This window comes from Leptosomus discolor, chromosome 9 (assembly GCF_034619465.1).
Source record: "Leptosomus discolor isolate bLepDis1 chromosome 9, bLepDis1.hap2, whole genome shotgun sequence".
NCBI lineage: Eukaryota > Metazoa > Chordata > Aves > Leptosomiformes > Leptosomidae > Leptosomus > Leptosomus discolor.
This window is the reverse complement of record NC_141399.1, coordinates 45,043,750-45,104,697: the sequence shown is the minus strand read 5'-3', so window position 1 is coordinate 45,104,697 and position 60,948 is coordinate 45,043,750. Positions and strand designations below refer to the sequence as shown.

Genomic DNA, 60,948 nt, shown 5'->3' with positions numbered 1-60,948 from the left:
TTTTTCATCTTCAGAGCAGTCCACGGCTGTATCATGCAGCGTACGTGCCTCTTAAATTGGTTACTTCAGTCTCCTTTCTCTTGGTGCATTGAAGCGAACTCTTAGAAGGACTAAAACTAACGGACCGACTGTAACATTACTAATTGAATTCTCTTTTCTTTTTTTCCTGCTTTCTGCTTGGCTCTGGTCTTCACCCACCGATGTCCACTGTTGCCTCTCAAACGTTACTAAAATTTTGGCAGCTGCTCTGAAACAGGAGTGGCTAAGCTTCACTTGCTGTTGCTTCTTCCTACGCCGTACTGCACTGCTGCTTTGCTCTCGCCTGCTTCAGAACACAATAAGAGATTTTTCTTTTTTAAATACCTGCAATGAAAGTCAGGCTAGAAGCAGGTGCCATTCTCTTGCTGCCTGTGTACTTGTTAATATCTGTGTACAGTATGCTTGTATTTATTCCGTGGTATTTTCTTACCAATGCTAAGAAGAAAAAGGCTATGGCAAAACGTTTAAAAGCTAAACCCGTCTCGGACAAACCTGGAAGCCCCTACCGTTCTGTCACGCACCTCGACTCACTAGCAAACATAAACATTCCTGGAGCAGACACATTGGACAAGCTGTTTGATCATGCTTTAGCCAAGTTTGGGAAGAAGGACTGTCTTGGGACCAGAGAAATACTGAGTGAAGAAAATGAAATGCAACCAAATGGAAAAGTGTTCAAAAAGGTAAAACTTAGTTTTATACTTAATTCCAATACGGTTTCGAGCTGCTTTGTATCTTGCCTCAATAATGGACGTCTCCTCAGAGGTCTTCCTTAATCATCATCTTATGATAAAACCATCCACTTCATAGTAGTTAAAAAGTCACAGAATATAGGAGGCACTATTTATTCTACTTCAAGAAAAACGAAAGCAATTTTTTTCTTCTTTTAATGAATGGCAGTGTGTGGGCTTATGGGGTTATGCCCCAACTCACATCGCCTGTAGAGCCGTACCAGCAGCTTCTTGTCATCACAATTTATTTATCTGTTTTCCTCCCTCACCAGTTAATTTTAGGAACTTACAGATGGTTATCCTATGAAGAAGTAAATGAGAAAGTGAATCGCTTGGGGAGTGGCCTGACTGCCCTGGGACTAACCCCAAGGAGTACGGTTGTCATATTCTGTGAGACCCGAGCAGAATGGATGATTGTAGCTCTAACCTGCTTCAAGTACAACTTCCCTCGTGAGTGCTGAACTTGTTTAATTCGGATGTATCTTAGAACCATTTCTCAGCACTGGTTTGGCTGTGAAGTGTGTTGAGTCTGCCAATCCTGTCTTTGATGGTATAAGAATTTCATAAACTTACTCTGCCTATGGTCTTAGTCTTGGAAGTTTCCACTCTATTCTATGCATCGCGGAGATCCCTAAAATTAATTTGCTCGTACTTACGAGCCTGTTTTTTCTGATTTTATTGTAGTAATGTTCTAGACGTTAGAATGACAGAACAGTATGGTTACTATTCAGGTTTTCTTAAAATACTCTCACGATGTCAGTAGTTGCATTTCTCCCCCCAAAATGTGGAATGTTTTTTTTTTATAGTATTTTCTGTCTGTATCCTGACTTACGCCTCTGAAACATGACGTGGTTATTAGAATGGTATCAAAATCATATGCTAGTCCGAGGGGGGTTTCGTGGCATTTTTAAGCTGCTCAAGTTCATTACAATTAGGTATATGGGTTTGTATGCAGAGGGGCTGTTAAGGGGCAACAGTGGAAGAGCTGACGTTGCTTTTGAAGTAGGAGAGGGTGGTTAATTTGATCTTGATCCTCACGCTTTGAGAGGCAGAACAAGCAGCTATATAACATTACTCCCTTTTTGTGCCTTCCACATGAGCCCTATTTCACAGGAATATTAAATTCCTTTAACAGTCTTTGGAGGTTAAAGTTTGAGATAGCAGACAATACTAAAGGAAGGTGGTGGGTTTTTTTTCAACGGAGAGATGGGAGGAGGTGAACTCTTCAGTGCCCCTCTGAGGCACTTAATGGCATTGCTGTAGCCAGAGTTGATAAAAATGATCTAGCAGCATGGAAAACAGGCTGGTGTCTTAGTCTGATTCTCTGCCTTGCCCCCATCAGTAATTTCACAGGAGCAAGCAAAGTAGCTGACACTGCTGAAAGAGCTGCTTGTGGAAGTGCAGAGCTTTAAGCCGTGGCTGGCGCCCTGCGATGTTTAGAGTGTCACCTCTGTCCCTGAGCGTTGGCTGCAAAGAGCTCAGGGGCAGAACACGTGTTCTCAGTTGCTTACTGTGTGATGGCTTAGTGCATTATTGGATTTTGGTGGATCTCTTTGCTTTGATGATTTCCCTTTTTCTGTAGAATAAGCTGTTTCAGTTGGAAAGGACCTACAATGGTCGTCTGGTCCAGCTGCCTGACCAATTCAGGGCTGACCAGAAGTTAAAGCATGTTGTTAAGGGCAGCGTCCAAATGCCACTTAAACAGTGACAGGCTTCGGGCATCGACCACCTCTCTAGGGAGCCTGTTCCACTGTTTGACCACCTTCTTGGAAAAGAAATGCTTCCTATACAACTGTCCTCCTCATTCCAGAGGTCTCTTGTGGCACAAAATTCTGATGTGGAAAAATTAAAAGCTGGTTTGTTTCCAAATTAGAAAATTCCCCATTGAGCTAATTTTATCTCCCCCTGCAATGCTTCCCAGTGAGCTAAAGCAAGAGCTTTTCTAACATTCATTTCATGTTCTCCCTCTCCTTACTGCACCAGTGGTTACGTTGTATGCCACCCTGGGTGAAGAGGCAGTAACCTATGGTCTCAATGAGTGTGGAGCATCGTATCTGGTCACTAGCATAGAACTTCTTGAGAGCAAACTTAAGGTAATTTGGTGCCAGCTTCACCTGCTTACGAGCAACCCTATAATAATTTTACAGTGCAGTCAGCACTAAAAATTTCATTTCTTTTTTATAGACTTCATTGCCACAAGTCTCCTGTCTTAAACATATCATTTATGTGGACAAGAAGACTATCAATAAAACGGAATACCCTGAAAATGTGGAGATTCATAGTATGCAGACAGTAGAAGAGCTGGGAGCCAAACCAGAGAACTGTAAGTGAATCACTTCACAGACAACTACTCAAGCAATGTTTACAGTGAAATCAGACCTCGCCTAAGAGGGATGTGTAGCAGAAAAAAACCCACCCATGCAGGTTTCCAACACAGAGGCAGCGGCAGATCGCCAGTTCATCCTCTGGCTTCCTATAAGTAAAGAGAAAATTTGTTTGATCTCTGTTGTCCTGCATCTTTGTTCAAGTGTCAGGTACTTTAGGATAAAACTTTATTTTTAATTTCTAAACCGTAACCAGAATTATTTTAAGACTCCACCTTTGCTTTAGGAAGTGAAATAGAATCCAGTGCAGTGTTCCATTTTCTGCTACTCTTACCTCTTATTCATCTTATCTTCGCTGTTTTTCCTGAGAAGAGAGGAGAAAGCACTTGAAGCTTTTTTTTTTTTGCTTCTTGGCTTTTTTCTTAACCAATCTGTAGCTAAAAAGCACCTTGAGCTAGAAGGTTAACCATGCCATCCCTTGGTGCACTGGGCTGTCAGGAGTGACTGTAAATGTCTGCTTTAGGGAAGGAAAACCCAACCTTGATCATCTCTGTTCCTTAAATCAGCAGTCTGTGCTCAGCCAGACCTCCTCTCTCTTGAATGAAAGAGAGAAACTGGCCAAGGAGCTTTTTGCAGGGAAGCACACATTCATTACAGCTCCTTATCTCTGACCAGCTTCAGGTACGGATACAGACCAGCAGTTACCGTGAAGCGTGTTGGTTTGGGTTTGGTTTTCTTTCCCCTACAAACCCTGCTTCCCTTGCAGACACTTCTGCTCTCTCTGCAGCTATGAAAGCCATGAAAGCTAATCATTTTCATCCTAAGAAGAAATTCCAAGGGATTAAAACAATAACCAAAAGTCAGGTGTTGTAAGCTCACCGCTTCTCTACTAACTAGCAGCTTACCTGAGGAAGGTTTACTTAAAAAAAAAAAAAACAAAAACAACAACAAAAAAAAAACAAACAAAAAAAACCCAAACAGGGAAAAAGAAAAAAAAAAGTCGTCTTCCCTCTACAACCTTGGCTTTGGAAAAGTGATTGACAAACAAGCTGACTTGAAGCTCTTTGAGGTGTTGGCTTTTTGTTTTGTTTTTCTGAACCCGTCATTACTCCCCAGTGCTGTATTTCTCCTCTTCACTGCCCTTGACAGGTTTCCTTGCTCTGCAGAAGGCTCCTTCTATGAAACTTTCCGTCAGCTATAAGACACGATGGCAAAAGCATCACCCAGATTGTGTAGATGCCCAAATACTTGCCATTCCTTTCAAAACCTGCTTTCCCTCACGTCCCCTTACAAACAGACCACGAACTGCTTCATCCATCTGCCTCCACCACTGAGCAGCACACGTGCTTGCCTTTGCTGAAGCACCCGTTTCACACTGGTTGATTACAGACATTTTCACATTGGTTAATTACAGAAATACCAATTTAGAAAGATAAGAATCAATAACAATTTTCCTCCTGTGTTTTGTAGCAAGCATTCTGCCAAGCAGACCTGTTCCTACAGACTTGGCTTTAGTAATGTACACCAGTGGCTCTACTGGGAGACCTAAAGGAGTGATGATGGTGCACAAGAACTTAATAGCTGGAATGACAGGACAGTGTGAGAGAATACCTGGACTGGGGTAAGAAACACTTGGTTGTCGTGTACAGAGAGATAAAAACAGAACCCCCAAAAACACACTAAGTTTATAGAACGTCTGTTGCTGGCATCAGGTGTTACTAAATTTCTTCATTTTATTGTAAGCCCACTAATCTTTAGTTTATAAGAAATATATCTTGTGCTTGTGAATTTACCCTGTTGTTTGAAAAACACGCCCTTCTAGCTTGTCTCACATGCTGTTTCTACTTTTTTTTTTAATTACCCTTCGCTTTACATCCGTGATGGATTTTTGCACTCTTGTGCATCAGAAGATGCCAGCAGATAAGGAGATCCCTCATCTAGTCAAACTTGGGACATTTCTTTTAGATATTTTCAGGCACCTAGAATCACTTTAGGAAGTGTGTCAGAGCCTACCATATCCCTGGATCTGGAGACACCGCTGTTGGATGGATAATGCACATGCTGCAGAATCTGCTCAAGTATACTTCACTCAAATGAGCAGAAAAGGAATAAATGGTGCACTGACGATAGTAAAACCAACTGCAAACTCCCTCACATTAATATTTTGAGGAAATTTTTCAGGAATGTGGGTGTGTTTGTCACTGCATTCACAAAGTGTTTAATAGCTGAAACAAGCTATGCTGCTAAACTCCTTTTGTGATGGGATATAAAACCAGTTCTAACTTGATGCTGAAAGCTTCTGTTAGGTGACAGCTCTAAGTTTCTTGCTAAGAAATGCCTTCCTGAAATAAGCCTTAGTACTTCAGTGATCAGCTCTCTTTCTGCTGATATATTTTAGAAGGAGATGCTATGATGGCTGTTAAGGGTTTGTAAATCATTGGTGATTGTTTTAAAATATAGTCATTTCATCCTTAATTTGGTACCTGGGATGAAATGTTCCGCAAGGAGAGAAAATAATAGTGGAGCACTAAGGAATCTTTGCATTTCCTAGAAAACTGAAAATTACAGGCAAATCCTGCAATTCATACTGATTTCAGGAAGCCAGGATTATCCCCAATTTGTTTGTAACTGTGGTTTGAAATCACACTCTTCTCACACGCGGAAGAATAAGCCTTACTTGTGATACAAGTCTTTCAAACAGTAGTAGCTAAGCACATAACAAAACTGTTCAACAGCATTTTCAGTCCACTTGTGCATCATTGTTCATTAGATAACCTTTTCCTTTCCCAGACCCAAGGATACTTACATTGGTTATTTGCCTCTGGCCCACGTCTTAGAATTGACAGCAGAAATCTCTTGCATCACTTACGGCTGCAGGATTGGCTACTCCTCTCCACTCACACTGTCGGATCAGGTGAGGGGCTGGCGGGGAAGCAACAGCAAATTTCAGCTTTTGCAGTCTGCGTTCTCCTTGCTCAGCTCTGCTCTTTCATTAAAGAAATGCTGATCAATATGGCACACTTCAGAAATGTGAATTTTATTTTTTTTTTAAGAAAATTATACAAATTAACGTTCCTGGTGAACTACAGCCATGGGTCATACCATATAAATTCTATTAAAACATTCACTTTTATGATACTTTGAAATCTAGAAGAAAACCTAATAAAGGCATACAGCACTAGCCACAGCATATCAGGATAAGAACAGCTATTACTAGATCAGCTGAACGTAAGACTGTTTAAAGTGACTGTAATTTTTTGGCCCTACTTTATGAGTTCTTTATCCAGTTATTGTAGTTGTTCTATTTAGCCCCTTGCCTTTTTCCATTTAACAGTTAAAGCTAAGCAAGAGCAAATTAAGCTGGAAAACAATGCTTCTGTATGTTTTGCTGGTATAGAGATTGCATTAGGCAAAAAAATCTCCCAGAGGAAGATGGAGGAAAAGGCAGGTGCTAGAGGGAGGAAGGAAGAGACAGATATACAAAGTGGACTTAACCAGGTTAACCACAACAGGAAAAAAAAAAAAAAATTACATAGGAGATGGTTTTTGGAGGGGCAGGGAAAGAGATTTAAACAAATTACATGCTAATATATCCCCCTCTTTTTTTAGTCCTTTTCTAAAGAGCTGCATGGTTTTCAGCTTCATAAATTGACATTTTTTCCTTATTACAGTCAAGTAAAATTAAGAAGGGAAGCAAAGGAGACTGTACTGTACTTAAGCCTACCCTGATGGCAGCTGTGCCTGTAAGTACGCAGAAGCAGATATGTTTACTAAAAAAATGATGCTTTATCTTGTTCGTACTAGAAAAATCTATTTACTAACATTTTTTTGTCTTCATGGGTAAGTAACTGTCACTAATAGGAAAAAGCAGAATATAGAAAACCACGTACTGATGCTGCAGATGAGCCCAAGACTGTGTACGCTGAAGTCAAGAGCCTTTTTGCTCCAAAACCAGAAATGTGGTTTAATAGTTAAAAGTGATGCTTTACTGATACAACAATAGGGTACAGAAGTCTGACATTCACAGTCTGAAGCTCCTTTTTGCATAGGGACAAAGCAGGGTGGCTTTGGCCAAGATGAACACTTTAAGGATACGGGATGAGTTACAGAACTTCGCAAGTTCAGCTGTGCTGCTGTAGTTGTTGGGGTGCTCAATCTCAGCTGCTTGCCTGCCAGGTAACCCTTAGGCTAAGGCTGTCCTGCTGTTCTTAGGGTAAGCAGGCCATGCTTGCTCTCCTCTTACAAGAAAAAAAGTGATCAGGAGACTGTAACTCCAGTTGCTTCTGTAGCTTACATTGGTCTTTGGGTGATCAAGCTACTGCATTCTACAAGGTCTTGGCACTCTCCGAAAAATACACAAATGTTCCCATCTTTCTAATGCAAAAATCTTCCTCTCGTGTCCTGGAACCACATGTGCTTTTATGATCATATCACATCTGTGGGTCCTAAGACCGGTAGCACCTGCTTTTGCCACATGGTGGTGATGGGCAAGTAGGAGGATTTAATCTCATTTAGGAATAGTGAGTTTGGGTGAATTTGGTTGTTCTGGAGCATCTTTTGGGATTAGCCAAGAGTATTTAAATCAATTACACAGTTGGATTTTTTGTTTCATAAAATAATCATCATATATATACATGCTTGGTCTTTTTCTTAATAATTAACTGAGTGAAAATTAAGATGTCTGAGAACCCCAGCTTTTTGGAAAATATCCATTTAAATTTATTTCCTGAGGAAAATTCAAATGCTGGACTACTGGAAAAAGCAGTGTAAATTTTAAATACGGTCATAATCCCTCTCGGAAGGACTGTATTTCATGCATGTGCGAAAAAGCAGCCCATGCAGAGAGTTTCACTGAATTAACTACAGAACAGTGACAATGCTGAACCCCACCTAAAAAGCATTACAGCTAAGCATTGCCTAACCAACGACGCAGACATTTTCACTCCTACTGCGTTATCCGTTTTAAAGGAAGAATAATAGGGGTTTTAAATTTTTTTTTAACGTGGAATTTAATTTACACATGCTAGTCTATTCCATGTGGTAATTTTCCTTGCTTTTTTAACACTTTTTAGGAAATAATGGACAGAATTTATAAAAATGTCATGAGTAAAGTTCAAGAGATGAACTATATTCAGAGAACTCTGTTCAAGATAGGCTACGATTACAAATTGGAACAGATCAAGAGGGGATACGACGCACCTCTGTGTAACATGTAAGTATAATTCACAGCCCAGGCATACCGTGATTTGTTAAGACAGTCTAAAAGAATAACCACCTAAGCCCTCCGACAACTCATCCAACATGCAAATATCATCTAATGACTAACTGAAATCATCCAAGTTCTTACTGGAAATGGACAAGATACTTAGGGTCAGGAATGACTAATCTTCAGAACAGATGACTAGTTAGTTTTCGTTGGATTGCCTTTTTTGTTTAGTAATAAATTTGAAATGTTTGTGTAGTTAAGTTACAAGAATTCTGCCATCTTCGAGTGTTACACAAGAGGTAATGTTTTTGATTATCCCTGCTGTCCACTAAAAGCTGTGTATGATTAAGTTAATTTTTAGGGTGTTCCAGATGGGAAGGAAGATGGTGGTTTGTGTCTTTTTCTTTTTATAAAAAGCCAGACGAGTGAATGACTTTTAATGCTTTCTTTTCCTTCTTTCCAGACTATTGTTTAAAAAAGTAAAGGCACTGCTGGGAGGGAATGTCCGTATGATGCTTTCTGGAGGAGCACCACTCTCACCTCAGACACAAAGATTCATGAACATCTGTTTTTGCTGTCCTGTTGGTCAAGGCTATGGACTAACAGAAACATGTGGAGCTGGAACAATTACAGAAGGTAGTTAAAATGCTTCTGGAAATACATAATTTAAGATATAGACATATTTATGTAAGGGTTTGGTGGGTTTTTGGTAAAGTCAAAATAGCTGTAGTTCTTGACTGCAGTAAAGTAACTTGAGAGAAGCTACCGCCTTGTTTATGGTTTGAGTTTATATTTCAGATGACAAAAATCTTTGTATCCTTCCTTGTTCTCTCCCTAAGTTGCCGATTACAGCACTGGAAGAGTTGGAGCTCCTCTTATCTGTTGTGAAATAAAATTGAGAGACTGGCAAGAAGGTGAGAGTATTAAATGTTTTGATTTCAGAGTAACCACTTCAACCCCTGCTTAGCTGGTTTCTTTGCCTATCTGCTTAGCTAGGCGTAACGTATGAGGTAATTGTTCTTCATCTTCTATAACAGTCATCAATTTGTGTGCATGAACTTCAAGCAGAATACAGAAGTTAAAAATAATTGTGTGGGGATTTTCTTGTTTCCAGGGGGCTATACAAATAAAGACAAGCCTAATCCTAGAGGAGAAATTATAATTGGTGGACCTAATGTCTCAATGGGATATTTTAAAAACGAAGAGAAGACAACAGAAGAGTTCTCCATCGATGAGAACGGTCAGAGATGGTTCTGCACAGGAGATATAGGGGAATTTCATCCGGACGGGTGTCTGCAGATCATAGGTTGGCCTCCATTTTCAATATCTTAATATACTACAGGATCTTGACTAAACATAATTATAAGCATCCTATTAATCTTGTTGGCTTTGCCAGGGCTAATCTACTTCAGGTTACCTGCTTGCAGAATCACAGTATAAAACACATTCCCAAAAGTCCTCACAGCTGTAGGAAAATTTTGGAAGTGATGCCATTTCCTGTGACATCATCCCTATCTACATTTAGCACATGGACTTTAAAGGATAAATGTAAGATTAATTTTTAGTATTACTTACAAAGCTTTGAAAGCAGAGTCCCCATCACTTTCATACAAGCTGTGTGACAAGAAGTGTAGTGCTAAAGAAACTTTTTTTACAGAAGCCCTTATAAAGTTGGCAGAATATGTACATTCTATTGCTGCTTTAAAATTTTAATAAGATGCTTTAATTCATGTTTATTAAGAATCTTGCGTAGCATTGCACAAGATACATATATAGTGGCTTCCAAATGAGTCTGTGGAAACGCAAAAGTTTAAGTGGAACAAGTTTTTTTTTCTTTCCTCCCCCCTCAACTCCTAGATCGTAAGAAAGACTTGGTAAAGCTACAAGCAGGAGAATATGTATCTCTGGGCAAAGTAGAGGCAGCACTGAAGAACTGTCAGTTGATTGACAATATCTGTGCTTATGCCAAAAGGTAAGTGGTATTAATTTAGAAACTCCATTTAGGGTAAACATGAAACACAGGCTCTGACCCACTTCTCTGATCATCTACTGGAGTTTTCTGCAGTTCCCGTTGAACAACCCCCCATACCAGACATGCTGGTGTAAACAGCATCTCTGAAGTAGCACAGGTGCCCAGATTCCCTAAAACCTGAAGAAATGACCTCTGTCTTTCTGTTGGCATTTCTCCTATCCTAACACACTCCAGTTCATCCCATCCCTTCCCCAAACAGGTACAGAATCATATCATAGAATGGGTTGGGCTGGAAGATACCTTAAAGATCATCTAGTATCATTATATTTAGTATCATTAGGTCATCTAGTATCATTATATTTAGCATGTGTTTTGGCTTTCTGTCAGAATACCAGAGAAAAGTTATTCTGGACACTTTGTACCTGATCCAAAGCTCTCCACTGAGCGCTGGAAATGGTCCCAGCCTTTTCTCTCCCTCCCCTCAACTTAAACACAGTACACAAAGGGAAACTGAAGAGCACTAAACACCGGGGGTATCTGGGAAGCTAAACTGAGATGTGCATGCGTGGAAGTACAGCAAAGCACGATGCCGATCAAGCCTAATGTTGTAAACCAGCTTACACTATCTTCGTCAAGTCATCAGTTGTGAAGACTTAGTCCCTAAGAATCCTTAAGAAGGATTCTGATGAGGGAAGGGTACAGTTCAAAAAGCACTGTGAATCTGTGTATCTAACATCAATAAGCATTTTATGGCCTGAAATGGAAGTCTTAACTGGGTCTTTTTTCCTCCCTTCTCTTACCATCCTGTGGTAGCGACCAGTCCTACGTGATCAGTTTTGTCGTTCCCAATCAGAAGAAGCTGACAGCATTAGCTGAGCAGAAGGGCATCAGTGGAACCTGGATAGATATTTGTAACAACCCCACAATGGAAGCTGAAATACTGCAAGAGATTAAAGAAGTGGCAAACAGGAGTAAGTAAAGCGGATGTTGTGGTGGCCAATGTCATGGTGCTTATCCAGCAAAGTTTCAGTTATCCTTACTAACTGCTCCTCCTTCTTCCTGTTGTCTCTGGATCTGCCAAAACATCACAGTTTAATCAGAGGCAAAGACCACATCAAGTTGTTGCCTGTTACGCAGGAACTGACATACTTCTTGGTTGCATTAACTACTTCATCTTTTTTTATTTTCTAAACAAATTTGGAATTTGATTTTTTTTCCAGTTAAATTCTAGAGACAGGTTCCTTGTCTAATACAGTTAAAGTAAGGTCCAAAAGAGCTGTCAATTTGGAAGGAAAGTTAAGACATTTGCTGGTAAGAAAACTAGTGAAGCAAGAGGTTTCAAAGCTCTTTTCCCCCTGCAACTTGGTCCCCTACAGCTTTGAACAACCACGATCCTTGTGGCTGCAACAGCTTAAGTGCCTGCTATTATTCCTTGCTGTGGTACTGAAGGATCAAAAGCCTCACCAGTACTTTACAGGGCCAAAAAATTAACAAACTGGGGAAAAAAGTCTCTAGAGCACTTGGCACCTCATGCAAGGAAGCATTAAAACTGGACTTAAGCACGCGCTAAGCACTGCCTCTAAAACTTTAGAGGAGAATCTGCCTTTTGAAACCCAGAAAACCAGAATGAAAGGCACTATGAAGTTGCCTTTAAAAAAACCCCCATAAATCAATCCGAAGGTCTCAGACTTGGGTTTAAACATTTTAATCCATGTTTGTCTGTCGTGAACTAGGCAAATCACTACCCATATAGCTTTGTTCATTCAAAATCTTTGCTTACACATTCTTTCTACCTTCTACATAGTAATGTGCCATTGAGAGACAACTAATTTATTCAAAATTTTTCCAAAACTGTTTTGAAGAGATCCTTCTCATATTTAGCAGGACATCATGCACCTTCATCACGAGCAGGCATATATCTAAACAAGATGAAACAGTACATTAACCAGTTTGAAGTCAGAGAGGCAAAAGAGCCCCTGGGGCCAGACCTACAGCCAGAGCCCCCAGTTGCCTGACATCTGCTGCCGCCTAGAGGTGTCCTGGACGTGCAGCGACCAGTCTGCCGATGCGGGATCCTCTTACAGGCGTATATGCAGGAGCTGATAGCAAGTCCACCAAGGACGGCACACAGGCAGCAGCTCCCTGCCCTGTTCCTGCTGCCCCTGCCCTTCTCCCTGAAGCAGTTACCTGCCTCCTCCCTCGCCTACCCCTCTTTGGCCTCTTGCCTGGGCAAGAGACAGAAGCAGCACCAGTTGCGATGAAGCTGGGCGTGTGCCAAGCCACTGCTTCCAGATGAGAATAAAATAAGTGACTAATAACAAGAATACAGGGAAGTCCCTTTATTTTGAACTCTAAACAAACTCTTAGGAAGAAGAAATTTGGGAAATAATCATTGAACCACGGAAAGCGTAGAAGTACTTCATTATATTTAAGCATGAAGCACATCTGACTAGTCTGAGTTAACCTGGTTATTACTACATTCCTGTAGTAAAGACACAGCTCTAAATCTCAACATATCCTCTTGTGACAGTAGACTCACTCAGATCTTCAGGCTACATGCTCATGTGCTGCAGGCTTTATATTTTACACTGCCACATCCAATATAAGCTCTGAGTACAGTGTGTCATGAGAATATTTGCACACTAACCAGCGCTCAGCATTGGTACAAGATTAAATTTGCTTCATTAAGTAGAACACCACATTATACAAGGTCCAGGGCACTCACCTTAAATTTTTAGGTAGCACGAATTAGTATTTTGTTTGGCTTTGTAATCATAGTCCTGCTTTTGTTCCTTTTGTCCCCGCAGTGAAATTAGAAAGGTTTGAAATACCCATCAAAGTCCGGTTGAGCCCTGAACCATGGACTCCAGAGACTGGGTTAGTAACAGATGCTTTCAAGCTGAAGAGGAAAGAACTGAAAAACCATTACATCCACGACATCGAAAGAATGTATGGAGGCAAATAAATGAGTTATGTTGACGAGACAGTTGTGCAGATGGTTCCTTCTCATGCCTCTATATAGATGTCTGTGTATACTGTAGATATCACACATTCAGAAAATACACCAAATGGATGAATGTTTCTATAATCTCTATCAAGAACAACAGAGAATATCTTAAGACTCCAAATTCTTAATTATTAGCAGATTAGACACTGATGGTCTTCATAGTTTCATGTGATCATCTCCAGTTTTGAGACAGACATCATTAGGTGAAGCAGTATGACCAGGTAATTTTGTTATTATTGTTTCTCTAGCATATTCAGTCTGCTTGCAACTTCTCTTTAATTCATTCTGAAGTCTGGCCTGTATTTCAAAGAGAGAAATTAATTTAATTGTGATGATCCTTCTGTCAGAGCAAGATACTTAGTGACAGAAGAAAAAAGACTGAAGTCCACCCTTCTCCAGTTAAAAACAAAATCAAGATGAAAACATTAGTCAAGAACTTGCTAGAGATCACTAATAACGCACTGCATGAGAATGGATGGATTCTTCTGCACATCAGTTAGTATCTTGAATATTTACAGTGCCTAAAAAAGAATATAAAGTACACTTACTGAAATAAAAGGTGAACTGAAAAGCTTTCTAAAAACAAGTTATTTGAAATTTTATTCAAGAGTGTTGAATTAACTATTTCAACTTCCAGCTCACCCAATATGTTTTTATTTGCCACTGTATTTTAATTCAAGCAGAGCCTTCCACTCAGACACACAGCATCAAAGAAAGAGACTTGCGCTGCTACAGGAGGTGCTGATGAGAAATCACCACCTGGGTGCAGAGTGCAGAGCTCGCACCTTGACTGTCCAACTGCAGTGACGTTGATGGGCGGTTGTCCCTAAGCAGATATGAAACTCGAAGGAGTTTGGGGTTGGTGGGGGTTTGGGATTTAAGGCACTGATCCTCTAGATCTTCATGTACCTGTGAGTAGCAGTACAGGTTACCTGTACGGAACTTGGAGGATCAGGGTCTGAATGTCTGCGTTCACTTCATGGAAAGGTATTTCCGTTCACCTTTTAACAGGGCAGCCAGAAACCAACAGCCATTTCCCCAGTTAGGCTTGTTTTACTTATGGAAAAGTAGTCTGTGACCAGAGAACCTTGGTTTTATGGAACTTGTAAAAAGGGACAAATCACTCTTTACAGAAACTGATTATCAAAATGTTCTCATTAACTGGAAGTCATAGATGTGAAGAAGTGGGAAGATAGAATTTAATTCTAGTTCATGATTTTGTGTGCAGAATCCTGTACTGTGTCTTCTTTTGAACTGTAACTGAGCTCCTGCATCCCTGCCAGATCTTCACACTTGAACCATAAATGCTGTAAAAAGTGGAGGCTCTTGATACTGTTCTACTTTGCACTTTCTTAATCGTTTTATATATGTTGCTTACATTTTGTACAGCTGTGGCCCTCGACTGCTATATATTACAAATTCATTTTAAAAGTATTTATAGATTTCTATTCATAATATTTGTGTTGTGTATATGATGGTTAAAAAGAAAAAATATTTGGTATTGTCACTGTACAGAAAGTAAAAGATTTTGTACGATGCTTCTCTTGAACACACTAGCTTGCGATTTCAGGGCAAGTTTTCCCTTTATTGCATGTATGTGTATTTCTCTTTTTTTCCAGATCAAACAGATTTTGGCAAAAATAAATCATGGCTATATATTCATTAACGAAACCATCCCTTCTCCTTGGGACCAACTTCAAACATCCCTATGTTTAACTTTCTCTGGCCAGTCCAGAACACCGAGGGGAAAGGGAAAAAGAAAATCTGGTGATTTTATAGAAAATAAAGCTGACTGTGTCCAGTTGTGCATGGAACTACAACAGTCACCAAAAGGAACGAGGAAATAGCTTTTCTAAAAAAGAAGTTTTTTTTTTTTTTTAAGACACATACAGTTGATTTATTACAACAGAAAATACTTCCCTATCAGCAGCAATTTTTTAAATGACTGGCCTGGAGCCATATTACCAATTTTTCCATGTTTAAAATTGGGGTCACGATTAAATAGCCTTTAGTCAGCCTGTTAACATCCCAAAAGCTAAATACATGTAAGAAAGTTACTTGCACTTGAGTGTCAGCAGGTTGTATGATTATTTTTTTGTTTAAAACCATGAATGTATTTATATGAAATGTATCTTCTCTAGACTGCAGGTATCTTCTGTGTCTCGGTTGGCTGAGGATTGCTATTTTTCAATATTATACACATACATACACGATGTTAACATTTCAAAAGTGGAATACAATTTGAGTGGTTCAACAAGTTTATGTTCTGAAAGATCTTTATATTGCACAAGTTGTCTCTAGTTACTGGTCAGCACCTCACATTCTCTCCGAAACTGCGCGTACCTTAGAAAAACTTCTCAAAAGCAGCAGCAACGAGTACACGCTACAGCCATTCACACACAGCCTAGAGCAGGCCTAGTTTTTCTTTTAAGAAATGAACTAAATGCAGATGTGCTGCAAAAGACAATTAGACACCCATCAGCTTTTCACCCATGATTGGAGAAGGGGAAGGATTACATCAGGCTGCCTTCAAATATGGGGATTATTTGCGAATATAACACTTAAAGTTTGGCAAGACCTTTATCCTTATTCTTAATAAATTCTAAATCCTTTTGTGACAGGGCTTGTGGAGAAGTAAGGAACAGAGATGAGCAAGAATGTAATTCACCATTAAAAATAAGGAACTAGGATGCAGATGAAGTGATAGCAGTATATGGCTTCAAAACCGTTACGTGGTAGTTACAGATGATACCCTGTGCTTGACTGAAAGGACATAAGATGTGGGACTGAAGTGTGAGGAGCAGTTCCTCTCCTAATTGTGAAGGTTCCAGAAAGCTAAGAGTAGCTGCAAGTTCTTCAGAAAGCAGGTTCAGAATTTAAAATTACCCTCCTCAGTCTGAGAAACAAGTGCAAAGAGAAACAAAGCCCAGTTCAGGCATGTCTGATACAGGATCATATTTAGGCCCTCTACTTCAAAAGCCATGGGGTATCTAGAGAAAGCCAGGGTATAACTACCGTAACAGCAGGACTAGAAAGCTTGATCAATGAGGGAAGATTACAGTCGAGTTTAGCCAGCCTGAAGAGGAATGGCACACAAGGAGAGATGATCAGCCTTCAAGTACATACGCTGTTACCCTAACAAAGGCACACAAGAGCTGTCACCAGTGGAAGAGGAGGAACGGGGTGAAGGTTTACACTAAGTGACAGTTATGCTTAGACATTTTAAAAGAAACACAGTTTCTTTTAAAAACAATTCCTTACTAAATACTGAACTAGTTGCTTAAGATCTCTGCCACTGAAAGCCTTTGGAGCCTCAGAGTCAATGAGGGTTAAACAAAGGCCTTCCAGGACCAGCTTTGACACAGAGCCTTGGGTGGGGGCTGGAGAGGAGACCTGGTTCCTGTATGTAACACAACACTGATGCTGCACGTAACAGTACGATGGCATTAAAGGGCTTGCAAGGGGAATTTAAAAAAGTATAAACAGAGAAAGTAATGACTTACTCCCTTAAGAGCAGGTGCAATGGTGTTTACCCACCCAATGCAACTGTAGTGCCCAGAAAGCTTTGAGCATAACGTGACGTAGAGCGCTGCCTGCTGGGTAAGTCACTGCGTTGGACTGCAGTTCCCATCAACGCTTTCTGGCTATATAAGGAATGGGACATGAGAACGGGGGTCACTAATTTTCAGTCAAAACAACCAAATCCCAAATCTACCACATCCCAGAATGATAACTTCAAATAACCTCATTGTATGCTAGTGATAAATTAGTAATGCTCTGCAATTACATGCAACGCAAGAAATAAATTCTCATTGTCTGTTTGGTTTTGGGAGGTGGGGTGGGTTGTGGTGGTTTTTTCCCTTTTTTTTTTTTAAACTGAGCCTGCTGAATGGCTAAGCACTATTTACATGAGAATAAATCAATTCCCCTTTTGGAGGCTAAAATTTAAACATGGGAAATGTAAAAATAACAAACCTTGGGCATAAGATGCCACAAAGGTGATTTACAAAATACAATCAGTAAAACTTGCCATCACTGCTTACAGGGGGTTCTGATTGATACACACAGCGTAAAACTCAGCTATTTTACAGTAGTGTGAGCTTACCTGGGTTACAAACAAAAAACATTTCCAGTTAACTCGGTGCTGCTGCAAAGAAGATTATTGCTTGCTTTTTCATTTGTAACATGCTAGGATGACACCAGCCATGGAGGAACAGGCCTGACTACACTGCATACACAGCCGACATCAGCCTGTATGTACTTTGTAATGTACTTTGAAGGAGTTGTGACAGACATGGGGGGTGTTTGCGCTATTGCTTGCTACTGGGAGCTGTAATACCTAGAATCTTGCTACACCTTTACGGGGGAGAGATGCTTTGAAGAAAATCGGATCCACCCTGTACTGGCAAAGTGTTTTAACAAGCTGATTATCACAGGTAATTTGTCCAAAACTGCCTTTAGTTAGAAGCATGTAGTCTTGATATTTGATCAACACTAATTAAATTAGACAGGCAGAGCCCTGGGCACAGTGTCTGATCCCCAGAGCCCTCACCTACACTTTTAAAGAAAAACCAACAAAAAAATGTTGCATTTTTCACTTTGCTCTCCCATTCTGAAACACCAATAAGCTGGTGAATGAGGAATATAAACAGAGATGCCAGAAGTCACTATGTGTTTGCTACACACGCTTATTTCTGCATTTACCCTCCCCTGTCTTCTACTACAGAAGTGCCACCACCACCACACCTACGCTATCGCCATTGTTTCAGAAAATCCAGACCCCGAGTATGAATACCCTAAGACATGGTCTCAGATCACTAAAATGCTAAAGCAAAAAGATGTCACATAACTTTTACTTTTTAAAAACACAGATAAAGTTGGGGGCAGGGGAAGTAATTTAGCACTCCTTGAACTGAAACAGCGTTGGACTATTTCTGACAGGCCTGTTGTTTTGCTGAGCCTATTTAAGAACAAAACTAGCCCAACTATGACTTCGGGTAGTGAGTCTACATACTGTTCCAGCACTTCACAAAAGTCCCAGCCCCGGGAGGTGTTGCCGAGGTTTTTATTTGTTTTAAACAACACTGTATCTAACCTAAACCTTTCCCGTTGGATGTAGATCAGCTTATTACTTACGGTGCTCCCCCAGGGAGCGAACGTGAAGAATGGGTCACTGTTCTCTACAGCTGCCTGCCCTGCTTTACTTTCTGTCTCTCAAGTCTAAGCAAACACAGTCTCTCCCGATGAGCCTGGTTTTATGAAACTCAATCAGGGTCATTTCACCAGGGCCACTCCGTCCCTAGGCTCAGGAGACGCTGCTCGCCCCAGCTGCCCTATGCCGCGCAGGGTAATTGCCTCTGAAGCCTCCAACCTCACTGCATTCCTGAACATATTTGCCTCTCACATAGCAGCGTAACTCTCACCTTGTGCCTTTCTTCCCCCTTGTTGTTTTTAAAACCTGGATCTCCACTCCGAACACCTGCAGCAGCACAATAATGACGCTGCTGTGAGGAGTGGAAATGCACAGCTGGTGACTGACTTCTTACAGAGCTCTGCAAACAAAAATGCTACACCCCAACCCAAGTTGAATTTCTAACAAGCTAGGCTGACTCAGTTTTAACCTACGTACAGCCCACTCTAAGCAAGCAGAGTCCTTACTTTCAGAGGAAAGGTGCCAAGAAAATTGTTCACAACAACAAAAAACCTACTGCAGAAAAGCAAATTAAAACCTGTCACCGTGTTAAAAAAAACTAATCTACCAGACTCTAGTTTTTGCCTCTCGAGAGTCTAAACGGATGTTCAGCCCTTCTAACTGTAATACAAACTATGATCTATTGTCTTTTCTGTTTTATTTCCGCTGCCTAGCCACCAATAACACTTTCAGTAGGTCACTCGTAGATAATGAAAAAACAAGATGCCGGAAACACATCTGAGCCAAAAACTTTGTTTAAGAGACATGATTTTTGTAAAAGGACTCCTAAGAGAAAAACCCCACCCATACACACAACAGAAACGTGTCATAATGACTAGGCAGCAATCTCTGACTCGTACCCCATAGCCTGTAAATCCCACTGGTGCCGAGGGGGAGCGGAAATCGTAACTAAATGAGAGGGTTTCTCAGTTACATTTTGCTCATAGAGAAACAAGAAATAACTAATTGCGCCTCTTGGGGGGGGCAGGGGGAAGAGGAAGGAGAATATATTGCTGCAAAAACATCCCATTTCATGAGTGCTTCTTCTGGAGCAACTTAAAGACCAAAAGAGAAGCACTACAGAAAACCAACTGCTATGCCTTCAGAACCTCGCCCAGCAAGACTGCACTCTTGCCTAATGCTGTTTACCCAGAAACACCCAAGTCAATACTACACCAACCTGCCTTTCCAGCTGCCCTTACAGGTGGGCACTCAGTCTGGTCTGCTGTTCAAATACATCCTTTTTCCTGGATGCAACGAGAGGGAAATGGCATGGAACACAATGGTCAGCCCTAGTGACCTCCTGGAAATGGGCAAAGAAACTGCACAACATAAAAGTGACTCTAAATGCTGGAGGGATTGTGAATCTGCAACGCATGCAACTGCCACATTCACCTATAAGCATGATGGCAACTGAACCTAAAAAGTTACCAGATAACCAACCTGGAAGCAAGGAAAATCTGAGGCCCTCAGAGCATTCACAGGATTTCAAAAAAGATGTTAACTATGGGTACAGAGTTTTGGGACAGGAAAAAACAAACAAACAAATTACTTGCCTGTTTGCTGCAGCCTCAGGACCTCTCTCCAGCACAGATATACTGGGACCAGTCCAGAACCCAGCCCACTCACATCCAGTCCTCTCCAAACCTTTCCACTCAACAAACGGACCCTCTTCAGCTATTTATCACTTGTTTTAATTACTCCAATTAACTCTGCCTCTGGATGCCTGGCTACCACAGCTGCTGCTGCTCAAGCTCCTGTGCGCCACCACCTCTCCTTGCTTATCTCTGGTCTGTGCCACTCACCAGAAAACCTGCTCTGCCCAGGGCCTGCTGCAGTTTTCCCAGCCCGGTGCTGGAGCAGAGCCCTCCCACACAGCTCAGACACCCACGGGCTTTGCCACCAAGAGCCCTGTAACAGGGCTGTAAGCTGCCAATGCACAAACTACTGGAACCAGCTCTTTCCTGGCTTTATTTTGGTGGACCTGCCTTTTCCCAAGCATTTACTTGCATGAAAGATCTCTTGTTTCTGGAATTCAGGGAGCCTGTAAAGGGAGCTCAGTTTGCACTGTTCTCTGAGTGAAACGGAGATTTTTCTCAGTTCTCTCACTGTTCCCTCACAGAGGGAGCCCAGCTGGTTTCTCACACTCTCACCTGCCCAGGACCTGTTCCCAAGGGCACAGCTGTTTTCTACATGACTGCTTTTTTCCAGCTGCACCTTTCAAACAGAATTAGATTATTTTCTCCCTTTTCTCACTGTGTGCGAGTGTGCATTTGAATGAGATTTGGTACCATGAGGAACTGGAATTAGCCTTTTCAAGCACCAGGACCTTTCTCTCCCTGTTTGGGAGGAGGTGGCAGCGCAGGCTGGGTTTCACACGGACAGCAAGGTGCTGGTGAGAGGGAGGCACAACACCAGGCATGGAGGTTGTGGCTGACACCTCTCGAGCAGAGGGTTCAGTCCTTGGATTTCCTGTGTAAGTCACTTTACCTGAACTCCAGGCATAGAATCACAGAATGGTTTGGGTTGGAAGGGACCTTCAAGACCATCCAGCTCCACCCCCCTGCCATGGGCAGGGACACCTTCCACTAGAGCAGGCTGCTCCAAGCCCCATCCAGCCTGGCCTTGACCACTGCCAGGGAGGGGGCAGCCACAGCTGCTCTGGGCAACCTGTGCCAGTGCCTCACCACCCTCCCAGGGAAGGATTTCTTCCTCATCTCTAACCTCAATCTCCCCTCTTTCAGTTTGGAACCGTTACCCCTCGTCCTGTCGCTACCCTCCCTGACAAAGAGTCCCTCCCCTCCTTTCCTGCAGCCCCCCTTTAAGCACTGGAAGGGCACTAGGAGGTCTCCCCGGAGCCTTCTCTTCTCCAGGCTGAACAAGCCCAACTCCCTCAGCCTGTCCTCGCAGGGGAGGTGCTCCAGCCCCTGATCACCTTCGTGACCCTCCTCCGGCCCTGCTCCCACTCACGACAGCCATGACGCAGTTCCACCGCTCCCCACGCCCGGTACCTCAGCTGCTCCCCTCCCGCTCCGGCGCTCCCTCAGGACCGGCGCGCGAAGCCCCTTTCCCAGCCGCCCCCACCCACCCCCGCCGCGCGCAGAGGGCGGGCGCCGCCTTCCCGCCGCGGCTGAGGGAGCCCCGCCATGAACTGCAGCGAGCCGCGGCGGCTGCAGGCGCTGCTCAGCGCCCTGCTGAGGGAGCTGCGCCGCGGCGGCAACGCCAGCGCGGCCGGGGCCGGGGCCGGGGCGGGGGGCGACGCCTCGCTGTATATCCTGCTCATCATGATCTTCTACGGCTGCCTGGCCGGGGGGCTCATCCTGGCCTACACCCGCTCGCGGAAGCTGGAGTCCAAGCACGACCCCTACCACCTCTACATCGAGCGCGACTGGGGCCGCGGCGGCGGCGGCCCGGGCCAGCCGGCCGAGGAGGGCGGCCCCGCCGAGGGACAGCGGCTGATGTGAGGTGCGGCCCGGGCCGCCCCCGCCGCGCAGCAGGACCGGCGCGGCGGACGGCTGGGGGCTCGGGAGGAGGAAGAGCCCGGGGGGGTTCCGAGGCCGACCCTGCCACGGCACCGCTTCTGCCGCCCTCCCGCCTGCAGCCCGGCGGCTCCCGGAGGACCAGAGGCGGGCGGGCTGCCGCCGCCGAGACTGCGCCGTTACACGGGCGGTGGGAGGGCAGGGACGGCTCCCGGACAGCGATCAAGGCTTGGCTCGCAGCGAGGGCTGGTCTTCGACTCCTTGGATTGATTCGTGTTGCTTTTCTACAATAAACACCTGCATTACGTACGTACAGAGACCTCTCTCGTCAGTCATCTTTAGAGCTTAGTTTAGCATCTGCTTTAAAATGAGCGTGTGTTCCACGTTGTTACCCGGCCACACTGCTGCTATTGCTGCGGGCAGCGTCTCACACAGTTCACAGCAGCTCGGTTACTGCTGCAGCACCCACCCGCCTGTCGATTCGGAGCACTGACAGTTACGCCAGGTTGAACTGGCAGGGTCAGGTCTCATTCTGTTAAAGCGAGATTATTTTCCTTTATGTGGAAGCGCTGATCAGAACAGAAAACCTTAGAAACAGGAGGTTTTCCCACGAGGAAGGCATCATGATGTACCTCATCCTGGTACTGTGGCTTCACCAATGCACAGTAACTTTTAAAGCCATCAGTAACATCCTTCCACGCCAAGACGTGCAATTCCAAGAATATCTTTGTAGAAGTTAAAGCTTAAGATTAAAACAACATACAGCATATGCTTTCTACAAGAAAAACTAGGCAGGCAAAGGTTGTTTCGGATGTTCTAGCCATGTTAATAGTCTATCATGTCTTGGTTTGTGTTTGGGGTGGGTTTTTTCAGATAAAGATTAATGAACAATTCCAAGGAACAAGTACCTTCACTAGGAATGCTGCACTGCACAGTCCAAACTACTATTTGGATTTTATCCAAACCACACTGCAGGAAAAAGCTTCAAAGGAAGAGAGATTTTTATGTTATAGACTTAAATTTCCTAACGCTCGTGCGTATTCTTTCCAACAGCAAAACGGTCATCTTCTGTCTGGCACCTACTGCATCTTGCCATCTCTGCTGTAACTTTGTGGGGAATCACTGTAAACTGAATACCTGAAGTGATGAGTTTAAAAAAAAAAATTCCTTGACAGGACTAGCAGTTACGAGTCAACTTTGTCACTGTAGAAAACGACTGCGATATCCACAGATGAAATTACAAAGTACTGTTAGATACCAAACAGGATCTTGTGGACACCCAGACATGTTAATAACTGAAAAGAATGGGGTGGGGCAAAAAACTCAAGCTGCAGAAACAATTTCAATGGGAGTATATGCAATAGTACTATATGCCAGCATTGTAACAGCAGATGTATGTGAGATCTTTAGCTCAGCAAAGAATATGTTGTAATCAGCACTGTGGGGAAAAAAAGATGTCAGAGAAACCAACAAACTGCCAATATTCTTAAAACCCCTATCAAGTAGTCGGACAACAGTCGAAGTTCTACCTGGCTACCTCCATCTGCAAAGATTCAGGCAGTATCTCTGGAAATGCAAGTGCTAACTCCAACCTGAACTTTCTGAAGAGCCATAAGAAATACATATATATATATATGTGTGTGTATATATATATATAAAGCTGCAGAAGCTGACTGCCTAATGAACTTTCACACTGGGAGAACTAAAACACTGCATCAGCCCCACTAGAGGATTTTCAGTGAGCATTCCCTTCAGTGCAACCAGAATTCAGCATGCAACCAGACCACAACCCAAGGTTCCCCTACAAGAAAGCAAGAATCATTACCCATATCCAAAACCTTTTCTTTAACCTGCCTCAGTGATTAACTTCTCTTTTTCTGCCCGAGCACTGCCCGTCAGCAGGACTCTGCTCTCTAAGGGGCATTACAGACTAACAGCTTAGAAGTATTTGGGAACCACAGTGCTAAGTGCGACCGCTGAACTTGGCTGGATCAGCCAGACTAGGGGAAGGACTGGTAGAGTTTTCTGAGTATGAGAGCTGCACACATTAAAGCTTCAACACACTGGACACTGAAATGTGTGCTTAACATGTTTTTATTTTGTATCAGCTGGTTACTAACTGCTTTCCACTGCTTCATCCTACAGACAAATCTGAAAGGTTGTGGCAGTCCCTGAGTCAGTGTCCAGCAAATTCCACTGATGACCTATCTTCATAACCTACCTGTTTCTCTCCCCAGCCTCCCCCCCCCCCCCCCCCCAAATGCAAAGTATGGGAAACATATTGTATGTGGGTCCTACCTAAAAGAAGAGCTGACCTTGTGAAAAAGTTTACCCTCCAGTACACAGTTCACAAATAAGGAAAGCACAAGACCTCCTGCCAAGTGACTAACAAACCATCTAATTCTAATTATCCGCTGTTCTGTCTGTACCTGAAAGAATCACAAGGTCTCGGTGAACTGTGGTAATCTGTGATTTACATCAGTCCATCTGTTCTTGTAGTTACAGTTCAACCAGATGTTTAAATAAGGTAACACCATCGTGCATTAACTGTAGCTTACACTGGAACAAGACATACACCCTATATACAATATGCATCTACAGACAGGTAAATACACAAACACGCTGGCTGTATACATGTGTTTATTCACACATTCCTAATATTCATGGTGTCTCCAATAGATAATTTTTCAGAATCCCATACAGGGACACTAGGGTTGGACTAGGTGACCTTTAAAGGTCTCTTCCAACCCAAACTGTTCCATGATTTTATGATTCTATGAATGTAGGCTTCAAAGTATGTAGACACAGCTCCTGGCTTAGAGAAAGCGTGGAGTACAAAGGTAAGTGATAATATTCCCAGATTTAGGACAGAAAGACTTATTTTATCTGCCTTCCTGCCTAGATGAGGTCACAAACCTCAGAATGATCTATGTTATGTTCTAGAGATAGTGTCAATTTATTACTGCCTATGTTTACACCTCATTGTAATTTTTGGATGCAGTAAATTGTGCAGCAAAACTGGTTTTATTCTCTATACCTGTCTCACATCTGACCAATCATCAGGGAATAATAACCAGTGGAAGACCACTACATATTCCATTTAGAATCACAGAATTGTAAATGCCTTGTTTACTTGTGTTGTTACTATCAAGATGATGTAAAACCTGTAACTGTAAAGATACAAAACATGTTTCAGTGCGCTGTTCTTTCACAGTCTATCTCTTTTTCCCCATAAACACACAGTACCACTTTTGGTTAACAGTCCACACACTGTATTAAATGCCGTTAAACCATAAATTAAAGAGGGAAGTGTACCGTGGGGTAGTTACAGAGGGGAGTTAAGAGTCCTGTGGGACTCTGACAATGGAACGATCCACTTGAATGAAGCCCTCAGTTTCCTGAAGACCCCAATGAAAGCAACACCCACAGAGTTCAGCTGGAAACAGGAACCCTACGAAACAAGGCTGGACTGCCTTACCAAGCAGCACTGCCCCAGGACTGGGAGAAACATAACAAAACTCAGCCTTTCAGAGTAGCAAAACTTCAGTCCATTAGGAATTCAAGCCTCCTAAATCAATGCAGTCACACATAAGAACCCACAATGCCCCTACGGATGGTTCCATCTGGAGGAGCCTAAGGATTCAGGACGGATGTGTTGAGTTCTGAAGAAAAATGTGCTTTGAATGCTCAGAACCTAGGAACACGCTGTAGCTGCCAGAAGGTTACAGCGCAAAGCCAGTAATGCACGTTCACATCGAGTTCATTCTTACTCTGTTGGCATGACTACACGCACCAAAGTACCTGAACACCCGAGAGGAATTCGTATTGTGGCACAGAAACCTTGATAAATAAGCATTAAGCCCAGCAGTAACATTCATTTATTTTTGTTTAGTAAGTCAAATACATTGTGTACTGCTTGGAAACCTTAAAAAACCATGAAGCTGCAAACCTACTGGGACTGAACTAAATGTGATTGTAAGAAGACAAAAATTAGCCACTGAAATTCAGCACACTTTTCCACCAATAGTATATTCTAAGGCACCTGTATTACTGATGCAGGGCAAAACGGCCATTTACTCCCTGTAGTCTGTTCAATCACTGGGCACAAAAGATAACAAGATATATTTGTATTATTAAACCCAGCCAACAAGATATATTTGTATTATTAAACCCAGCCTTCTGCAGGAATAAGCTCAGCTATCAATGACCTACTTCTCAGTTAGGCTCAGAAAAGCAAAGCTTGTTTAGAAAGACTTAACTATTCTGTTCTTCAGCCCAGGGGAAATATTGAAAGAGCAATTTCTGGATTCACTTTCAAGAGACATGCAAAAATATCTTGTTTTGGCCCTAACTGTGATTTATTTTGCCCAGTCCTCCTAACCTTTACGCTGCATCAGCTGTCAGAGCCTTGCTCAGGATAATTACAAAAAATGACTGCTTGCAAAGCCTCACTGAAATCTGCACCTTCAAACACAGCAAGAACTTTACAATATATTTAGCATCAATTGTTCCTAGAACAATGTCTTGTTTCCACACAAACGTTGACCTTGTATTAGCATCATCTTTTCATGGCCAGCAACTAAAAGCAGCTATCTACACCAAGCGTTCATTAGTAATCTGGCATTTTAAACAGCAAAATAAAGTGCATAAATCACCAGAGTTACCACAAGAACTGTTCCTTATTCAAGTGTTTCATTTCTTCTTAGCAGAGAAACAGCAGAGGCACAACAGTATGTTCTCAGTGAAAATATTTACAATCCAAAGGTCTGGCACACATTTTGACTTCATCCAGATACTTGCTGGACATCAGTCTAATCCTCAGTAAATTTTAGAGGGAAACATCAATTTGAGATTGCTCCTCCAGGCGGTTCAACACCCTTGACTGCTCGACAGTGGCTTGGCGAGGCATTTGCTGTAGGGTTATTATTCCAGACGCATTTTTTTTTACTGAGCACTGACAAAGAGCTCACAACCTGCCTGTTCCGCAGTGCCCCAGCACCAGACTGCAACAATTACAACACGTAGCTCATACCTAGAGCACAAGTAGCAAAGATAAGGAAGCCTCGAATGATTTCTTTTCATATCGTAAGAACAAACCATGAAAACTTCTAATTAAAAAAAAAGCAGAACATCAGGTAGGTTTTTGGTTTTATTTTTTTAAAAATTACTCTTGCAGGAGGTCTTAAACAATTTAAAAAACTTACAAAATATATTCAAGTGTGGAAAGTTACTTTACTGATGAAACAGCGTTTCTTGATAATGTGCTTTTTCCAATCAGGGTAAGGACGCGTACGCACATCAAAGCTATCAGGACATTCACACCATCAGAACAAATCGCTTTTCTCCATTCCAAGAAACAGCACAAGTATTTTAAGTCGATTTAACTGTAGTGTGCCAAAAGAACAAAGCGACACAAAAACGGCGACTGAAAGACAATACAGGGAGTACACACACACATGAGAAGATCCATCAAGCCTTCAGTAGCCACAGTTACGTGGAAGTGCTTCGCTCTGCAGCTGGCTTTGTTTCACTGACCGCTTGTACGGAAGTGACTTGGTATCGAACAGCAAAAGAAATGGTAGCATGAACTCCTGTTTACAGTCTAGAGCATAAACATGTTCACTTTATAGATGCCCGTTGTAAATTCAGGTATTACAGCAGGGTCAGCAGTGGGGAACACTACACCAGCTGGATGGGGTGTACTGGACAGAATAAATAGCACTCGTCTGCCCTCTTCTGCTGATCTCAGCACAGAAGTTTTAACAAGCAGCACAGAGCTCCAGCATCACTACCTTCCCCAGCTAGCACGGAAGAGATCTTTTGTTTGTGCCATTAATTACTCAGTTGTAAAATCACTGATTTAATCTAAGAGCTACATTACCACTTAGTACGCGCCACAGAAGTATTTTGTAAAACGGCATTTTCAGTTACAAAGAGCAACGGCTCATCATGGTAGCACGGAATCACCCTAAGCGATCCTCACCAGAGCTGATGGCAACAGGCAGCACATAACTGGCACTTTTCCCCAGGCTGAAGCAATTATGTCCTGATAAATTTCTCTCAAAACACTCCTGTACGCATATCAAGTCCAATTCCAGCTACACATCTTACTAAGTAAGGGTTTAAACTGGATTTGCCCAGCTAGGCCAGTAAGAAAGCTTCCTAACCTGTTCCAGGTAGTGGCGGCTTTGGTTGCTTGGTTGGTTTGGTTTGTTGGTTTTTTAAATATTAATTGCAGAAGTCAGATTTAAAAGCAGCCTGCATTTGAATAGCAAGAAAATAATAGAGATGAGTAAAGTTTACTGAAATATTCATATATTTCTAAATCTCCCAATCTGCCTAGAAAAAGCTTAAAAACTACTATACAAATTAAAACATGAATAACAATACCCAATTGGCATTTATTCCCACGACAAGTTTAGCAGGTACAGATAAAAGTTTGCGTCCTGGTGACTGCCTTCAAAGTTCAAAAGCAAACGCTACAGTTGCACCCATCGCTAAATTTCTAAAGCCAAAACCTGCTTGTGTACGCGAAGCAGAGCTGTACCCCTACTCACATGATCAACAGCAAAATAAAACACCAGAGGAGCGCACCACGCCAGGTCACAATTCGGCAATGCTGCATCAGTTACAGGCAAATTTAGGGTTACGTTTTCTTTTCAAACTTGGAGAGTACAAATACATGAACCTTGCATATTCTCTTAAGAACAAACAGTAATTACACAGAGCGATTCTCTCGTCACTGCATACAGAAATAACAATGTATTTACAGTATTTACAGTTTTCAAAAATTCTGGACTTCTTGCATTGTTTTGCAGGAATTCATATTCTTCAGGCTGAGAAAGTTACACAATAGTTCAGACCATAAACACCTTCTGAACAGAGACAGGTTACTAATCCTAATTGAACTGATGTGAAGACTAGAATGCCTTAAAAGGAAACAAAATCACCCATTTTGCCTGAATATCCCATTATTTGTGGGATTCTATCACAAACTACAGATGTTTTAAGATGCTTTACACAAGTTAGATATTGCTCATTTTCACAGTTTTCCCGATCTAAGCCATAAAAACAAGTGAGCAGCAGTCGTAACGGCTTTTGTATTCAGACTGCTGCCGTCGTTGCAACATGTATCAAGACCAGAGTCGCAAGTTCCCTCCTGTATTTTCAGCTACAAACAACTGTACTCTCACATACATAGCTAAATTTTGGCTTTTTTAAACTCAGTTTAAAATAGAAACGTACCAGTTTGAAACAAATCTGCTGATACTCAGGTTTACTCTTAAACTCCCAAGTTAAGATGGACAGTCTTAACCCGCGGTCTTGAAAACTATTTCAAAGCAGCTGAAAGCGTTAAACTGCAAATTTAAAGCAAGACACACACACAAAAAAAAACCCAGAATCAATAATTAAAGGTAATATTTAAAAAGAATACGAAAACTACAGTAAAAATCTCCATGAGAGGAAGATGGCATCTGTGTTCAGAGCTGCTGTTCTAAGTTGAAATAATCAAAGCACCTGTTCTGAGTAACAGTACTGAAGAGAAAAACTGAAGGCTTCACAGTAATACACACTTTCAGTGCCACTTTTTTAGTACAATGTTTCTTGAAAAGACAGTAGGGACTCAAAACTTGCAGAATATAGGAAAAATAGTCCAAACTTCATAGCAACAGAATTAACAGTTAAAGCAAACAGAAGTGACATAACTGAACTATTTCATACACTGTTAAGACTTCAAAAAAACCCAGTTTGAAGTCCTTCACATGCGTGTGACGAGTTGTTGGCACAGGAGCTCTGAATCATTCCGCATGCCCTGCATACGCATCGATGCAAATTAACTACAACCAAAGTCTGAGAAGCTCAAGCCAAAAGGAAACCTGATGAGGTTATTTAGTCCTTCCGTATCACAGAAGGTAGCATTAGCTTTCCAATGGTTTATTTGAGAGATTACACACTCAGGACCCACATTTGCTGCCTTCACGAACAGCAGAAGTCATCGTCAAGCCTTCCTAGCCTCCTGCAACCAAAAGCAGGTAGCTTTGACAATTCTATCTACATGCTAGAAGCATCTTCTTCCAAAGAGGGAAGATGCTACTGTAAAAACGGATCTTTTCAAGTTGAAAAAAAATCATGTTTGGTCAGAATTGTACATTAAGAGGATTTTGCGTTCAACTAGTAGAGTTTCAGCATTCAGCGTCACATCCAAGTCCGGAAGTGGCAGCATAGCTGCACGTAAGGCATTTTAGGAATGATTCCAACACAGCTCACTGCCTTCAGCATTTTATTAGGTTCAACTAACGCAAGCAACCTCTCACATTTTAAGATCATTTACTACTAAACCCACGGTCACTGGGATCAACCCTGAAACATCTGTAGACCTTCCAGAACGACAGACGCAGCATGACGAGCGAGCATCTCCCATGCGTGGAGAACGGCCGTCCGTACAGCTGCCTTCACCACGGAAAATGAGAGAGGTCACTTCCCGTAGCCAATCCTCACTAACTGGCCCAGTCCTGAAAGCGGAAACAGTCACTGGCGATCTTCCACACCGTGTTGGTAGGTGTGGCTTGTGCCGTTAGCAAGAAGTTCTGATTGAAGTAGCGCTGCTTGTCGCCATCAAATTTTACTGTCCCACTTGTCACCACGAGGACTGTCGTCTGGCCTTGAGTAGCTTGCTCTTCGCAAGGAGAAAAAGTATAAAGAAAACAACTCACACAAAGACTAACAGGTAGAGAAGCAGGAAATGTACACAGAAGGCTCATTCCATTCTGGTCACGCCAGTTACAGGCTAACGGGTGGTTACACATTCATGAAGAGTACAGTTTTGTGGCATCGTTTCTATGCAGACAGTGGTGCCTTTGCTCGCCGACAGCGCTTTTTAATGGCTTTTCTATTTTCACCTCCTGTTGTTCATTTTAGAGCCCCGTAGCAAACACCTGGGTTTTTGCTTAGAATAAGATCTCATTATTTGAGATACACACATACATGTATCCAGCAAGTTGCACACACTTTTTTCCCTGCTATTAGAGATTTTATCTTTTTCAGAGCAGAGCAAAGCGTGCTTGACCACAGCCTTTTCCCTTGCTTATATTCCCAAAATATCCATTAGAAGTAATTTATTAACTTCTCAATTATGCAAATCTTTCCTTAGCAGTTGCTAATGAGAAATCTAAAGAATTTACCATCTGCTCGAGATGTAAAGAAATCAAAGCACATACAGGTTAATGATCTGTCCCACATTATACCTCAGGTCAGTATCAGAGGCTACAGTAGAAGTCTCTTGACTCTTAAACATTGTCAAGGACAACACAACCTGACAAGCCAGACTTTTTCCATACATGAAAATACATCACCTCTGAATATGATCTTAACAAAAAAGTCCTTAAAATAATCTCCCAGTCATGAGAAAAAGTGTGGAACTGCAGCATCTCTTGATTTGTGCTTTTATTTATACACAGCTTGACATTTCAACCCTCAGTATCTTCTCTAAGCTTGTTCCAAAAGAAATACTAAGCACTATCATAATTGCAGTTCACGTTCAACAGTCATAAAAAGACTGAAAAATAAATAAATTGCAATACAACCTTACCGTGAACGGGCTGGCAGTCCAACACATTAACCTGGAATTCACTAGATGGCAACATTTCAAAAAATTTGTTCAATTCTTCTTGCCCGGACACTGCGTTACCATTCCAAACTAACGTTGCTTTGTCCAAGTAAAGTCTTGATAAAGCCTGAGTGATTATGAAAATACATATTTGGGGAAAATGCGGAAACATACAATGAACAACACACAAAACATTCTTTGAATCCTTATGTTAGGAACTACTGATTTCTTGTTACTTTGACAGATAAAACGCCCTCCTGAAATAGCTCCTTTTAACAATGGGTGCTCCTGACCAAGAATTAAAACTAACTGAAACATGTTCTGCTTTAAGTTGCATAGTGACTTGTGTGCATCGACATTTAAACACTGGTAAGATTCCTTTAACAAAGCTAGTGACAGAACTGAACCAGCTGCTAACAAAAGGGTGGTGCTACCTTTCCAGAATAATTCACTGCTGATTTTTTTCTGGGGGGTGCGTGTGCACAACACAGGTTATGTCAGGAGAGTATAATTTCAGGTAAAAAAAGTGAGGGAAGGACCAGCGGAAACTTAAAGACGACAGTTCCCTGCAGCAGCACAGCAAAACTTCCCCAAGGTTTCATAGGCTGTAACAGTTGAGTAACTGCCTAAGTCTCCTTCCAGCTGCTGATACATCTCTGCACCACCTACTTCTGCGCAAGGTGACTATCAAGTAACATGCAACTGCTGATATTTTCACATAATCTAGAAGTTATTAAATTAAAATTATCACACATTTAAAATTCCAAAGAACAGCTCTCTTTTGGTGCAAATATGTGTTACATGACACCACATCAATGTGGTCCGTGAAGACTTTCAGAGCCAGCTACAGCTGTTCACACTTTTTCCTCAGGCACTCCTGAAAGCTCCCAGAAACAGATGTGATAACTGCTAATAAAAGAAGTTTGGAAAAAAAATAAGCTAAGTCCTGACCTTAGAGACAAAAAAAAGCAAGTTTTCTCTGCCTGTACTGACCAAATCCTGCACCTGTAAAACACAGCTGGACACAAAAGGAACTATCACCACGAAGAAGCCCAAGGCACTTCCTAAAAGGGCCCCTTTTACAATGAGGCTGCACAGTAACACAAAATCCTCTGCCAGGCAGTCTAAGAGGAACAGAGGTCTCGGCCTGACCAACACAATACCTGATAACCAGCTTTTGGGTGCTTTCAAGTGTAATGCTAGTTAGAAAAGCAAGCAAAAAATGCACAAGACAGTTCGAACTATTGTCAAAATATCCACATACCCTTCTTCTTTTATCCATTGTCTCATAATAAATGTTGACAAATTCATCTGCGGCTCTACAAGCTTGATCCACGTAGGTTTTGAAATCCTGGAGAGAAGAAATCATACCAAATTACTTCAAGTAGACAATTTTAGGCAACCTAGTCATCTATGCCACTTCCCCAGTAAATCACTCTGGTTGGTTTTCCATCCTTACTGAATGACAACTTCAAATAATGTTGAAATTGATTCCAAACTCCTTCCCTAATTCCAGGAGGTACCAGCAACTAGGTGACAGTTTTAGGATTCATTTTGAATGCTGTTATATTTATTGTATTTAAATTGTAAATATTTACGTTGAAAAATGGGCTCCAGCTGGCTGCAAGTGGTGTGAACATGCAAGTATTCAGTGAAAATGTTTGTTGCTGTAATGGCTGTTCTGAAATAAAGTTAAGGAACAAGATTTACTCAACATATTTCTGAAAATTAGCAAGAACCCCATCACATTGCCACCACAGTCCCTTTTTTAAAACAGCTTTATACATACATATATAAAATGTAGTAATATATACAATTGGATATATAGGTTAAAAAAAGAGCGCGCACACGCAGGCACACTGGATGTATTCCCGTACCAATCGCTTCAGTGGTATATCCGCAGGTAAAACCCGAACATTTCTCCTCACATCTCATTATTTTTCTTACATCTCTCTATTTTTATTCATCCAAAGGTAAGAGCCTTTGTTGTCACATCACTGCGCTGTTGGTTACTCCATCACTTTGTTTGGCTGTTTGGCCCTTGATCTCTCACAGACCCTGAACTGTGACATCCTGGCAAGCAGCGATTCCGAATTTCCTCTCCATACATCTATAAAACTGCATTTGGTTCTGTTACGGTATTTTTTAAAAATATTATCACCATTTATCATTATTCATTATTTCAGCATTATATTCTCAATATTTGCAACTCAATCAGTACAATTTAACCACTTGCATGTTCTTGGCAGTCTTTAATGAATATACACCAGAATACCACGAACTCCTCCAGTATTACCGCAAGAAATGCTTCCGCTCAGAGAAAACCCGGCCTATTAAACAATCCCTGCCTACTCCACAAAACCAAATACTCTCAAGTTACTAGACACTATTCTTTTGATCTCCCTCTGTAAGGACACGAGCCTGCTCTTCACTTTCCTGTCTTCTCTGGTGATTTCTGAACCCACAGGCCAATTCCAAATACGACAAAGCAACCTTAAAGATGCTGTATTCTAGCAAGTGCCATGAGAAACTCTTTGGCACAGGGAGACAAAGAGCATTAGACCTCACACTAAGGGAACAGTGATTATAACTCGGCCTGTTATGTTACACAGAGCAGATGGCTGTTCCCTCTCAATCAGCACGCACTCGCACACACACGTCCCAACCAGCAGCAAACACGTTGCCATCTAACGGCCAAACAGAACTGGGGTGGGGGAGACCATTAGGGAAACACCAAGAGACTGGAACGAGCTGTCAGGGTACCTGCAATACAAGTCAAATGTAAAATAAGCTTTGTTAGTTGTGACGCTCCAGAGGAGTCCTGTATAACCATAGCCCGGGATTCTGAGAACAATATAGTTTGGAAAAAACTTCTGGAGGTCACCTGGTCCTACCCCTGCTCAAAGCAGAGCCAACCTGATCTAACTTCAAAGTTAGATCCGACTGCTCAGGGACCTATCTCCAGTCATGTTTTGAACATCTCTGAGGATGCGGATTTCACAGTTTCTTCGGGCTCCTGTTCCAATGTCTCATCAAATCACCCGGGAATCCTTCTTCCTAGTATTCAACAGGAAAGCCATACTTAAAAAACCCCCAACACTTTGAAGACTCTGACGACAACTCCAAGGAGTTAGCCGATCTACACGGCCTCGGCAAAACACGGCGGTTCACGACATAAACCCCTGTCTGGCCCCTGCACAGGGATGCTGCGGCCGCTGGAAGCGAAGGTGGAACGGCCGGGGGGGGGGGGCGGGGGGAGGAACCCACCGAAGACACACGAAAACCAGCCCTGCCCCGGGAGCTGGGAGGCTGAGGCACCGGTCGGAGGGAGCCCCAGCCACATCCCCTGCACTGAGCCGCTTCCCTCCTTCCCGCCCGCCACCGGAGCTGGGACACGTCCTGGCACGCCGGCGGCCCTCCCCGCGGCTTCAGGCTCGCTCTCTGAACCGCAGCGGCCCTCGGGGCGGGGAACCCGCGCTTCGCTTCGCTTCCCTTCCCTTCCCTTCCCCGCCAACAGTCTCGGCGAGGCCGCCGCTCCCCGCGGGCGGCCCCGCAGCCCCCGGAGGGTGGCCCCGGCCCCGGCCCCGGCCCCGGCCCTCACCCGCCCGGCGTTCGCGCACTCACCACAGAGGCGGCCATGGGGAGGGAAGAGGAGGCGCACGAGTAGGCGGCGGGAGGGTGCCGGATGTGCGCGCCGCGCTCCAGCCCGCCGCTTCCGGCCGCAGGCATCGCCCCGCCGAAAGCCTTCCGCCGCGCCGCGCCGCCCGCCGCGAGGAGGGCCGGGGGGGTGTTCGGTCGGCTCCAGGTGGCGAGCGAAGCCGGCGCAGTGGCTGGAGTTTACCGAGAACGAGCGGTCCTTGGGGAAGGGCGGGGAAAACAAAGCGGCCGGTTTGCACCGGCGGCGAAGCGCGGGTGGGCTAGGGGCCGCCGGGCGCCCCGCCGCCTCTGGTCCGCGTCCGCCCGGTGCGAACGGCCCTCAGGGAGGGCCGGAGACCGCGCCTTTTGCTCCCGCTTCTGAAACGGCGGTTGTTCGGCCATCGGGAAGGTGTGATCCCGAGCAGCCCGGGCTGACGGGGCTCCGCTGGGGCCCTCGGGTAGCAGCGGCGCGGCGGCCGCCTCCCCGCTTTCGGTGGCGGTGTCGTGGGGCGGCACTGAGCTCGTCCGGGGAGAGGTTACAGGACATCCGCCAGCCTCTCTGCGGTGCCTTCCAGCTATGTGAAATAGTTAATATTTTTATGACTTAAAACCCCGTACGTTTGGGTACTTCAGCATCTTCCAGAGTTGTGAAAATGCTGAAGAAGCCTTACGCGCTTTGCTACAAGTGGCTAATGGCGTTCAAGTGATCTGAGTGTTAATTTGTGAATGCCAACGAGGGTAAATACCCCTTACATGCCCTGGCCAGTAACCGGACTGGAAAATCGCAAGTGTTAGTGACTCACTTGACAGCACAAGTGCAACTTGCTGTCACAGAGAACGTGGTCACAGGTACCGTACTCTCTATCTGGAAGACTGTGGGTGTAAAAATAGGTCAGTGCCTAAGCCCTGAGCCCCTGATTGTATGTACGCTTTAGATCTCTCTCTGCTTTTCCTACAGGCACCTTTTCTCCCCGTGGCTGCCGTCACTCACGGCAGAGCCTTCTCTTCCCTGTCCTTGCAGGGCAGGACGGACCCAGGCCCACACTCGCGCCGTGGGGAGGGAGCCGGGCAAGGGCCCAAAGGAAACTTGTGCTGTTTTCCTGGAACACGCTGGGTTGTAAGGCTGGCTGGCTGAATCCTCATCATGCAGTGAATAACAGGAAAAGACCTGACAAGACTCAAGAGGTCTGCAATTAATTGCTAAAGATGATGTGGCGCTGACGGGGAGGAAATGTTATACAAAAGGTGACAAACACTCTGGGAATGGAAAGGTGCATCTGTGACAGGGCTGCTGGAAGAGGAATGAGTTTGGGTAAGGGCACCTGAGGCTGTGCCCTTTAGTGCGCTGGATCACACCCCGCAGTGTCAGCTGTAGAATAATCTGTCATTGCTGTGTAGGAGTTGTATCACTATGAAACAGCATATCCTGCTGAATTAACACCTGCTCAATGAAGATTGCTTAACGCAAGAGTTCAAACATCCCCCCCTTTGAAATCTCAGGTGTCACTACATCACCATATTATCTATTTGCCTCAAATTAATAAAAGTACTTCATAAAACCTCTCATGTAAAGAAGAGCGATCATCAATTTCCAAGTAAAAAAGCAGAGAACTGAAATTATGTATGATTTGTTCAAGGTCACAAAGGGAGACAATTGCAAAACTGAAAACTGTAATTCTGATCTTTTACCTTCATCATACAAACATCTTTCAGCAGGGCCTGTTGCAACAGGACAAGGGGTGACGGTTTCAAACTAAAAGAGGGCAAATTCAGACCAGATATAAGGAAGACATTTTTTACACTGAGCATGGTGAAACACTGGCACAGGCTGCCCAGAGAGGCGGTAGAAGCCCCATCCCTGGAGACATGCAAGGTGAGGTTGGAGGGGGCTCTGAGCAACCTGATGTAGCTGAAGATGTCCCTGCTTCCTGCAGGGGGGTTGGACTAGATGGCCTTGGAAGGTCCCTTCCAGCCCGTGATTCTATGATCTTTACCCTATTCTGAGATATATCAGTGTAAAATTGAAAAAGAGTCACTCCCATCTGATATGTCCATTATCAATTTCATGTTTATTTTCATCATATTGATGACAACATGTCTGAAAAGGTAGTGTCATGTCCCTTTTCTGTGAATCTGGTTTGTATGAAATGACCAGTGTAAATCCTAGGGGACTGAAGGAATTACATTTCTGTTACCGGAGAGATTGGGGACAATCTGGAGAAACCAACAGAAACGAGGTAAGTATCTGTAAAACCATTATTACCTCTTCATTTACTCACATGAATCTGTGAAACCTCTAAGAGTAACAGGCTTAGCACAAGCCTTGCTGCTGGTGGATTGGGCAAAGTTCTATCTTTCAAACACATTAAAATAAGGATCTGAGGAAAAAAAATTTTAAACTCTTATTTATCAGTAGCTGCTCCAACAAAAGAAGTGATGTATAGAGAATGAATTCAGAAATAGTAGAAACTGAAGTAGCTAATAGTTCACAAGCCTTCCTTCTGTCAGGTCAGGATTTTTCTCCGCGGATTATATTTTTTTTCATTCAGAAATACAGTGGGATTATTATAATTTCTTTGGCAGCAGTTAATGAGAAGAACGCTTCTCTAGCACGATTCAGTGCAGACTCTCCACTGGAAGTTAGGAAGGTAGATAATCTGAAGATTCTCTATGCCTGTTGCTGGCCTGCCTTAGCACCAGTCTTTATTCAGTGAAGGAACGTGTTAAATGGAAGGTGAATTGAAAGTGAAATTAATTCTCAGCTCCTTCTGAAGGTTTAGATATCATTTTAGAGTAATAACTTCTTGTTGGGATCAGCTAATTGGGGAAAACAACATGAAGAAAAATTCTTCCTTAAGACCAAGCAGTTTGCAAGACCTAGTTCAAAATATTTCTGTGAAAGAGGCACTCGGTGGCTCACAACAGGGGCCAAAACGTATTCAGGTCTAAACTTCTTGGAAAAACAGAGATTAAAACAAAACAAAAAAAAAAGGCAAGCCACCACCCCAATATTTAATAAAAAAAAAGTAAGAGCAGCAAGAAATGTAAAATATTTGCAGGTGGTGTGGAAACTGCTTAAAGATATTAGACATATGGGATGCTCAGAACAAATGCATGCCACTAAGCAGACATGCTTTACAAAAGACCAAGAAAGTCCAGAATGCTTAATGCAGGCCAATGTAGAGAATTAGAAGTACAGAGCCATCCTCTATAAAATTAAGGTTTTTCCAAATGGAGAAAAAAAATGCCATGACGTTTGGCCAGTAAGATTGAAAAAGGAAGTAAGGCAATTCAAAAATAGTCCTGAAGAAACATTTTACTAAGGCAGAAACAGTATGAATTAAATCCTTTTTTCAAACACATCAAAAGCAAGAAATCCTGCCAGAAAATCTGCAAGGCCAACAAGTGATCGGTGTGCGCCAAAAGAAGACAAGGCTGCAGCAGAAAGCTAAACAAACCCTTTGTGTCTTTGATCACCATGAGAGAGTTCATTAAGTATCTTATATTAGAGCCTTTCTTAAAAGGGAATGAAATGGAGGATCTGGCATGAAGTGGAACGTCTGTACAAAAGCTGTTGGAACAAATCCATAAAACAAATAGTGACAAGTCATATGCTGGGTTACGCGCTCCTAAGGGACACACTGACCACGGTCCATAATCTGTAATTTACAATAGGATCTGGCCTCGAGGAATGGAAGGTGGGAAATTTGAAGCCAACTTTGTAAAAAAGCTCCAAGATGGACCTGTAAATCTGATGCCTTTCCTATACAAATTGCTGGAAATTACACTAACGAACCCAATTGGTAGGTTCTTGGATAAACATGACGTATTAGGGTAGACTCAATGTAGTTCTTGAAGGAGAAGTTATTCACAGTTTTATTAATTCTTCAAGAGACAAGAATCATGGAGGTAAAGAGCCTTGCTAGTGAACAATTCTTCTTCCACTAGGTGGTTTCCTTAAAATTCCAGATTTTGCTAATCCACAGTTCTAGAATTATCATAGGTGGAAGCAGTTAAGTAGTTTTTATATGAAACAGTTTATTTAAATGTACAACTCCAAGTACCATTCCAAATGACATTAGTAGAATAATGAGACTTTCTGCTTACCCTTTCTCACCTCTTTACCCAACCCAGCTACTAGGAATCTTTGTAGCACTTTGCTGGCATTTTAGCTGCTTGAGCAAAATTAAAACTTCCAGAACACTAACCTAAATCTGACTCCCCGAGAATACATTTTCTTTACTTAGAAAGTATAATTTGCAGAGGAAACAAAGGAGTCCATCTGAAACATAGCAAAGATTTTCTTCAAGACTCCTCCTTCAGTTGCTTTCACTTGAGCAAGCCTTTAATTTGGGTGTTTAAGTCTTACGAGTAGTAGGAGCAGACAGAATTTCCACAGTGTGTTCAACAAATTATACCCATCCTGTATATTGTCCCAATATTCCCTAAATAAGCATTTGGATTTAGTAACAGCCACGTGTAACTCATAATTTCTCTTCAAAAGCCCAGATATTCCTAACAGCTTCTCAGCCTTTATCTCCAGTTCCTCAAGCCAGCTGACCCATGCTCCCCAGCCCCTTATTTTCCAGAAGGAATAGATATGGTAGAAATGCCAGAATGACTCAGCAGCAATGACACTGAACTCCCAGGCACGGTTCAAGCAGTTTACATCAAGATGACTCATCAAAATACCTTTACATCTGAAGATGCTTCCTAGAATATGCAGCTCTACTACACCCACTTACCATATGGAAGGGAAATTTTGAGTTAGTTTAGGTCTTACAAAACGAATCAGAGGCAGAATGTGTAGCTTTGTTGAAATAGCTGGGGTCTGTGAGATGCACTCAGATATATGGGGTATTTTTTATCACATATGTATATGCTAACCTTTAAAATTATTAGTTGCTGGAAATCTTCCCAAATAGCCAATACTAAGAACAGTGAATTAAAATGGTAATCACAATTAAACAGCAAATAGGATGACGTATCTCTGAATCTGTATGGAGATAGGAAGTAATTCTTAGAAGTGACTGCTTTATAACTTCAGTCAAATTTACTCTAAATAGCATAACTAATGATAAGTAAAAATGTATTAAGCTTTCATAAATGCATTCAGCCATCTGGGTGAGGCCAGATTTTCTTTTGTTTTCATCAGCTGATCAATTAAAATCAATTTAAAATTGATAGCAAAGCACAGGATAATTTCAGAATCACTGACAAAATGCATAGATCGTGAATTATTTTGATACTGGGCAAATAATGGCCAGAGAATGAAAGTAGAATTTAATCTCCAACAGGATGAAAAGAGTTCACATTTTCCCCACAGAGTCCTCAAAGGACAGTTATGTACACTTGCACTAGTATCTATGCAGAAATGAACTGCATGTTGCTAGGCTGCTTTTCAGACTAACCTTGTGCTGTGTCACCGAGAACTGTGGTATTTCTGTCATGACTTCAGCAACAGACTAAAGTGAGGTCTATAGGTCCTGATTACCCTTGCTGAAATGAATAGTCCTTCATTTTGCAAATAATCTTGCTGGATTTAGATTAATGCATTTGTCATTTTCAAGGGTTTATAATTTATCCCCCTTTAAGGTTACATAATTAACACTGACAGATTTCAGATAGAATATCCTCTGCTAAAAGAACCCAACGAGCTACTATGCTTTTTAATGTATTGATTCAGAATATATGTAACATTAGGGAAATCATAACACTCTTGAACTCTGCAGGTTCAAAATCTCACTGCAGTGTTGTACACAACACTGAAGGGCACGTCCAGGAGGCAGCAGAAGCCAAGGTTCTTCCAAATTTCAGTAGCCACTTTACTGAATAGAAACCAAAGAAATGATCCCCGGCCATGTCAGTGATTAAAATTACACTGGTTGGTTCACTCTCTTATTATTGAGTTTATCAGCCTTCACTGATCGCTTGCCACATATGGCATCCTTGTTAACAATGTCCAATCAACAGTTCAAGGATTTAGCAGGTATAGTGACGTTTACCAGAAGAATTCCCTCAAGGTCAGCGATTCACACAACACTTCAGCTTTCAATCTGGTAAAGCAGTATCTTTAAAGGCCATGAATCTTTTTGAGTAGTGAATGTTTCTTGTGAAACAACTTCTCAACTTTTGTTAAAGTTACCAAACTGTGTAGTAATGTTACCCAGATGTATAGAAGTTTAAGGAACTGTCTCCTAAAGCAAGGGAAGCAACCGACAGTAGCCAAATCCAGACAGGTTCTGATTAATGCGATGCCTGTGAAGTCGGATGGTGACTCAGGGTTTGGGGGTTTTGCCTGAGCAAGGGCTGAATGAGAACTCAACGATTTGATCTGTTGATTTTAATGGGAACAGGGAGTTGCTCTGAGGTGCTCAGCAAATTCACACTTTGACCTATATGCTGAATGCAAAAAATACTGCTAAAGCTGGAGTCTGGATTTATTAAGCTGCAGCGGACTGAAGAAGGCCTGATTTGGCCAGTTCCTTCGCAACACAAAAGGCGTATTACTTTGGACAGATCCAGGCAGAACCTGTGTTTGTTAGAATCCGTGAGGAGTCTGGACCATGCACCACTCCACCTCAAATTCCTGTCATACCAGAACTGGGGGAATGTCATGACTCTTATCCTGATAAATACCCCTCTTGTTTTTTAAAGAAAAACAGGACTTGCTATATATTGACTGGTAACTGTTCCAGTGATCCACTGGGATATGGTGAGATCAAGTACAAATAACTGTTCTATTTTAATCCATGTCAAAGCACTCCCAAGTGGGGATAAATTTTCAGAACAGGTCAGTTCAAAGTGTTGCCACAGTTGCTAGTTAAAGAAATTTTAAAGTCCTCTCCATTTCATTAGGTAATGAAACAGTATTTGAGCTCTTATGAAAACCTGGCCATACGTAAACCCCAGGTAAACATATTTGTGTTACAGTGGACTCCACGATAGTTAAATGTAGCAAGCTGATAGCTGAAGTACGTATATGTGCATATTTATATACTAGAGGGAGGGAGACTGCAGTCCCACCTTTGAGGCTTGTAAGCTAGTTCTCTTTGCACTTGTCCTTTTATCTCAAAATTTTAGACTGAATTTTGGTCTTCAGCAGTATATCATGTCACTGAGGAGTGTAGTACCACCTCCTAGTTGTGTCCTGTATGAACAAAACAAAAATGTTGCTGTTATCAAGATCCCTGAAGTATGAAACACCTATACAATGCCTTGCATCGTACGCAGCAGCTGAGAAGGATTTTACAAGCATCGCTTGCAGCACATGACCATGGTTTTCTCTAACTTGTGTGCAGCTGAACCAGCACACTACATAATCATTTCTCATCCGGCTGCACGCATTGTAGCTGCAATAGTTTAGCTGGTCCTTTTTCCTGTCTCCATCTAGTACTGCTCGGTGTTCACTAAAGCCTGGAAAGAAGGCTGCCTTCCTTGCAGCCAGTTTTCCCTTTACATGACTTGTCCTTAGATAGCCAGATGGCATTTTGAAGAAAAATTCTGTCTATAAAATACCGGGAAGCATCTCCAGTTTTGGAGCACAAGTAAAATGAGCTCAGTTCCAAACCTCACCCTAGGAGATGTTTATCAGGCTGAGACAGAACAAGAAGACTTTAGTTTCAAATGGCAGTAGCACTTTCCTTCCTGAAGTTATGGAAAAATAGAAGGAAAAATCTGAGCTACAACACAACTTCTAAACCTGTTCTAAATTGCATCAGGAGTCCATCAGAATCTGAAAAAAAAAAAAGGTACTGTGAGCCTTAATGGCCACTGCTGTCTCCTCCTTCTGTCCAGGTCAGAGTATCAGCTATTTATGGGTAACAGAGGCTGGAAAATGAAGTTCCTTTTCCATTGATACTTTCAATAAAGCCAGCGTTTTTTGAAGTCAGAAACAGAAACAAGAAACAAGGAAGTTTTGTTTGTGAATAAATTTCATGGTTTCGGTCAAAAGCAATTTTTCTTCCCAATTTTCAGGTGTCTGGTTTTTTCCCCCAATATCTTTTCCCTTTCAAAAAAGAAAGAGACATCTTCTGAGAATAGTCTAATATAGTTTAAAATAATTTTTCATTTAAAATATTTTTTTATGAATAATTTTTGGATCAGCTATAGATGGAGCACTAACCACTCCACATTACAGACTGAACAGAACTACTGAACACAGTTCGCTCAGACGAGACAGGCCTGCGGGGCTGGAATTATTGTTTACCTGCTGTCTGAAGCTGTTAGTTCAGGTCAGCTTGTAGCATATTCTGAGCTCAATTTACATTTGGCACAGACTTGAATGCTGGGCACCAGCAGGTAGGCCACAACAATTAACTGGTTAGTGGGATGACTTGGCACCAAACAAATGCTAAGTAATATTTCTCCAGGCCAGACGTACCTGTGACCATTTAAGGAATCATTTTCCAGCAAAGAACCATTTACTTCCAGCTGGAAGTAAACAGTTTTGTCACTTGCTTTTTTTAATAAATGGAAGAGTTACAAAAGTCCTATATGATTATTCAAGGAGTACATGCCTTCAGATCTGTATGAAAATCTTTCACTTTCACTCCCTGAATACTGTAAAATATTTAGCATTGTGTGAACATCTGAGCTGGGTTCTGTCAGTTGAGCTGGCACAACACCTCTGCAGCAGTGAAAGCAGCGTACCTTTCTTCCGGACTTTCTCTGCTCTCCATGTTATCTACTCCCTCTGCTCTGACTATCAAGTTCACCTTTCTCAGAGCTAATTTAATTGACTAAAACTGTGGAAGATGCCACCTTTTCTTACCCTCGATATACTTGGCAGGCTAAAATGGATCAGAGTGGTCTTGCCAGCGATAGTTGGCAAGTGCAGGTAAGTAGCTGGAGTGTATGGCTGGGATGAGAAGGGGAGGGAGGGAGGGAGGGAAGACAGCTGAGAAGAGCACCAACGCGCTGTTCTGCCAGCTCATGCCATGTGAAGTCATACCTTGTGGCTGCCACTCGAATTTGACATCCATGCAACCCACTGCCAAAAACCTCTGGTCCCATTTTTTCTCCTGCGCTGCCCTCAGTCGTGCATTCCCATCACTTCCTTTCTGCCTGCATTTGTGTAGACATTTGCTGAGACTGATCACAGAACTGAAAATCACGCTGTGTTGGGTTGATTCTCCGTTCATTTCCCTCATCTATACAGGCACAGGGAAGGCGATGGAAGCGTACGCGTAGGGCAGGACTGCCCCTCTGGCAGCAGCAGGCACTTGGGCCAGCTCACACCCAGCAAGTCAAGAAGTGAACAGATAACTAAAGCCGACTGCAGAGGTTTACAGCCAAGCCGGGATAACTGTGAACATGTAGAAATGGTCGCGGTACTGTAGTGTTTTTTAAACACTCTTCCAGATTGTACAATGGGAGCTCTCCTAGTTAGACAGGGGAGGGTATTTTCAAGACATATGTATGAAATCTGTTTTGATAGTGTATCTGGCTGCCTGGAAGCCTAATTTTATCTAAATTTATACCTGAGAAGCCACATACTTTGAATGGGATAGCATCAATATAGTAGGAGTACACTCATTAACTCACTGTAGACCACGATGCTTGTTGGCACATCTGCTAAACAAACCCCTTCCATCATTGGACAATAATCCACACTGAGAGCATATATAAACTCACTGAAGTCTAGGGTGGCCTCTCCTAAATGTTGAGCACACTGACCTGATAATTTTAACCTCACATCAGAGTAATTAGAAATTATTTAGTAAAGGCAATGGAGTTGGAATGTGGTAGATCTTCTTAATGTGATGAAAGAGTCAAGCTCACTGTTTTCACTTTGGAAACTTGGATAGCAGAGTACTGATAAAACGTAACTCTAATGTAGATTAATTAGGTTCTCACCACAAGTATAAACAAATAAATTGTTTCAGAGATATAAAATCAAATCTGTTTTATCCTTCCTCATTACAAAGATAGCAGATGTTGTCTACCTCAACTTAAGCAAAGCTTTTGACACTTTCTCCCATCACATCCTCATAGGTGAGCTTAGGAAGTGTGGGTTAGATGAGTGGACAGTGAGATGGATTGAGAACTGGCTGAAGGACAGAGCTTAGAGGGAGAGGGTTGTGATCAGTGGTGCTGAGTCTAGTTGGAGGCCTGTGGCTAGTGGTGTTCCCCAGGGGTCAGTACTGGGTCTGGTCTTGTTCAACATATTCATCAACGACCTGGATGAAGGGACAGAGCGCACCCTCAGCAAGTTGCTGACGATACTAGACTGGGAGGAGTGGCTGACACACAAGAGGCTGTGCTGGACAGGCTGGAGAGCTGGGCAGAGAGGAACCTCATGAGGTTCAACAGGGGCAAGTGTAGGGTCCTGCCCCTAGGGAGGAATAACCCCATGCACCAGTACAGGCTGGGGGTCATCCTGCTGGAGAGCAGCTCTGCAGAGAGGGACCTGGGAGTTGTGGTGGATAATGGGATGACCATGAGCCAGCAATGTGCCCTTGTGGCCAAGAAGGCCAATGATATCCTGGGGTGCATTAAGAAGAGTGTGGCCAGCAGGTCCAGGGAGGTTCTCCTCCCCCTCTACTCTGCCCTGGTGAGGCCACATCTGGAGTGCTGTGTCCTGTTCTGGGCTCCCCAGTTCAGGAGGGACAGGGAACTACTGGAGAGAGTCCAGTGGAGGGCTATGAAGATGATGAGGAGACTCAAGCATCTCTCCAATGAGGAAAGGCTGAGAGATCTGGGGCTCCTTAGCCTGGAGAAGACTGAGAGGGGACCTTATCAATGCTTATAAATATCTAAAGGGTGGGTGTCAAGAGGATGGGGCCAGGCTCTTTTCAGTGGTGCCCAGTGACAGGACAAGGGGCAATGGGCACAAACTGGAGCACAGGAAGTTCTGCCTCAACGTGAGGAAAAACTTGTTTACTCTGGGGGTGCCAGAGCACTGGAACAGGCTGCCCAGGGAGGTTGTGGAGTCTCCTTCCCTGGAGATATTCAAAACCCACCTGGATGCAGTCCTGTGTGACCTGCTGTAGGTGAACCTGCTCTAGCAGGGGGTTGGACTAGATGATCTCCAGAAGTCCCTTCCAACCCCCGCCATTCTGTGATTCTGTGATTATGACACATTGATTGTAAACCAGTCAAATTCCATTGCCAAAGCCAATACATCTTTTTTTAATCTATTGAGATGCTTGTTAAATTATACAGCAAAAAATGTATTGGCCTTTGCAACCTGCTTCTCTTATCCTAATAGCTTGCTAACTTACACTCCATAAGCTTCATCTATATATCTTTCATTTATAGCTCAATGCAATCAACAAACAAATCAGTAGAGCATATTAATTCTATACAAAGCTCTTTACTCTCTAGGGAAGGAACAGAAATCTTTACTGAAACAGATCCATTCTCATCTAGTAGTCTATTTCTGTGGTCCTTCGCATGGCCAGAGGAAAGTGAAGCCAAAGCCCAAAGAGAAATGGGCTGTATGAAAGCCCAGAACCACCTAACTGTAACAGAACAATGACAACTGAAAGAAAGAATCCATCAAGGGATGTACAGCACAAGATAAGCATTACCACCCCAAAACACTGACTCATACACCTTTTTGCTTCACAAATATTTGGAGAAAGATAGTTGGAACACTTAGACGAGATATAAAATCATAGACCACATTTTCTGATTATATTTTCAATGCTTTGATAATATTGATTGTTCCTGACAGATACACAGATCCGCAGATGGTGGGAGACTGTTATTATTTTGCAGCAATGATCCATTATTTTACAGTTTGTCATCAACATTTTACAGTGTACTTTTTAGAAAAGGGGTTATTTTTTTAAAAAAAAAGCTTTATCACATTATTGTCTCTTCCAGAATGTTCTACAAATAAATGTAAAACTACTAGGAATATTCAGTGGGATTCAATTGACAAAATGTTGCTTCTTTTCCCCTTCGATATTTGAGAAGGTGAAGCGTTAGAAATCTGTTATCTCATTTTAATGAGACAATGCTTGTTATTTGGTAAATAAGTATACTTTCTGCTAAGTGTTGACTGAAACCCAGACTAGGTTTTGAATTTGTACTGAAACCTGGAACCAAAAGAAACTATTTTGACCTGAGTTTACACGCATGGACGATACAAAACACCACTGCAAATACAGGTGGATTTGCATGACAGTTCAGTACTCTATGCTAACTCCAACTGCAAGGACAATGGTACCAAGTGTTCCCTAAAATACCAGTAGTCCAATAGCCATCTGTTAAAACAATGGCAAAACTCCCACTAACTCTAATGGAAAACAGATCTGGCCTTTGGTTTGTGTATTTTGTCTAAACAGGGAATAAACGAAGTTTCTTCAAAATGAAACTTTAAACACTACCTCAGTTACGCAGCCTCATTGCTCAAGCCCCAGTTTTAGCAAATATCTTGGCTAAATGTCAAACAATTCCATCAGCTCTTTGAAGACAAATATTAGACAGAGACTGCATCTGAAATAATTTCCCTAAGCACCATTCAATTAACCTACTTGGCTAAAAGGTGATGCAAAAATCAATATTTTGTAACAGAAGCTGGAGTTTCAGATGAAACTAATCAATAGGCATCAGAGCAATTTCAAATTAAAGAGAAATACAGATAAATATCAAGCAAATTAGGTACCAAATGCATTGCAACTTAAAATAGCTCTATAATTCTGAGCAGGATATTCCCCCCATTACAATTTCAACATACTATTGCTTTTATTATATTATTTATCACTTTTCTAAAATAAAAATAGAAATAATTACTGTCACTTTGGGAGAACTCACCAAGCAGGTGTGAGTTCCCCTTGTTGATCCTGGAACTGCATGTTAGGTTTCCTCTGAGTATATCAATCTGAATAGACCTGAATATTTGGGGGGTTTCTGTTTGTTTTTCACAAGCAGTTTTTCTCCCCCTGTTCCTTCTAGCCTTGTACATACATAATGACAAGGAAACAAGAGGAGACCCAGCTTGGAGCCCAAAGGATAAATTTTAGCATCAGAGGGTGTGCTATTTTGTACCTACAAATGACTCAAGAAGACATTAAACATGTCGGTGAAACATATATAAACAAACATGGCTGCTTGAACAGTAAGAAAAGTTTCTTATTCACAGGAATATTCTTATTTAACAGGAAGGGTTGTCAGTAATGAAGAGGAACGGTACAAAATGAGCTGATTCTCATTTGTGTTTTCCTTTATACTATAAATATACCCTCCAATCAAATGTACTCAAGGAAGACACAGGACATACAGAAGCACTTCCAGTGAATTGTCTTGGTTCCATAAAATCATTGCCCCACTTCTGGCCAGTGCCTGGTTCTCTTTGGCTGCAGTAACAATTTGCTCTCTGCAGCGAAGTGCACTAATAACTTACCTTCTGCACTTAGTGGGGAGAAGATAAACATTTTTCCAAACAGAGAACCCCAATATGTTACATATGAGTTTCTTTGCATGCAAATTCTTTACCTTGGCAGGGCACTGTGAAGGCAACCCCTGCTCTGTGCTTCCTTTGAAGCTGTCAGTGTAGATGCAGGATGGCCGTGGAGATTCTGGAACTGTCACAGGTCAGTGTCACACCAAAGCTGCCGCTCATCTGTGCTCCCCAGTGACAAACCAGTAAGTCTGCCATCTTTGCTAGTGAAGGCTCACATGGAGGATACTATCTACTCTTCTTTTTCCCAAATATTCTCAGCCCTCAGCCAGTCCAAAAGTTAAATGTAAGATCTGATTGTTAGTGCCCCCCTCCCTCCAATCATTTTAAGGAATATCCATTAAAACAGTGTAGTTTGGTCCCAAACATGAGAAGGGCTTAAGAGTAAGTCCAGACACAAGTTTCCTTTTTACCTCTAATATTTTATTGATTCTGTTTCTTTACGGAGAGCCAAAGCTAGGTCAGTGTATAACCTCTTATGTAACGGCCTGATCTATTTTTCTATTGAGAAGCTAGAACCTTCGGAACGGATCTCTCGTAACAGAAAGCATGTGAATCTTCCTGCAACATTTTTACTGCATATTCCAAATACTCAGTAGGATGACTTCTCATTCCCATTAATAACAAACTTTGCATCGCTGCAGTGTAAGTACTGATTCACCAAAGAACACTAAATCTGATTATTAACTCCCATGATTGCACTAGTCTGCCAATGAGGAATATATTTTACAAACATAGTAGTAAGTATGAGGGGAAGACAAGCTGCAAGTGATTTATAAGAACCTTTATGATTTTATCACCAAACAGCCAAGAAAGGTAAATATTCAGAAAAAAACAAGCCCTAATACATTTTATAAATTGTCTTCCTGCATTCCTTCAGTGTTTATATCAAAGTGAGGAAAGGGATTATCATCTTTAAAAATACTATTTCTCCACGTCATAAAAGGTTTAAGGGTATGAAGATTCTCTTCAGAAAGAAGATGACCAAACCAACTGAATCAGAAACATGAGGGATTCCTAGATGACCCTTGGATTTACATTTCAAGATTATTTTGCAGGGATGCTGAGAGAGATTCTTTCCTTTTTGGCACTAAAACAGATCAGACAATAGGATGATTCAGATTACTGGTAATAGGCTGTAGAACCTTACACATTTAAACCTCCAGTCAAATCCATCCAACTTATTCAGGGACCTAGGTGGCATTTATTATTGATCCTAGTTCAGTTCTCAGAAAACAGACAATTTCCTCAATAAAGGTTCAGCCATTGTTGCAGCAGGCACAGTGTCCCAATCAGGAAAACGAAGATACAGAAAAGATAGCTATAGGTAAAATGCTTTCTCCTGTAATCATGTCTGAAAACATGGAGGTGAATGTGCTCACAGAATTATAGTAGGCCGTGTCCCTAAATTCTTACCTATTAATAATCGCTGTAAATTTGAAAAGGATTATTTAAATTTCCACACACTAATACACCATTGTGCAAAACCCAGTTTCTTAAGGATTGAGAGCAGAGCATCCAAGAAACTGGAAGAAGTGCCATCAAAACAACCAAGAATAAATGAACATGCCAACACTCTGTTGATTTATTCCAGAGCGATGCACCTGGACCCACCAGCTGTCATACATACTCCATCTGGAGCAACAGCTCTTCTCTCAATAGTTGTCATATTGTCCGACACAAACAATTGCTTGTTAAATTTGTCATCGGTGATTCTCTATGGGGTTTGAAATACTGGAAAATGTTACATTTTGTTCCTGTCCTTAGGTTTTGAGCAGTTTTTCTTACATAATGTGCAGGGTTCCCAAATGGGATTTTGTGCAGCTGTGCAACTCAAGTCGAAATTACAGGTCCAGTAGCGGCTCCAAAAATGTCAAGTTCAAAGTGGTTCACTGCAAGCCAAGGACACCTAAGTAAGGGGGGTGGAAAGTAATGTTTAGCGGATCAAATTATGTGGCAGAGAAGATGGAAGGATCTGGTCAGATTGCCAGGCTAAGAACACGAGACTAACAAATACATTTTATACAAACTATGGGAGAGGAGAGGGAAATTCCGAATCATGGAAAGCACGGAAGATGTTACAACAGTCAGGGCTGGGGAGTGACCTTAGACAGTGATAGCTGTGGGGAAAGAACAAATATGTTTATCAGAAATGTTATTAGGGAACGTTTTGCACGAAGCAGTGGAATTGGAATACTAGATGAATGAAGCAGCACATTATTACAGGGAGGACTGTGGTGTTATTTCCTGTGAAGAAGATATTCAACAGGAAATGAAGCAACATTATGTGATAGAAGAATGCTTGGAAATGGAGAGGTAGACTTGGAAAACTGCTGAGCACGGACAAGCTTTGAAGATGAGTTGATGAAATCACCATACAAATGTGTGCCACAAGAAAATGTGGAAATGGAAGACAAGTCATGTAATATCTCTGAAGAACTGAGAGAACGGAAGTGTACCCATCAAAATAGACATTTTATCAACTTAAGAGATAAGCACCAGGAGTGAAGGTAATGAAAAAAGTAGATAAGATGCATCCTGAAAAAATGCTTTTAAAATATATTCCCGTGGGTAATAATAGACTCAGTAAAGCATATAACGGATGGGAAATCTAGTTAGCAGAGGTAGTACCTGCCAGACAATTATCCACCTAATTACTTCTTTGTAAGTACTGTTTGTGGCACAGGAGAATACGGCATGAGTGAAAATGTTCAGCATGTTAACTTAAACTGCTCACAACAAACAACAAATCAACAGACCTGAAAACTCTCTTCAAAAAACCTTTCTGCTACCAGCATGCACTGTCAGAAGCATGCGTGTTTTATGAAACTCTAGGGCAGACAGTGTATGCTGCACAAGCAGAACAGCCCTGTCCTTGAGAATGACCTGCCTTCCTCTCAGCTGTACGCATCCATGGCTTGCTGATGCCTCATAACAAGTTTGCTTACTCTTCTGGACTAAGCTAGAGATTAAAGAATACTATTTAGGCAATTCTTTTAATGATCCTTTTTGGATCAACAATGTGGATTTATCATAGTAAGTCACCCCAGCTGTTACCTCTCCAAACCCAGTTTCTGATTAAACATCCCTACACTCAAGGATTTTTAAAGGGGAATGTGTAGTGTAAGGGAACACGGTCAAAACCAAACAGCAGATACCTGTCACCACCATTCCATTAAAGAAGGAGAAGTCTTTTACTCAACTTAGGTTGACTGACGCTGATCTTTAAATCCACTGAATATAGACAAGACAGAGATGGAAAGACAAAGAAAATCCAGTTGGATTTTCATTGACATAATTTTTCCTTTTCTCACCGAGAGGTGGCACCTGCGCGACACCCGGACGCAGTCTTCTCCCCAGCACGCCCTGGAGATGACAGCATTGCCTATTTCCACATTCCAGTAACGATTTCTGAGGTCAGACACGGGCTAAACATTCTTAGACTACCAAGCAGTATATGGTTTGTGACTGAGGTCAAACATCAGGGTAGCATTTAGTCATCACATGTCAGAGTAAAGTCTAAAGGACAAAATTTGGTGCAATATATTTACTTTCTACCAATGGAAGAACTTTGGTTTCAAAGAGTAAGGAAGGAAAAACTGGAAGATATATTTGTAAATGTTCAGGACCCTAGTCATACGTCCATATTTAGTGGTGGATAGAAGTGTGGCTTTCAATTGTCTGGGCATTCATTTTTAATTTGCTGATCACACCAAAACACTGATGAAACAAGATCCTGGATAGTAGGTGTCAGTATTTCTTGTCTCAGAACTACTAAAACTTAGAGCACTTTTAATCACCTTAGATGGGGACCTGAAAGCTTTCCTATTTTGAAAAGCTTGTAAAACCTTTCAGACTGGGCTGGGACACTGATAAGAGTTAAAAAAGTTTAGAGTACCGAGACAAAACTTTATCTCAAGTTGTTCTTACAAACTACATTTACCACTGGCATCCACCAGCTTAGCCAAGTGCTCAGGCTTCCTCTGCAAGATTAGTAATACTAATTAACAATAATATAAATAATTTCATTCCAAGCACAGTGCTCTGTAACTGGGAGAGCAAAAGAACCAGCAGGGGCATCTGTTGCAATCTGGTAGATCTTTGATGAAATGGTGAGAACCTGAAAAACATCAGACTCCTCTAGAAGGAGAAAGAGATGATACTTGTGCCTTTAGTGAAGATTCCTGCTCATTATTAAAACATCCATTCTTGAGATAGAAGGAGCAAGAGGAGATGGAAGAATATTTATGTAAAGGTCTGACAACACGGTAGAATATTTTTTCCTTTTGGGATTCAGCAGATTGTACAAAATGTTAGATATTTTCAAGAACATTATGGGGAAATGTTCCTGAATACCAAAAAGTTTTCTTAAGCTACCTAAAAGAGGCTACACACATCCCACACAGAGCTACAGCTTTTAAGTATATTAGGTCTCTGTCTAATATCCTAACCATGAAAACAAACTAGAAAAGTATTACTGAAATTTGGAAATCACATTGTAATAAAGCATCTTCAAACACAGACAGTACCTTTGAGTGTCTCTCAAATACAATTAAAGAAAAAGTGCAGGAAAATATTCAAAAAGTGAATTCTTTTTATATTCACAGATATTTGGAATGGGATTATGTGGCACTTAAGTCCAGAATCAGAATAAATGCTTCCGAGTTCTTTTTCAATTTCAAGCAGAAAGGGAGGAAGGTAAAATGACGGTGATGGTAGGCATCTTAGCATGCTCAACTGTCAAAAAAAGAACAAAATACACTTAAATTCACCATGATGATAGTAATTTGAAGTGGGCTCTGGAGTATGCAATAGCCTGATAGATTAATACAGAAAGGGAATTTTGGCAGTATTTACACTAGATGCCCCAGACACTGAAGACGAGGGGATTTTGTCATTGAGCTGTGAAGGCTTCTAAAGCCATTGAGCACACACTTCTGTTTCTGCCATCACAGAGGATTCTGCAAAAAGCACATCTCTTTCTAGCAGCTCACCTCAGGTTACAGTGCTAGTCTTTTGCCATCGTGCACTGAGAGCAGCACTCCCTGGAGCCCTGGTGTATTCAGCAATGTTCTATATTCAACCAAGACCGTGAGTATTAGCGTCAGTTCCTTTCTGGTTGGTCTCATTTGAGAAAGGGACAGAAATGTGCACAAGGGACATGTTCTAATATCTATTTTTAGACAGATCTTTACAACCTTGAACAACTATCAAGAAAAAGAAGCGAGTGCTGTAAACAAACTCTGAACTAGAAATTCTGAGGCAATTCCAATTCAGACAGTAGGGCTACAAGACTGCAAAGGGTCTGAGAAGTAAAATGTATGGGGCTTCCTCAACGCTGTTACTGTGTTGTCAGAGTGTGTCTCCTGTAGCCATCCACCTGCCTGTAGGTACCATCTGCACACTAGTGTGAAAAATCTCAGTGTCAGTTGCTTTATAAGTCTGTCTGACTTTCAAGACTGTACATAGGCAGGTCAGAAATATCCCAGCATCCTAAAGCAGGCAATGAGAAATTATAATGTCACTTATATCCCAGTGAAGACTTGCACTATAATGATAACATGCTGGAATAAGGTTTAGAGGATAAGATCCTAGAAAGAGCAATGTTCTGTCGATTCTCTCAGGTAACTGCAAATTGCTTGCTTATAGCAGCTTGTTGGGATTCTTTACAGCAATTAGATGCTTGTATAAAACGGCAATAAGCTTAAAAAAGTCTGACACAGACTACGTTAGCTTGCAGATAAATTTCTGTGAATTTTGCAGTGATAGACCCACAGTCAACTGAGTTACACAGGTGTACCAGTGTGGATGTTTTATGGACCAGCAGTACAGTTTAAAACAAATGGAATGATCAAGGATTTTAAGCTTAGGGTAGGTACATGTAACATCTACTCATTTGAGAATGGAAGTTTCTAGACAAAATGTAATTTATTAACATGGACAGCACTTCTATCTTCCTGCATAATGCTTTAGGATGTAGATGTAACAGTCAAGCTCTGAACAGGTATTACATGAGCAATAAATTCTGCAGACTGCTCCCCTACCTCCACCCATTTTATCAAAAAATAATTCACTAGTCCTATAAAAAAAACAGGTGGATTACATGGGGTCATGTGGTGATGGTACCTCAGAATAAATCATTTTAGTTAAGTTTTCAACTCATAACCCAAGTCTGTATACTACTTTTTTTTTTAATGTGTCTTAGACTAAAATCATGGACATAAGGATAGGCTATTTGGGGGAAATTCTAGCTGCAAAAAAAATGTTGTGAAATAACGTAAACCCTTGAATGATAAGAAATTTGCCATATGTTGAATTTAAGCCTGTATCTGGATCCTCAAGTTGGCATGACCTCTCTGCGACGTGCATCTGTTACTGCAGAGGCCCTGAAATGGCACAAGTTTACTTGCCACAACACTGGCAGCTATTCCAAATAAACTGACGCCTACCTCTTGTTTGCGCTGGTGGACATCCAGGCAACGTGGCTGTTTCCTAACAGATGAGAGTGTGAGCGCCTTGCAAGCAGGCATGTATGACAGGAGAAAACGTTAATTTGTATCCCTTAATAAAATATGCCTTTGCATTTGTAAGTCCAAACATGGAAGCTTGCACAGACAAAGCAATTTGGACGCAGGAAGAGAGAAAACATTCTGAGCAGTTACATTGTTGTAAATCCTGAAATGAAAGTAATTACTCACCGAGCTGGGAATCTAGCTCCTGGAGTACAGTCTATTTTTATTTATTCCCTAATGGGCATTAAAGTTAGTGGCCTTTGTACAATGATTAAGTTTCATGATGAACTTGGAAGGAAGATGGTAACACTAATGATGAGGACCAACCTGCTTTCTATGTCTACACCGGTGATTTGCAAAGGAACTTGCCCAGGTATTTGTCTCTCATCTCACAATTGTTTCTACTTACCTCATGGTATTTCAATTCTTGAGGCACTTTTGGAATGGCAACATAGGTTTCTTTCCAGATGAAAGCGATACAAAAAAGGAGATACACCCTTTTCACACTGCTCCAAGAGGGAATCCTCCCAGCAGTTACCCAGCACACCATGGATGCATACGAGCTGCTTCCCTTTGCAAAGACCTCTTAGCTGCACAGTACAAAAAATGGGATGTAATCTGCTGCTTGCCTGTTGTTCTGTACTTGTCTTGATAGTCGGTCTGTCAGAACTGGGTCTTCCACCTCTTTGTTGATATTCTTAACTTTCTTCTTTAGCTTTGGTGCTTTTTGTGCTTTGTCCTTCTCAGCCTGCTTCCTCATGGAAATTTCACAACTTAACCCCCTCTCCTTTTCAGCACTTCACCCCCCCTTCATTCACACGTACTTCTCTGTTTCATTTACATTTCTTCCTTCTTTTCAACATCTCTTTGTTAGTATCCCAGCCACAGTTCCCCAAAGGCACATTCTAGGAGCCAAACGATGCAGCCACATTGTGTTAGGACTCAGACAAGGGCTTTAGCTATAAGGATTCTCAGGCGGCGGTGGCTGACGGCTGGCTGCTGTTGGGTTTGATCCGAACATGCAGCACTGCCATGTTAAAAACAAAAACGGTTGTTCCAAAGATCCACCATGTCAGACATGTCCATGTGACCATAAAACAGGTAAGATCTTCAGGAAGAAGAAAACCACAAAATGCTTGCTCTCTCCAGCTGGCAGAGGGTAGATAGTGCTTGAACTCTTCATCTCTGGAATTGAGGACAGCAGCTTGGTGAGGTGATGTTGTAGGGCACCCGTGCCCGACCACGCTCTTGGCTTCATTGATGAATGATTCATTCATTCAATAGGAGAATTAGGGGAAATAAAAAAAGATCATCCATGCCTGAGCACACGGACGGCTGGGGATGCGTTAAAAGCTATATGGTCCACTGCTGGAATACATGGAAAGCAAGTAGGCACAGGGGGAGGAGCAGCAACAAGCAACATGATCTTGGTGTTGTCAACAGCAGCAAGAGGAAGCTCCTACACTCCAGCCCTTGGCAGTGTTTGCTCGTATGGAGTCTGGCTGCTGAGATCACCGGTGTGGGACAAAATTTTGCTATAGAGGCCCAGACTGTGAAGACAGCAATGTTTTTTTGGGTGCTTTTGAAATGAAGTAGGTAGCAAACTACTGTGTACAGATTCAGTTGCTCCAAGTCAGACAGCACCTAACAGCGAATAACCTTTCACATTGATCCTCAGCAGAAATGTGAAGAAATCAGCAAAAACTGTTTCAGCTTAGTTATTCAATTACTATGAAAACCACAGTCATAGATTTTACTGAGGGAAAATCAGTGGGAGGAGTACATGACATTGTCATACTGTGGGGCAGAACACTAGGAGGGAGGATGTCTTACTGCAAAGTGAAATGGTGAGGTAATGGTAACATTATTTTATAAACTGCATACACATCAATGACAACTTTAAGCTTAATGTACTGGAATGTCTTGAAATAACAGAAAAAGAATTCATCTGACCAGATAACAGACACAGAACACTGTTAATGACAACACCAGCAATAAAACCAAGTGGAATTTTGTAGGCTTACATTGACCTGGGTTGCAGACCAACATTCCTTGTGTGTGTGTCAAACAGTTATTTATTTTTTCCTCCCCAAAAAGGTTAGTACAGGAAAATATAGCAACATGTCAGATGAATCTTCCATAGTTGTCTACTAGCAATGAAGGCTCATGAAAATCAGGCCCAGGTTGTGCTGTACATTCTGTGAGAAAATACACTGGAAGTTACTGAATGTGCTTATAAAAGCAGTGCAATACAAATCAAAATAGTAACAGTGTCCTGAGCACTGTTATTGCGGGACCAAAGCATTCAGTCTTTGTACTTCCCAAGAGCAACACCCAGAAAATTGGTGTGACTAGGGAAAACAGAGGTGTGGTCAGAACCGCGTCTAGTATGAAATGTTGACAATCACACGGTTTGTTATTTTGCCCTTTAATAAACTTTTCTGCATGGCAAGTGAATGCACATTTGTCACTATAATATAGAGAAGTTCTGCTAAAAACAGTAGCTACCATTTGGCAGTTCCTGGCCACTGCTGCTCTTTGGGGTTGTAAAAGATCACGGCAAGGGTCAGGCCTGACAAACCCCAGAAGCATTACCAAACGACGAGTTGTTACTGAAGTTCATTATGGGATGTCATGCTATTAATCATGTTGCCACTGATTTCTGCAGGAACCTGTTGGATCTAAAGCCATCCTATGATCTCCGCTGCCCGTTATCTGACCCCAGCACTGGCCCAGCTGTTACAAAACCTCACATTCATTCAGTATGTATTTTGTTCACCTTATTGGTGTGGCATTGAGCTACGTATCAGTCTTTGCTCAGCTTTTCACATTGCAGATACTGCGTCTTACAGGCCTTTCACCGCATTTGCTGCTCCCTCTCTGCAGTCAGCCTTGACAAAGCCCTCCCACCATCTTCCAGCTGCCTTCAGCTGCGCTCAGAGGCAGCATCACATCACTTTTTATCACAATACTGTGTCTCACTATCTTTTTACTATCAAGACTGATTCTTTTTTATTTTATTTTTTTCTCGAGCACACATTATTTCTCTTTGACATTTCAAGGGCTTGATTTTGTAAAATACTGAGAACTTTCAATTCCCATTGGCTTCTGTGGAACATAGATGTCAGCACTACGTGGGACAGACCCATGAAGTTTACATAGGCTTTGCAGCTGCAAACCCTCAATGAGTTTGTTACACTGTCAGGACGTGCTCTTCTTTAGACATTCCAGGTGAACACTTCGACAGCAAGTACTTTAATAGAACTATTTTAAAAGTTCTCCTCTATTATATTGTTTTCTTTTCTTTTTTCTTTTCTACTTTGTTTTTCTTTGTGTTTAACTTTACTTAGACTTCTGAGCTTCTGTGCTTGCCCAAAATACATCTACTAGATTTTATCTTTTGAAATGCTTCCTGTAATGCCATCTTTGCTCCACCTTTCCCAAATGATGTCTTTTCAAATTTCTCCTCATTCACAAACACCAGTGCTTTTGCATGCTACAATGCTGTTCAAGCAGTGCTTTCATTCAAGTGGAGGAAGAGCTATAACTCGACTGTCCTGTTATAAAGCATTTAGAACTTTCAGAAGCAGCAGACACATCAGGCTGATGTCTCCTGTGTCCTCAGCCTCAGCCTAAGGGTAAAATAAAATGTGAGGATATTTGGAAAAGTTTCATATTGCTGCTTTTTAGATTTTGGGGCCTGAAAACTAAATTGTGTTATCATCATTAAAGAATATTTTTCATGTTTTCCTTGACCACAACTGACTCAAAAATAGCTTCCTTTTCCTTTGAATCTATGTATCAATTAAGGAAGTTGTAATTCACTATAAATAAGCACACAGGCCAAAGAGGAACCAGTGCTACTCATTGTTTAGGGAAATAATTTGGCATTTAATGAGTTCTTTATGGCAGCTGAAGAGGAAAGTAATTAACAATTCCTGTTGAGAGGGCCCCTGGCACTTCCTTCTAGCAAGCACAGTAGTTGTGTTTTTTTTTTTATAATACAATCTTGCATATTTGCTAAATCATATGTGTTCATATTACCCTGACTTTTGTTAGATGAAACAATTAAATCCGTATGTAAAACCAAACAATTAGAAAACAACTAAAAAGTTATATATGAAATGCTGAGTTGGTACTGTCTATCTTGCAGAATGCTCTCATGAGAAATAGTTTAGGATAAAGGGAAATCGGAAAGACAATTGTATCAAAAAGTGAAATTAGTTAGGGATCCTTCCATTCATCACCATGAATGCAATCAGGAATTACTGATACTGGAGGAATAATTACATGCTTAGTGGACAGTCTTCTGTGGTTTTTATTGTCGTATTTTTAGTATTGTTCCTATTCTTCCTGGTTTTGAAAAACAGTCATTGAAAAGAAGTCTAGACCTGGAAATTTAGCCTTCCATTGATTTGTTGTCTAGAAAAAAGAGAGGAGGTAAAGAGCAGAAAACAGACAAATGAAGGCTGAACTGTTGTGTTAAATACAACATATACTAACATTTTCTTAACCTTCTTAACTTGGTTAAATGGATTCTAAAATAATTTTAATTTGCTGTGTAAACCTGTTTCTAGAAGAAAAATAATTCCAAAGAATGGTGCAGAATGGCATTTTTCAGAATGGTTGTTCTATCAAGGCTCAGAAGATGCTCTGAGAATAACAATACTGTACAACCTCCGGGCGTTGTGTTTCCCAAGCTTGTATTTAATTACTGACATTTTCAGATAAATGAATGCTCAAAGTTTTTCTTTCTTGTGTTTTGATAGATCTAATGCATCTGAATAAATCCAGCTAAACGTTCCACTGACAAAAATTCTAGGTATCATCTAGATAAAACGAGTGTAAATCAAATCAGTGGCATGCCAGGAGAAGACCAAATAAAAAAAAAGGCTGCACTTTTTTTTATATATTTTTTTTTCTTATTGCTAATCTATCAACTAATAGGCAAGAAGGCATTTAGTGACTGGACACAGCAGAAACAGCACAAGGGGTGCACCACTCCCTCTCTGGCAGGTGTGAGCTCAGTACCCATGTATGAAAGCAGGCACTGCAGACTCAAACACAGGCTCTTCTTTTCCTGCCGAAGGGATCTGAAGTGCAAAAAGAGACAGAAACCACTGACTTCAGTGGAATGTGAGGCATGCTTTCTCCTTTGTTTTCCAGCATGTTTGACTATTAAAAGAAAATATTGTCTCTAGCTTTCAGTCTTTCCAACTGTAACACTGGCCAAAGCTAAAAGGTGCTGAGCACTTTCTGAGAAGGTGCAGAGCTCCATTAATTCCCATTAAGGCAGTGTAACAATAAAGGGACAGCCTTCTGACACTGAAACACGTTTGCAGCTTTCAAACTGTAATGTTTCTGTGTAATAAAACTGCTCTGCTGGTACTAAATCTAATCAGTACCACGTGCCCCATCTCTCGTGTAAGCATGTTTTGGAGAATACTTTCTACAATAGCTCATCTGTGGATTCAACCACAAATGAAATGTCTTGCTTATGTTGCACTCCCTTTCCTGCCTGCCTGCACAGAATAAAATGAACTGTTTCTTCAGTAATCAGGCAGCCTCCCTCTCTCTTCTTCAGTCCGAACGTATTCAGCATCCCTCCAGGGTTATTGTATTTCTAAATTCTCTATATGCACATATATGCATACACATGCAAAAATAAATATATCATATTAGTTTTCTTGTTGCCTTGCAAATTGGAAACAAATCTGGAATATTTCTGACTTGAGAAGCCTTTATGGAGCATTCTATCACTGAAAAACTATTGGTTCCAATATATACATAGCTGAAGTCAACAGAGCCATATGAATTGCTAAGTAATTTCAGTAAC

The 60,948-nt window shown here is 41.9% G+C and overlaps 3 protein-coding genes across 5 annotated transcripts; 2 read left to right on the top strand and 1 right to left on the bottom strand.

Annotated features, from left to right (window-relative positions):
* The first annotated feature begins 368 nt into the window (after positions 1-368).
* ACSL4 (acyl-CoA synthetase long chain family member 4) lies at positions 369-13,294 on the top strand. 2 transcript variants are annotated; one of them, XM_009961920.2, is made up of 14 exons: positions 369-719; positions 1,040-1,217; positions 2,751-2,860; positions 2,952-3,090; positions 4,562-4,712; positions 5,882-6,005; positions 6,763-6,834; positions 8,164-8,303; positions 8,761-8,933; positions 9,137-9,211; positions 9,412-9,603; positions 10,155-10,269; positions 11,083-11,240; positions 13,077-13,294. In XM_009961920.2, exons 1-14 carry the CDS (start codon positions 369-371, stop codon positions 13,232-13,234), a joined length of 2,136 nt encoding a protein of 711 aa, XP_009960222.2. In that variant the 3' UTR covers positions 13,235-13,294. The 2 variants fall into 2 exon arrangements, with proteins under 2 accessions (XP_009960222.2, XP_009960223.2); XM_009961921.2 differs by having other exon boundaries at positions 2,952-3,094; positions 4,566-4,712.
* An 8,319-nt stretch (positions 13,295-21,613) lies between these two features.
* Positions 21,614-21,931, top strand: KCNE5 (potassium voltage-gated channel subfamily E regulatory subunit 5). The gene has a single exon (XM_086470553.1). It carries the CDS (start codon positions 21,614-21,616, stop codon positions 21,929-21,931), a length of 318 nt encoding a protein of 105 aa, XP_086326679.1.
* A 5,151-nt stretch (positions 21,932-27,082) lies between these two features.
* On the bottom strand, positions 27,083-35,239 carry NXT2 (nuclear transport factor 2 like export factor 2). Of its 2 annotated transcripts, XM_086469781.1 has the most exons (4): positions 35,178-35,239; positions 32,818-32,904; positions 31,536-31,680; positions 27,083-30,623 (listed from the first exon to the last, which is right to left on the bottom strand). In XM_086469781.1, exons 1-4 carry the CDS (start codon positions 35,190-35,192, stop codon positions 30,445-30,447), a joined length of 426 nt encoding a protein of 141 aa, XP_086325907.1. In that variant the 5' UTR covers positions 35,193-35,239; the 3' UTR covers positions 27,083-30,444. The 2 variants fall into 2 exon arrangements, with proteins under 2 accessions (XP_086325907.1, XP_009948897.1); XM_009950595.2 differs by lacking the exon at positions 35,178-35,239 and having other exon boundaries at positions 32,818-32,922.
* Positions 35,240-60,948: the final 25,709 nt, after the last annotated feature.

What these genes read in the sequence shown, in the direction of transcription:
- ACSL4 (XM_009961920.2), top strand. Translation starts at nt 369, where the DNA reads ATGAAAGTCAGGCTAGAAGCAGGTGCCATTCTCTTGCTGCCTGTGTAC. An exon ending in TTCTTGAGAGCAAACTTAAG is followed by an intron (nt 2,861 to 2,951) that starts GTAATTTGGTGC and finishes TCTTTTTTATAG; the next exon opens with ACTTCATTGCCACAAGTCTC. An exon ending in GAGAGAATACCTGGACTGGG is followed by an intron (nt 4,713 to 5,881) that starts GTAAGAAACACT and finishes TTCCTTTCCCAG; the next exon opens with ACCCAAGGATACTTACATTG.
- KCNE5 (XM_086470553.1), top strand. Translation starts at nt 21,614, where the DNA reads ATGAACTGCAGCGAGCCGCGGCGGCTGCAGGCGCTGCTCAGCGCCCTG.
- NXT2 (XM_009950595.2), bottom strand. Translation starts at nt 32,922, where the DNA reads ATGATTTCTTCTCTCCAGGATTTCAAAACCTACGTGGATCAAGCTTGT. An exon ending in CAATGGATAAAAGAAGAAGG is followed by an intron (nt 31,681 to 32,817) that starts GTATGTGGATAT and finishes ATAATCACTCAG; the next exon opens with GCTTTATCAAGACTTTACTT. An exon ending in GGACTGCCAGCCCGTTCACG is followed by an intron (nt 30,624 to 31,535) that starts GTAAGGTTGTAT and finishes CTCCTTGCGAAG; the next exon opens with AGCAAGCTACTCAAGGCCAG.